The 71,361-nt window shown below is 43.0% G+C and overlaps 4 protein-coding genes across 9 annotated transcripts; 2 read left to right on the forward strand and 2 right to left on the reverse strand.

Annotated features, from left to right (window-relative positions):
- Positions 1 to 538: 538 nt before the first annotated feature.
- Positions 539 to 2,817, forward strand: LOC127769713 (acetylserotonin O-methyltransferase 1-like). The gene is made up of 2 exons (XM_052295334.1): positions 539 to 1,409; positions 2,053 to 2,817. The coding sequence occupies exons 1-2, from the start codon at positions 639 to 641 to the stop codon at positions 2,353 to 2,355; spliced, it is 1,074 nt and encodes a 357-aa protein (XP_052151294.1). The 5' UTR covers positions 539 to 638; the 3' UTR covers positions 2,356 to 2,817.
- Positions 2,818 to 12,063: 9,246 nt separating this feature from the next.
- LOC127769799 (uncharacterized) lies at positions 12,064 to 20,885 on the reverse strand. 5 transcript variants are annotated; one of them, XM_052295439.1, is made up of 19 exons: positions 20,523 to 20,885; positions 19,821 to 19,898; positions 19,601 to 19,705; positions 19,271 to 19,308; positions 16,952 to 19,180; positions 16,558 to 16,722; positions 16,383 to 16,479; positions 15,628 to 16,301; positions 15,272 to 15,480; positions 15,049 to 15,193; positions 14,695 to 14,960; positions 14,415 to 14,618; positions 14,248 to 14,340; positions 14,076 to 14,171; positions 13,644 to 14,000; positions 13,293 to 13,532; positions 12,957 to 13,193; positions 12,792 to 12,846; positions 12,064 to 12,412 (listed from the first exon to the last, which is right to left on the reverse strand). In XM_052295439.1, exons 9-19 carry the CDS (start codon positions 15,470 to 15,472, stop codon positions 12,393 to 12,395), a joined length of 1,914 nt encoding a protein of 637 aa, XP_052151399.1. In that variant the 5' UTR covers positions 15,473 to 15,480; positions 15,628 to 16,301; positions 16,383 to 16,479; positions 16,558 to 16,722; positions 16,952 to 19,180; positions 19,271 to 19,308; positions 19,601 to 19,705; positions 19,821 to 19,898; positions 20,523 to 20,885; the 3' UTR covers positions 12,064 to 12,392. The 5 variants fall into 5 exon arrangements, with proteins under 5 accessions (XP_052151399.1, XP_052151396.1, XP_052151398.1 ...); XM_052295436.1 differs by having other exon boundaries at positions 14,073 to 14,171; XM_052295438.1 differs by lacking the exons at positions 16,383 to 16,479; positions 16,558 to 16,722; positions 16,952 to 19,180; positions 19,271 to 19,308 and having other exon boundaries at positions 14,073 to 14,171.
- An 11,559-nt stretch (positions 20,886 to 32,444) lies between these two features.
- Positions 32,445 to 35,309, reverse strand: LOC127769855 (beta-1,2-xylosyltransferase XYXT1-like). 2 transcript variants are annotated; one of them, XM_052295515.1, is made up of 6 exons: positions 34,931 to 35,309; positions 34,691 to 34,768; positions 34,524 to 34,604; positions 34,342 to 34,401; positions 33,965 to 34,042; positions 32,445 to 33,836 (listed from the first exon to the last, which is right to left on the reverse strand). In XM_052295515.1, exons 1-6 carry the CDS (start codon positions 35,088 to 35,090, stop codon positions 32,644 to 32,646), a joined length of 1,650 nt encoding a protein of 549 aa, XP_052151475.1. In that variant the 5' UTR covers positions 35,091 to 35,309; the 3' UTR covers positions 32,445 to 32,643. The 2 variants fall into 2 exon arrangements, with proteins under 2 accessions (XP_052151475.1, XP_052151474.1); XM_052295514.1 differs by having other exon boundaries at positions 34,524 to 34,607.
- An 18,242-nt stretch (positions 35,310 to 53,551) lies between these two features.
- On the forward strand, positions 53,552 to 62,802 carry LOC127769822 (cysteine-rich receptor-like protein kinase 10). Its single transcript, XM_052295478.1, has 7 exons — positions 53,552 to 54,443; positions 58,976 to 59,098; positions 60,431 to 60,564; positions 61,059 to 61,266; positions 61,489 to 61,726; positions 61,928 to 62,102; positions 62,218 to 62,802. Exons 1-7 carry the CDS (start codon positions 53,579 to 53,581, stop codon positions 62,584 to 62,586), a joined length of 2,112 nt encoding a protein of 703 aa, XP_052151438.1. The 5' UTR covers positions 53,552 to 53,578; the 3' UTR covers positions 62,587 to 62,802.
- The last annotated feature ends 8,559 nt before the right edge of the window (positions 62,803 to 71,361 follow it).

Below are 71,361 nucleotides of genomic sequence, written 5' to 3' on the forward strand. Positions count from 1 at the left end.
TTTTTAAAAAAAAATTGCTGACTGGACTACCACGTAGGACTGAAACCACCCCGGATTGAGCCGGAGGGTTATTTGTCTAGTTTGTATAGTTAAGGGTGTAAAATATCCGGTATTCGAGTTTAGGGGTAATTCGATCGTCTATGATAGTTCAGGGGGTAATTCGTACTTTTTCCTTATTCTTAAGCTACCACTCCCCCGTTTCAGCTTATAAGATGTTTTGACTTTAGTCAAAGTCAAAGTGCTTCAAGTTTGACTAAGTTTACATAGAAATATAATAATATTTACATTACCAAATTAGTTTTATTAAATTTGTAACTAAATACGTTTTTATAATAAATTTATCTTAGGTCGAAAGTATTTCTTTTTTTTATAAACTTGGTCAAACTTGAAAAAGTCAAAACATCTTATAACTTGAAACGGAGGAAGTATATTTTTTCTGAAAAATAATCAACACGTTTTAAAAAAACATTACTTATTGATTATATATGTAGTACAGGGTTAGTGACTAGTATCCTTGATCTTTGCGGGTACTGTTGCCTATTTATATGACCATACTGTTTGCTAGATATCTGGTCCCTCTGTGTCATCAAACAAATTAACCAGCCCACTCAGGCCAAGCCCTGGGCAAGTAGAACATCATGTCGTGTACCGAGCAAGAGCTGAGCACCCAGGACATGCTTCAGGGCCACATCGATCTCCACCACCACCTGTACGGCTACCACAAATCCATGGCGCTTCTCTGCGCCACTGATCTTGGAATCCCTGGCGCCATCCACCGCCGTGGAGGCGCCGCCACAATCTCCGATATCGTCGCCGACACCATGATCCCCCCGGCCAAGCTCCCGCACCTTCGCCGGCTCATGCGCGTGCTCTCCGTTTCCGGCATATTTGCCGTTGAAGAAGACGTCTACAAGCTCACCCCGGCATCTCGCCTCCTCGTCGGTGATAAGGCCTCGTGCAACTTCTCCCCTCTGGTTCACCTCGTGGTGAGCCCTGCGATGCTCACCACATTCTCCAGCCTAAGTCCGTGGTTCAGGGATGGACGAAACGCCAGCCCAACGGCGCTCTTCGAGATGGCTCATGGCATGCCACCGTGGGAGATGATGAAGAGGGACGACACGATGAACTCGGCCCTCAACGACGCGTGCGTCGCCGACAGCAGCTTCCTCATGGAGATCGCGCTAAGAGAGCGCGGTGATGTCGTCTTCCGAGGGCTTAGATCGCTGGTCGATGTCGGCGGCGGCCATGGAGGAGCCGCGATGGCCATCGCCAAGGCGTTTCCGGACATCAAGTGCAGCGTGCTTGACCTCCCACATGTGATCAGCCAGGCACCCGACGATGGCACGGTGTGTTTTATCGCTGGCGACATGTTTGAGGATATTCCTCCAGCCGATGCGGTTTTACTCAAGGTATACATTACACTGGAAAACTTAATTTATCTATCCCCTTATTTTTCATGTCACTTAAAAAGTCATAAAAAATTTTAAAAAAATATTAGTTTAGATCAATATGTGATATGTCACTTTACAAACATGCAAATTCAAATTCAACTTATACAAGTAGAAACAAAAATAACAAATTTGACTATGAAGAGAACGTTTAATTCGCGGTTAAATTTGTTATTTTTTTCGACTTGTATAAGTTGAATTTTAACTTGCATGTTTGCGAAAAGATAAATCATATATTGTTATATCTTGACAATTTTTTTTGAATTTTTTGATAACTTTTTAAACGGCATACGCAAAATGAGGGGATAGATATCCCCTCGAAAGTTAAAAATCCATTTCCCATTACATTCTGTTCTCTCTGTTTTCTCCATTTTATATGGTACTCCCTACGTCTTAAAATATAGCAACCTTATATTGGATGGGATATATCCTAATACAACGAATCTGGACATACCGCTGTTCAAATTCGTTGTACTAGGATATTTTCCATCCAGTACTAGGACGTTTCTCATCTATTATAAGGTTGTTATATTTCGGAATGGAGGGAGTAGCATATATATATATATATATTGATGGATAATTAGTTTGTATGTACGGCTTTCAGCATGTTTTGCATTGCTGGGATGCGGATGACTGCGTTAAGATACTTGGGCAGTGTAAGAAAGCAATTCCTGCAAGAGGTGATGGAGGGAAAGTGATACTGATAAATCCGGTAATTGGGTATGGGGTGAAACAGGACAGTACTCTCAAAGAGACACAAGTGCTGGCTGATATGAACATGATAGCTATAGGAGGGGCGGAGCGAGAGGAGCATGAATTTAAAAAGATTTTCTTGGACGCTGGTTTCAGTGATTACCGAATCATGCCCGTCTTAGGTTTGATGTCCATCATTGAAGTCTATCCGTGAAACTGTTACACTCCATTAAAATAAGCATGATGATCATATTAAGCTAATAAAAAATTGTGTATCGTAAACTTGAGTCGATAATCATACATCATGCAGCTCTTTACCAACTTCGGGTAAAAATTCACCAATATTTCCTCCGTTTCACGATGTAAGTCATTTTAGCATTTCCCACATTCATATTAATATTAATGAATCTAGATAGATAAATATGTCTAGATTCATTATCATCAATATAAATGTGAAAAAATGCTAGAATGACTTACAATGTGAAATGGAGGGAGTAGAATTTAGTAGTTGTGAGGGTTTTATCTTGTTTGGTTTTTGTTAGTTTGCTTCTATTTTTGGTTTTGTTATTTTTGCTACATACTCACTGTGTGAGTTTGCTTTTGTGTGAACCTTATAATAAATGGCTGTGGTTCTGGAGCAAAGACCAGGATATTTAATTCTATTATTAAAAAATAATGAAGATGCTGTGTTAAAGTGTCGTGTTTTTGTTGACTTGAAAGCTTACATGTCGGAAAATATCAGTCCGGTGGTGGAGTTATGATGCACTGCCTACGAAATTTCAGATGTGGTGGCAAATTTAGTCCCATACAAAAATTTTACATCCTATCATATCGAACGTTTAAACACCTACATAAAGTATATTAAATATAGGCTAAAAAATAACTAATTGAACAGATTGCGACTAATTTTCGAGACAAATTTTTTAGGCCTAATTGCCCTATGATTTAGTAGTGCTACAGTAAATATTTGCTAATGACGAGATTAATTAGGCTTAATAAATTCGTCTCGCGGTTTAATGTCGGATTCTGTAGTACCTGAATACCCTATACGACACTCTATATAATACTCGATGTGATACGCATAAACTTCACATCTTTGGACTTAATCTAAACACCCCTTACATATTCATGCACCACTCCACCTATAACGGGTCAAATTGATTATGGTGAATAAATTTGCAGGGACGGGTGTGTACTTAATAGAATTTTAAAGATATTATGCTTTTATGTTAGCCCCAGTCTCACTAAAAGTGTCACCGCAGAAGGGAATAAAAATTTATGTTGAGAGGTAGTTGACCTCTCTCTCTCTCTGTCGGCGATAGCTCTTTCAGGCGAAAACGAAGGTGTTCGCTACCGGAGCGCGTCTGACCCCCTTCCACATCAACTTCGATGGCTTCGGTCGCTTTGGATTGAAGTAACTAAGACACATCTAGCAGGCAAACCATCACTTTACCCAGTAACCCACACTACTAGAAAAAGCATTTTTGCCGATATTGGATATTTATTTTTCAGACGGATATGACTCTGGGAGCCAAATAGCCGCCTACAAAAATGCAAAATAGGGTGAAACTCGTTGTCCGCCTGCGAAACGGACACCTTAAGCGGTCCGCCTGCAAAGATACCCTTCATTTTTGCAAACGGACCTCTTATATGGTCCGCCTGCGAAAATAGATTTGAAATATAAACAGAGCAACCTAGGGGCTATTTTTTCTAAGTCCTCCACTTAGAAAAACAGAGCAACCCGCGGCGGGCAGCGGGTGGCTCCCGGCCCCTCCCTCCCAGATTTGGCCAGAGGGGGGTTGGGGGAGGGCGGCGGGGCACGGTGGGGCGGTCGGCAGCATGGAGCGGCGGGGCGGTCGGCGGCGTTATGCGCTGGGCGGAAGGCGGTGGGGCGGACGGCGGCTCCCCTCCGTCCCTCCCTCCCAGATCTGGCCGGAGGGGGGAGGGGGGAGGAGGCCAGCGGCCAGCGTCTCGGGGTGGATGGCGGGCGGACGGTAGCGGCTCCCCTCCCTCCCTCCCTCCCAGATCTGGCCGGAGAGCGGAAGGGGGAGACTGGTGGCCGGCCAGCGGCCCGGGGGCAGAAGGCGGCGGCGACTACCGGCGGTGACGGCAAACTGCCTCCCTACTTGCCTCTCACCCCGGCCCTGAGGGGGTTCAGAGAGAGGCTGGCGGCGGCTCGGCGACAAGTAAGCTCGACTGCTCTCTCACCTCTTCTCTTCTTATCCTCACTTCTCTCTAATCCCGGTGGTGGTGGTTTAGGTGCTGCATCCAGGATGGGGCAGTGGTGATGGAGTAGCACCCTTGGATGATTTTTATTTGAATTTTGTTCATATATGGAGGATTGTGTTGATGAATGAATTTTGTTCATGTATGGAGGATTGTGTTGGATTTTGTTGGAGGATTTGTAATTTGGGGGTGAAACCGAGGGCACGGCCGGGGGCTGGGTTGGGGGGGGGGGGGGGCGAGGGTTTGGCGCCAGACCCTATCTTCGCAGGCGGACTACTGTACCACATGGGAAGATTGATGATCTTCGTAGGCGTGTAGGTACGGGAGGATGATATGTCCGCCTGCGAAAATTTGTTCTGGCCGCCTACAAAAAGTGTTTTTCTAGTAGTGCCATGTCGAACTCATCCAACCATTTTCGGATAGCCGAGCAGGTGAAGAGTACGTGATAAATCTCCAATATCTAACTTTTCTAAAATCAATTACTTAGAATGAATCATCAGATAGAAAAGCCTCCGAGCGAACACTTGAAAATAAATTGAATTTGTTTGTGATAATAAAAGAGTACTCTCGCCAGAGCCACCCTCGGCTAAATAGAGTTTGTTTTACCCTTCCTAGTCTCTAGCTGTCTTGATGGAAAAGGCGGGTTTCCACAAGTGCAGCTCTAATCATATAACAAATTATGCCAAAGCAGCGAATTCGTAGCCCCAGCCGTGAAGTTGGGAAGACCAATTAACGATTACACAGCTTGGTTTGAATTAATGTTTAAGTAGTGTCAGGTCCCAAAATTAAATAATTGGAAATTGACAAGTATTACTATATCAACCCTGGATCATTAACATTGATACAGATATTACAACCGGATGTTCATTACACATGTCCAAATTACAAGAGGTATAATATTACATAGAGAGTTTTAGCTAGATAATATTTGATACAAACCATGATGGATGAGGTTCTACTTTATTTTGACAAGGGAAGTAGAAATCTTTAGTAGTCATAAGGGTCCTCCTCTTGACTCACATCTGAAAAAGTAATATAGAGCAAGGGTGAGTATACACAACACCCAGCAAGTTATTGCAATAAATATAAGATAGTTATTTGCATAAAGCTAATTTGGAAATATTGAATCTGGTATGCTCATAGAGAATTTAGCAAAGAATAAATCTTAATTTCTAACCAAGATACCAATGTGAGTCTCGCTGCTCAATTCCCATGAGTACGGCTATCTGAGTAGATTCAATAATACTCTTACTGTAGTAGATGTACGTTGTACCCGCAATCCATGACGTACCAATTAAATTGTAGTTTTGTCATGGCCTAGTTTTTCAGTTATTTATCAGCAGTGGTACCTGCTCCATGAACCAAACTTCCACATACACCTTGAATGTGTATTGGAGCTCCTGGGGTCTCAGAAGAACTGATTGTATGCATGCCACCATGTTATCGCAATCAGGTTCACAAATAATTCGTGACATCACAATTTATCAATTTATCTCAAATAAATATTTACCCGCTCTCAGTAAATATTACCATTGTCTTGCTCGACAAAAATTTGCCTCCTCTTCGAGGTCCTCCTCGAGGACTTAAAAATAGAACCAGTATGCAGAAGTACCACTTTTGTTAAATAACGTAATCCACTAGGTTTATACCCACGTGAGAGTTGCGGCCGTACTCATTCGTTCTTCACATGTACTTGATAATATCTTATATCGATCGAAACAATACTAGCCACCCGGAAATTATTCTTTTCTAGCGTAATGTTCCAATCTAAGTTTATTTCATTCAACCATATTTCTGAGCACTGCAAAAGCTCACCGGGATTTGGTCGGAGAATGAAATGCAACTGGTGGCGGCACTCGAACTCCGAAACAGAGCAAGTTGGTAGCGATGAAGGATCAAAACAGAGCATGTAAGCGATGTTCAACTTGTTCTCGGGGCTGGGAAAGGATTGGAGCGGCGGCAGCGTGATCGCACACTAAGACCAGTGCTCCACAGCAACCTTAGCAATGTATGGAGATGTAGAGCTTTGGTGTGATGGTGTGGTGATGGTTGGTGGATAACGGCACTCGGCTGCCATTAGTGCCGTGGATGGGTTTAGTGCCATTAGGAACAGAGGGCTGAGAGAGGAAGGAGAAGGTGAAATTGGATGACGAATGATATATTTTAAGTGGTGGCGGAAGGGATTTAAATCACGGCCTAGGAGGCGGCGGCGAGGTGGCGCTCTCCTAGTGTGACGTGCAATGGCGGCATTGAGGAAAACGGCCGGCTCAACGGCGCCATGTTTGGGGATGTGAGAGGGAAAAGTTATGTTTCTTTGAGCTCTGAAAGGTGATGGTTTGGTTGGGCTTCTCGCTGGGATGTCTCCATGTCGAAGGATGGCGGCCAGCGGAGGAGGAGTGGCGGGCACGGCACGCACATGAGATCGCTCCGCGATTGGCTTGCCGGTTCCGTCGCGGGAAGATTAGTGCTTAGAAAGTAGGGTATCCAAGGCGCGGTGGATAGATGGCACCATTGTGGTTGCACGCGCGCGATGGAGAAGGGTGTCGACGCGCGTTGGCGTGGTGTGGGCACGACACGGCGCACCGTGGCCCACAAAATCCTTCGCCGGTTTAGGGAGCAAAGGAGGACTTGAACAAGTTGATTTAGGTCTCTAGAGATTAAATTTAGTTAAAAAAGGTTTTGGATCAAAATTTGGGCCACTCAGGTACTCTTTCTCGTTTTTGACAAAAACTAGTTGGGAAAATAGTGGTTATATCCAAGATTGGATAGGTTAAGGTTAGAAAAAGGTTTCTAAACCTATTTGAGGTACTTAAGAGTGCACTCATAGAACTAGTTCAGAAAATATTTGAATTTGCAAAGGATTTAGAATAACACCTAAATTAGAAGGAATTTGGATTTTATAAAAGAAATTCAGAACTTGAGATGGATGAATAGAATTGATATTTTTGCAATACCACCAGGCAGGTTTGGTAATAGGATTGAAAGGGAGATACTTGAACTATATAATTCAATTCAAACCCTCTTTTCTCTTTTTAAGGTAAAAGCTTTTAAAAGGATTTTTTTCTTAAATAAAAGATTATGAATAAAACTCAGCATGATGCATTCAATTTTTACATTAAAAATCGAGGATGTTAATGGTAGGCCTTCTGACATGACCAATCTGACATGGACGTTTGACCATGCATGGCCCGACAAGCTTTATCAGTGCCAAGCGTCCCCGGCCAAGGTCAATGAGACCCCGAAGCTTGTCAGACTAATGTAATGGGACATTAGGGTCAACTTCGAAACGTAGTGATATAAGAAGAGAGGATCAACGGACAAATATTGCACATTTGATATATACAAACACTTATAGAATTGATACGGCGGATGCTGAGGCAACAACCACCCTGGTCAAAAACCAAGTGTGCAGTCATACTCAACAAATTGTAGAGGTGGTGATGACACTCTCTCTCGTGGCCCGATTTTCTGGTGAGGTGGATAACTCTCGCTTTGACTGAGTGCAACGTTTACGACGTGGGTACCAACCAGAACAAGTCCAGGACGCCGTGCAATCGCTACACCACAAACGATGTCATACTAACCGTGACGCGCGGTTGATGATCCCTGCAATGCAAACGAGAGAACACTGCAAGAACAAGATAAGATGTAATAAAAGTATTACGAATACATGATTAAGTACAAAGAAATAGTTGCGATTGAAATGGTAGATCTAATCGACTCGGCAAATCAACACACCAACTATTGGGGGCTCTAAATCTCTAGTCACTGACTAATCGAACAAGGACTAGAGACAAGGTGAATGGCACTTGGTAAAATTCAACTAAACAAAACCCATTTGTTTTACAGGGTGTACATAGACATTTATAGAGGAAAATAGATCTAGGGTTAAGTGCAGGGAGATACTTCTGAGATGGGCCTAGTCTATTTCAAGGCTCAAGGCCCAAGTTCGGTTTCAGCAACAACACTGTATTGTTTTGACGATTCCCGTCGATCCGGAATGAATTTGAATATGAGAAGGGATGCGTTTGAAAGGTAGCGAGATAAGCCTTCCATCAAGTCCAAGATCACCCAAATCGGAGTTGGCATGAAGGCGCTAGGTCTGTTTGAATTTAGTGCTGTCTCGGGAGGTCGAATTGGATTCTAAAACTCATTGGACTTTAATATCATGTAGATCCTCCATTCATCCGATGTATTCTTTGGCAATGGTTTATATTTCTCATACTTGGTTGTATGCATATACTTAATGCATATCAGGTGGTGGAAGAATCGTTACAACCGCTGGTCGAATGACCAGGTGTAGACATACCTCGACCACTCGTAAATCTGGTAGGAGGACCGCTATGACTGCTAATCGAGTACCATATGTAGATATACCTCAACCACTTATAGATGTTCTAGGAGAATCACTACAACCGCTGGTCAAGCACTAGGTGTAGCCATACATCGACCACCTGTAGAGGATTCCGAGAGGTAAGGAGAGGATCGCTACGACCGCTGGTTGAGTACTAGGTGTAGCCATACCTTGACCACATGTAGTGAACTCGGAGAAGTGGTGAGAGGATCGCTAAGACCGCTAGTCCAGGACCAGGTGTAGCCATACCTCAACCACTCGTAGAGAACTCGGAGAAGTGGTGAAAGGATCGCTAAGACCATTGGTCGAGGACCATGTGTAGCCATACATCGACCACTCATAGAGGCGCTTGAGTTGGTTGTTACATGTGCATCTCACGTGGCCAACATGACTCACATACCTAACTTATAAGCATATCACAAATAAATCGGGCTTGACCGATACTATATGTGGAATAGGCCACCAGTCTTTGTTGGTAGAATTTGGTCTGACAACTCCGTATTTTTCGAGAACGTTCTCGACAATGTGGCGTACTCGACCGCTGCCTACTTGAGTGCACGATTGTTCCTATAAAAATATATTCTAAAAGGCAATATGTATAACAGGGTGTACCAAGAACGTACTCGAAAAACTGTATAAATCTTCTAGCATCATCAGGACATATATAACAAGCATATTCAGATTAATTATCAGGTACTATCTAAACCGTAACCAGCATGATTTATGCAAAAGAATCAGAGTGAGCCTCTAACATTAGACCGTAGTTAGTCTAATATAGAGAACGCTCCCACAATAGATATCATATAAAAAATATGCTTTAGATAAACACAATAAATCATTAAGTTGGAAAATGTATAATAAATCAGATATAAAATCTTGGGCGTACCTTTGTAGATATATGCCAGATGTTTATATATACAAAATTAGTAGACCAATTTAAAAATCAATCTACTAATTACCTTAGATAATGGTTTTTCCATTATAAAAAAAATTACCGTAGATAAGGTTGCACTGTACATCACATATCACGGATATGTGCACGTGGCTGTTGATTTGATTCTCCGTTCCTTTGATTAGAGTTGCACTTCACCCGAGGCAGAGCGCAAGTGCTCCGAGCAGAGCCATATACTCCTTATTTAAGGGACTTGCTTGCGCTGAATGCTCCGGTTCGTTATGTCCGAGCAGAAATTGGACCAAGAGGCAGCTTGTCGGCGGTGTGGGCTGATGATATCGGACTCGATCAACCACGACAGCTAGTACCCTATCGCAGATCAATGGATTGGTTGGTACGCCGCGTCATGGTCGATCAGTTTGAGGTAGTAGAACTCATGACGCGACGATGCATGTCTCGAAGCTTTATTGATCTTAATAGATTGAATTGTTGGCGGCGATGTACTCTGTCGGATCATATATCATACTATATTCCAAAGCTGTTGAAGTATTCTTCGTAGAAAAAAATCCACAGTAGTGATGTCATGATAGAGATGGAGATGACAAGGGTCCCACTTCATAGGAGAACGCATTCCGGTCGGATCGTATCTCCTAAAGCCGAAATCATCAAGGAGGTTGTTGTCAGAAATCCGTCTTCTTGAAACCCATCTCGCCTAAAGCACCAAGGCTCCTATCTAACGCGTCACTATCGATGTTGGATATCCCAACCATAGTATTTGTAGAGCACGGGGATCGTTGGTGCCCGGGTGTATGTGAAATTAAGCTAAAAGAGATGGAAGACAAATATTTTTATACAGATTTGGGCCCCTTAACTGATAGGTAATAGCTCTACTCTTGTTGACCAAAGCCGGTGGTACTCTTATATATCAGTACTACACGAGTACAATACTTAGGATAACCTAATCTAGTCGGCGTCGGCTTGACGGCATGGATCATCAACACGCAATCGACTACTAGTGTAGTCTTCTTTCTCGAATATGAACTCAGAAGATTAGAAGTAGTGCTAGATCCCTTATGTCGGTATCTGTGGCTCTGGATTAAGTATGTCTAGGCTTGTCTTCTATTGGTGTGTATTGGCTTCTATTTAGCTTGTTCGCGTGTTGTAACGCCCCACAAATAATTATAGAAAAGAGAAAGAGAAAGAAGAGAGAAAAAAGAAGAGAGAGCAAGCTACCAGCCCAGCAGCAGCAGCTGCAGGCCTTGGGCCTTGGCCAGCCCATGCAAGCAAAACAGCAGGAGTGTAGTAGTAGCAGTGCGGCAGCAGCCGCGCTACAGTACTAGCTAGAATAATCCCACGCCGCTAATTTGAGAAGAGAGGGAGCAGCTTAAATATAAAAGGTTGACCGGTCACTGTAACTCCTATTCTGGATTTTTTTTTTGTTAGAGCGAGGACGGAAAACACAGTGATCCAACTGGATAAGATAGACTCAATACCGTTTTTGAGCCTGGGTGTCACACCTATCCCCTCTCCTCCTAGGGAGACTATTAGGTACTATGTCTTATCTATAACTCTGACAGCTCCTGAGGATTGAGGTCTATGTCTTATCTATAACTCTGACAGCTCCTAGAAATTCCCAAAACGAAAAACATTAACATAAGGATTGAGGTCTGAACCTGAAGATTTATGGGTGTGAGCTCTAACTTTGAGACGGACTTATAGCTGTCCTAAATTTCTGATGATTTCAGTGAAGATGAACATATCATCTCCTAGCCTATTTCTATTTCCAGTTGCTCTATATAGTTGAAATCTCCCATAAAAACCTAGTTATCATTAACATTAATGTCTAGGGCATTCATCCATTCAACAAAATCATGTGTGCCTGGAACATAGGAAGGTCCGTAAATATTAACCAGATACAGAGAATCTGCATTTAGCTTTGAGGTGAGGTGTAAGACTATTGCATGATCCGTTTGAAGGAAGATTTGGCCATCAAACATAGAGCCATTCCAACCTTAGAAAACACCTCCTAAGGCACCACTTGAAGGAGACTACACAAATTTATCATAACATCTAGGTGCAATTTTTTCGACAAAGCCATACACTACACCATGTCCCAAAATTGGCAACAACTAATCTGTCGGCGAAGACCACCTTTATCATCAAATAGTCAGTCGGCAAAGGCCTTTGGCGACAGAGAGGGTGTGTCGGTGGAAAGCCTGTCGGGATAAGGCATTACCGACAGATAGAACTTCTACCGACAGACAGTTTGACGTTATTATTTTAGTTCTACCGACAGACAAAGTTTTGTCCACAGACGCCGCACACATCACATGCCCACATATAATCTGTGGTTAATATGCTTCTGCCGACATGCAAGAATACAACCAACTTTTCACATTCCAATTCAATAGCAAATTACTGATAATTGCAACTAGCAAAAGAGTGGAAGTAGACACTAAATTCCAGACATTAGCCCCAAAGATTACGTCAACATGTATATTGCTGCCCTGTCATAGGTTCATGTCAACTACGAGTCATTACTCCAAAAGCTCACATGCTTCTAACATCAGTTTGTTGTCACAGGTTCATGTCAACTACAAGTCATTACTCCAAAAGCTTACATGCTTCTAACATCAGTTGTTGAAACGATCAAGGGACAAACAGTGTTTACTACAAAAGGCATACAAGTTACATGGTTTCTAAAAGTGCACTACCCTAAGTTGGTAATTTTCATCAGCCACCATTTGACCAAAATACTCCCTTTGCAGCCAGCATTTTGTTATCCAGACTGAACAACCCCTGCAAAATAATCCTTACGAAGTTAATAAGGTGGAAAAAGCTCCCATGACTGAAAGGAGTCATAATAGGTGCAAATCAGGACAAGCCTCCAAATCTATTTTAGGTCAATCATAATCTATATTTCTCAGGTACTCTAACATTATATTCAAAACTAAAAAAGAAGTTTAACTATTCTTGCAATAGTCTTGTACTAGTTAGTTGTACACAAACACATTGCTTTACTCGAGGATTTGAACCTTGCACTAGAGGATTTGAACCATGCATAAATGTTTAACAAGTGAGGGTTATTACTAACAAGCAGTCCAAGTATTCTGAAATGCATAGGTTATTACTAACAACTCAGTTCATCTATTGGGAAGTAAACACTGGAAGTAAATACCTGCACTTTTGGAGTTAGCACTTTTGGACATAGCAGACCTCTTGCTAACATTCAACTGCCAAAATGAAAGGTGAAAATAGCATACAGTTAGTATTTGATGGCAAGCCATTGCAACAAAAATAGAAACAATAAGCACGTAGTAAGGATTTGACAGTAGATTTTTACCCTATTGTTTGGCCATGCAATGGATGTGTACTGAGCATCAGCCATAGTTTGCATATCATCATATGGACGAGGAAGCAATGCATCTCTTTTCAGCACGACATTGACAACAACTTCATAGAATTCAACACCTAGAGGTTGACCTCCCACCAAGGAACTTGGATCAATTGATACAATTGTTGCTTTAGCCACAGGGGTGTCAGATCTCAAGACAGCATATAAGATAACATCTTTACCAACCTAAAGGACACAATTCAGTTCAGTATGTTGACCAATTAATACCAATAGCATTTAAATGACTTAAATAAAAGCTAGGTTTAGAAGGATGAGAAAAATTACAAGATTTTCTCCTTCAGCAATGGTGGCTTCATGGCTTCTTGTGGTTGTGTTTCTTGAGGGCACCCTTGGCGTTATAGCTTTTTTGCGGATAATAAAGTCATCACCCGATAGGATATTATCCAAGTGCCTACTGGTAGGCTCAGCATGAGGCTCCTCCAGCAAGTGCCTATTGGTAGGCTCATTAGGATGCACCTCCTGATTTGAATTATGCAGCTCTTCAAGTACTGGACTCCTTGGGCTCTACAACCAAATCAACATAATGACATAAGCTTTTGTAGGCAATAACTACAACACATATTTCCAAATAACATGAAATCAAATAGATAAATCCAGATAGGCAAGGCACTTTACCTCAGCATGTCGAGAATTAGAAGCATGATGGGAACTTGTTTCTATATTCTGCACACCTTGAGACATAACCATATGCTCCATTATGTTAAAACGTTGTTGCATGTCGTCCATGCGTTTATTCAGACATACAACTTCTTGTTTGGTCTGTCGATGAGATTCTATTTCTAGCTGAAGTCTTGTTGGCATTCTGCTACGTGTACCTGGTGTGCCCACATCCTGAGGAGTTGGTCCCTTTCCTAAAACACGAACACGGCCTCTTGGTTCCTTGGTTCCACAAACACGTGAATACAAATCGCCCTCCTGGATTGTTTTGTTCTTCAACTCCGGGTTAACTTCTGCAGCCTCTTTTAGCATTTCCTATAATGTTGGAAAACATATTAGCAAGTAGTATTCTACACATGAAATCTGTTTTAGAAAATGAAAGCATACAACTGTTTCTGCAGCCTCTGGAATAATTTCTCCATTTTTTCGTTTGTGCGTTTCAACAAAGACTTCATCCCTTCTAGGAGGACGCCCAGTTTTCACACCCTAAAACAAGAAGTTAGAGTACACAAAGCTTTGTAAGTCATACATCTAATGAACTAACATGATATACTTATGTTACCATGTCATGGCCAACACGAGCGTGGCTCTTGCAACCAGCTGAATGTAACATGCGCAACATTCCGCGATTTGCCTTGCCTCTTATGGAGCGGGCCTACACAACAGTTATGAACACAATATGTAGACTATTTTAATGTAAAGTACAGCAAATAACACTGGATGCCTTACCACAGCTTCTGGAGATCTCCAATGGTTAATAAGCCACTTCCATTGTGCCTCATTGACTCTTAAGTCACGTCTGTCCATAAGTTCCTCATCAGTCAGATTTGCATCAAAATGTTTCTTCTTCAAATCAGCCTTATAATCCTTCCATATCATATGCGATGTCTCCAACACAAAATGTAAACCATATTCATTGATCTCATAATGTTTCTGTTTTAATATAAAAAATATTGAATTAGTAGGATATACAAAATTAATGGAACAAGACAAATAATAGTCAATCTACCTGTACATCTTCCCATACTTTCAGCTTGTCTTTGATGTCAACATCTCTCCAATCACCACATGCAACAGGTATTTTCTTTCTCACAAATGTCCCAACAGTAGTGGCAAATTCCTCAGAATCAAGCCCCACCGGCTGACCAAATTCGTTGAGAGTAATTTTGATTTTAGCTTCACCCACCCTTGAAATTATGTTGAGCTTTTGAGTGATACCCCTTCCTTCCTTCTTTTTCTGCTGAACTTGTTCAAGTTCAAGAGTTTCTTCTACATCTACCGAACAAAACAGAAACAAGCATAAGCATGTATAACACTAGCACGATTTGAATTGCCATAAATAGCACAGCTCAGTTTCTTTAACCTTCATTGTCATCCATGGCATCTTCTTCTGGTTGGTATTCAGGATCATCGCCAACATTTTCATCTACATTTTCCTCTAGGTTATTTCTTGACCTAGACCGCAAGTTATGATCTCCACGTGGCACCATGTTTCTACCATCAGTTACCTAACAGAAGTTTGATGTCAAATAAAAGGTACATATTGGATACTAAAAAATTAGAACCAGAAGTTCAAGACACATAACCTTAGGTATTTTCTTGGGTCGTTGTTGAACATGCGTATTGCTGCCCATGGGCGGGAGGTTTAGAGATTGTAACATCTCATTGTTTGCTGCTATGACACCTTTGCGACGTATTTCATAATCAGTAAGAGTATTTTCCTTACTCTTTCCAACCGCCATTCCATTGATAACCTTTTCTTTAGACCTTCCTCTTGCCTTTTCCATTGTTTTTCCTGCGCCATGATAAAAAAAAATTACCAACCAGTAAAGAGTGCTTCAACGAACATCAGTACAGTAGAAGGAACAAGAAAAGTACTAAGATTACTTAGTGTACAAGTAGAAATGAGCAGCAACAATAATATATGTACAAAAATGCTTACGTCTTAGGTTTGTTTGCTTCAACAATTATTCCATCTATGTCTGTCCTAACAAAAACAGTTTCTTCAACAGAGATATTCATAGTTGAATTGGGATGCACATCAGGCAAAATGATGGATACTTCAGTGTCATTCCCCAAATCATCTTTTTCAGTTTCACTCATATTATATAAGTCACGTGGTTTTGATTGCCTAACAGCAAACCATTCAGTATCAACAGGATCTTGAACATAGTAAACCTGAATAGCTTGAGATGCTAAAATGAAAGGCTCATCTGATATATTGTCACCGGTATTGAATAAATGCTTGAAATTCACAGTAGTTATCCCAAACTGATCAGTCCTTACCCACTTGTCCTGTATGCGATTATCAACCCAATCACACTTGAAGAGCACTATATTACCTCTGTTGCTATAATTCAACTCAATAATTTCTTTTATAATACCATAATAGATCTTGTTTCCTACTACGCGGCAATCATTATTGCCTCTTTCAAAACATGTGGTCTCAGCCATTAGAGACACTCCACTACTTTGAACAGGCCTTCCCTCATCATAAGACTGTGTATGAAAGTTAAAACCATTTATGGTGTAGCTGTTATATTTATTGGCAGCCATGATGGGCTCTTTAGCTAAAATTTTTATCTCTTCTGGTTCATCATCACCCATCTCAGTGACCTGTTATTGAGATAATATTTGTCAAGATAAAGCTACAATTTAGTAAAAATCACACATTACTTGGGCCATTTGCCTACTTACATGCAATCTAAACCACTCATGAAAGGTTTCATGGTGCACACGGTCAATTTCATGTTTGTTTTGAAGGCCAGTTGAGGAAAGATAGTCAATGTGTTTGCTGCAAGTGTTCAAAAGCCAATTCAATAATAAAAAAAAACGAAAATTTCTCAATGTTAAAATAAAGAAAATAGCTCACTTCAAATAAGGATCGATATTGTCATAGTTGAATAAGACATATCTGTGTGCCTGCAACCAAGTTTTGTGGTCTAAAGCCACGCAATATTTACCAGCTAACCCTCGCCCAATGTTGCGAAAGAAAGGAGTGGTACTCTGAACTTCCATGGGCAGGCCTTCGTCATTCCTAACTCGCCGAGTAAAACGAGTAACACCATGTAAATAACGAGAACAGAATGTAAGACTCTCATCAAATAAATAGCTCTCCGCAATTGATCCTTCGGGATGACTTCTAGTGCGAACATACCCCTTACATCTCATCAAAAACTTATACATATATAAATAGGGAGTGAAAGTGAGTTTATTTGTGCTAAGGCATGGCTGCAGTTATTTTATTGGTTCTTTTAGAAAATTACCTCTCTCCAGGGTACATGTTGCGAAAATGTACCGGACCAGCTATTCTTGCTTGAGCAGGTAGATGGACCATCAAGTGTATCATAATAGTAAAAAATGAGGGTAGGAATATTTTCTCAAGAAGACATATGGTCTCAGCTATTTCTGCCTCTAGTTTTTGCATATCACTTACACGGATAACAGGCGAATATATTTGCTTAAAAAAATTGCTCACACGAACCAGTGCTGCACTAACATTTTCTGGTAATATCCTTCTAACAGCAAGTGGAAGCAATTGTTGAAGGATAACATGATTATCATGGCTCTTAAGTCCGATTATCTTTTTCTCATTAACCTGGACATTGCGCCGTATATCAGAGGCATAACCATCAGGGAACTTAACTCCATTTAACACTTTGCAAAACAATTTCTTCTCTTCAGAAGTCATTGAGTATGGGGCTGGAGGTAAATAAAATTTATCTTCTACTTCAATAGGATGAAGATCACTTCTTATGCCTAGAGCTTGAAGGTCTAACCGAGAATTTAAGTTGTCTTTTGACTTCTTGTCAGTACCCAAGAGTGTATTGATTATGTTATCACATACATTTTTCTCAATGTGCATTACATCAAGATTATGACGCAAAAGCAAGTCCTTCCAATATGGTAGTTTGAACCAAATAGACCTTCTTTTCCAAATATTAATTGGCTCCCCCTCCTTACACTTTCTCTTTTTCGTTACCTTCTTTCCAGATGGATCCTTCCCAAAAGATGTTTGCATCCCTTCTGTCTGCTTCAAAATTTCCTTTCCAGAAAGTGGAACAGGTGATGACTCAAGCTCAACAACACCATCAAATGAATCAGCATCAAATCTAAATGGGTGGTTTGCATGTAGAAACCTACGGTGTCCCATGTAACAAGTCTTGCTGCCTTTTTTCAATCGAAGAGAGCGTGTAAATTGATGGCACTCAATGCATGCTCCCTCACCTGAGGTAGTACAACCAGCCACATACCCAAGACCAGGATAATCTGAAATGGTGCATAATATAGCAGCACGCAACTGGAAATACTCACCCTTGGAGGCATCAAAAGTTCTAACACCATGGACAAACATATCGTACATATCATCGACTAGTGGCTCCATAAAGACATCCATATCACTACCAGGAGCATATCGACCAGGAATTAACAAAGAAATTATGAAGTTTGGTTGCTTCATACAGATCCATGGTGGAAAGTTGTATGGAATTATAATAACAGGCCAAATGCTATAAGAAATATTCATGGATCTGAATGGATTAAACCCATCGGTAGCTAATGCACATCTAATATTGCGAGGATCAGAGGAAAATTCTGGGTGCTTATGGTCAAAATCCTTCCAAAGAGGAGAATCTGCTGGATGTCTAAGCAAACCATCTTATGTCCGCTCTTCATCATGCCATCTTGTTAGAGCTGCTGTTCTAGAGCATGCAAACAATCTCTGAAACCTTCTCTTTATTGGAAAATAGCGAAGAACTTTATTAGGAACCTTGTGTATGCGTTTGCCATTTAGACTCTTGTTTTCTGACTTCCATCTTGAGGTTTCACATTTTGGACAAGAGTTGGCATTAGCATGATCCTTCCAATAAAGGATGCAATCATTTTTACATGCATGAATACTAACATATCCAAGCCCTAAGCATTTCACTGTTTTCTTAGCTTCATTGTAGTTCTTTGGTAGTGCTGACCCTTTAGGGAAAGCTTCAATAAGTAGATTTAGTAATAGGTCAAAACTCTTATCAGACCATCCCCCAAGCAATTTGATGTGTAGTAGTTTAACTATGAAATGCAGCTTTGAGAATTTATCACACCCTGGGTACAGTTCTTGCCCATAATCATCTGACAGCATTTTAAGAGCATTCAGATCTTCATTTGTTACATCTGAATTACCCTCATCCTCAAATTCCCCCCTATCATCTAAGCCACATGCCAAGTCTCGAAGCAAATCAGAGATGTCATCATGTTCACTTGACTCCACATCCCCAACCTCATCATACTCAGCAGAATTCACAAAGGAGCTACCTTCTCCATGAAACATCAATGGTTTGTACCCTCGTAGAAAGCCCTCACATATCAAATGCTCATGAACTTCACTTTCATCTCTCCAGAATGAACTAGCACATTTTTTACAGGGGCATTGTATTTTGTTGCCTACTGCTGAACTAAATGCATGTTGTAGGAATATGTCCAGCCCTTCTGAATATTCTCTAGAGTGCCTACGTGCAATACATCCATGAGTGGCCAGGTTAGATAAAAAAAGGGTATGGACCATAGAGACCTAAATTAGTTGAAAGTGTTTGTTGTACCTAGGCTTATCCATCCACTGTTTATCCATGGTGCACCTCTGTTAATTTTCACAGATTAGCTATACAGACCCATAATGCATGTTGTAAGTGTTTAAACAATTGCAAATATACAACATTCACATTCAGGCAATTCAGTAAACATAGTTCCCAATTAAAATTATGGCAATCTTGCCAAAATAACCACTACTGCTGCAATCAATTATTTTCATCACACAAAATATGAAGCCTATTCAAACAACTATAATTTTCTTCCCAAGCATTCAGTACCAAGCATGCAGATAATATTCAATAGTAGAACATAATATATATAGAAAGCATATCATTACTAACCTGGTGTTTGCTTGTTGCCAGCTATATGGCTGTTTTCCTCAAGTAAAGTTCAAACTTCTACCATGGAGATCCCCTTGGTCCTCTGATGCTTTCCTTGTTGATGACCTACAGTATTTCATTGTAAACAGCCTCAAAATTTAATATTCAGAGAGTGCTATATTCACTCCCACTTGTACACCCTGGAAAATTCTAAATATCAATATCAAAATGATCCAAATACCTTGGTTAATAAATTCAGCCCATGTACTTCTGCGACACCAACTGGTTCGTTCGAACAGCACTCAAGCCCAAGGGATAGCTGCATCCAGAACAAAGAGCGAAATTTCTCATCTCCAAAACGTAAATATATATATATATATATATATATATATATATATATATATCACCAGTAGCAAAAGGGAAATCAATTGTTATTTACACAAAAATATCACCTAATATATCTCAATGGACAGAAACCCACAAACATACACACAGATTCACAATACGGCTATAAAAATCCCCTTTTTGCAAGACACACGCAATGGAGGAGCTGTCGACCAAGAGGTGAGCAGCTGTCCACCTATCCACCCTACTGGTTCCTTGGCAAAGTGGAAATCAGTGATGGCAGCAGCTCATAGACTGCGGCAACATATTAGTGGCTGTGGTGGATACGGCCTAAAATTCAAAAATACAGCTGTTTCTAAATCTACATGCCATCAAACCACTATAATTTGTAATTTAGGAACAGAACATTAGCACCACCCGGAATTGAACCAAGCAATACCAGATTTATCCCATATTATCACCAACCTCAGCAATTACTCCCAATCATGACACATCAAACCACCATACAAATGTAACAGAAATCCAAGAACGTACACGCAAGAACAGAAAACGCAAGAAAGCAAATTGCATCAATGAGGCATGGGTAAAGAATCGATACCAAGAAGAGTGACAGCGGAGTGGACACGCGAGCGTGGGAGGGTGCGTGGGCGCTGGTTTCTGGAGCTACGAGCCCTAGGAGTCACGGAGTGGTGGCGGAATTGACAGGGCCGAAGGGGACATATATTCCTCCTGACCCAGAGAGCTGCAGGGTCGATGCGATGGGTGGAGCGATGCGGCGGCGCGATGGGGACTGGCGGAGGTGCTACGGGAGGCAGGGAGCACGGTGCGATGGGAGGGGAGCGGCAGTGAGATGGGGAGGGCTGGCGGCGCGACGGGAGGAGGGGACTGGCGGCGCGACGGGAGGAGGGGAGTAGCGGCGGCGCGATTGGAGGCTTGCGTGGGGGAGGTTGGGGATGGGTAGATCGATAGTTGTGTGATTTTTACGGTTTATTTGGCTCTCTGACTCGGCCAGCCCAGCCCGCGCAGCAAATTTTAGCCCAACCCGCGCGCGGCAAATTTTCGCTCGCGCGCAAGCAAACTCATTGACCCAATTTTTTGGCAGGGCCCCGAGAAATACCCACAGATGATTTGACGGTAGTTATAGAACTACCAACAGACCATCTGTTCCCATAAATTAGTATCATTGCCGACAGACAGTCTGTCTTTTTAAAATGAACTACCGACGGACCATCTGACACTAACCTTCTCGCCACAGATGGTCTGAAGCTAACATCAATTCTTTTCCGACAGCTATCTGACGCTAATTTTGGGACATGGTGTAGTGATATCAAAGCCCTCTTTTTTGGTTTGTTGAAGAGAAAAAACTGAGGTTAGGGCATGTTTGGTAGAGCTCCAACTCCTAAAGTTAGCTCCAGGAGTTGTGTCTGGAGTGGAGTTATGGAGCAGCCAAAACCCAGCTCCACCTCTCTAGTTTACTGCCCTCATCTGGATTGAAAAAACCAGGGGGAAGAGGACGCAGGGAAGAGATTATACCACTTTGTTCAGCAATTAACTTTAGTATTTTTGCACTCTTCCCCCTTGCCTTGCCAATTGCAACATTGGGATTAGGAGACAAGAAACCCTTAGTCAACTTGTTTAGGCGAGCACTCCTTCTATCTGTGTCAGTAATGACAACATTTGTTCCCTTGGATTTCTTGCACTTTTTGAGCGAAGGTATACTTGAAATATTATCTGGAGGAAAAGGATCAGCTGGCAGTTCAATTAGGGCGGCATAAGGAGGGATGCATGAGATTGGATCCACCAGCATAACACCTTCAAATTGTTGGGTCTCCACTCCCAACTGGGCCGAGGTTGTCACTGGGCTTATATGTCGGCTTTCCCCATGCCTTTCAATCTTAGCCACCAGTAGCAAAACAACAACCAACAAAGCAAATTGAACAATGTGTGTCACCAGTAGCGAGTAGGAAACATTCTGCATATTAGATTCTGGTCCTTGAGCTTGTGTCCATTGGGAAGAGTGAGCAAGCATAGCAAAGTGACAATGAGGTAGTCCCCCAAGAACACCAGTTAGGATTACAGAATCCCATAACACAAGCACATTCTGAACAGCTATAAGAAACTTCCAAAAATTAGGATTGACTAGGAATCTGGTCTATAGAATCAACTCAAAATCTTCTACCCCCATCTGATGGACCACCACGTGATGCGAACCAGAAATCTCCGAGACCTTACTATGAGACTGAGATTGTTGCTGCTGGTTGTCTTTCATATCTTCCTGCATGTTATCCCCATGCTGCTCTCCTGGCTATTCAGGTTGATGTGGAGGCTTAGGAAATTCTGGCTCAGAAATGTGGTTAACATGCGGGAGGTCCTCATCCCAAGGCATGACAGCAGGCAAACCTCTATTGTTGTTGTTTGATGATGATCATGATGTTGTTGTTGTTGTGGACGGTACCCGTTGTTGTTGTTGTTGTTGTTGTTGTTGTTCATGAAGAACACTTCCTCATAGGACTCGGGGCAGTCATTCCCCGAGTGCAGTATCGTGGCATGTTTCACATGTCATTTGAACTTCAAATTCTTGTGCAGTACCGGACACCTCCACCTTATCACAAGCACGTTCATCCAAGCGCTTCATGAGGAGATCCATTTTAGCGACGAGCATGTCTGTTTCATTAACTGTGTTCATGCCCTAGTGATGAGGTGGGAGTCGTTATTCGCTCCTCCCTTGGTTGGAGACCATCCTCTCTATCAAATCTGTAGCACAAGCAACAGTCAGTGAGAAGAAGGCTCCTTCAACAGCACTGTCGATGTGATCATAGGCTGCAGGAATCATCCTGTTGTAGAAGTTCTGGACAATGAGCCAATCATCTATACGATGGTGCAGATAAGCCAGGATGTACTCATGAAGTGTTTCCCATGCCTCTGGAATTGACTCATTTGCTACTTGCTAGAAGGTCGAAATATTTCCCCGAAGGATGTTGGATTTGCCCATCAGAAAGAACTACATGAGGAACGCTATTGATGACTTCTCTCATGTGGCCACGACACTTCTCTTGGAGTAGAACTAATGTTTCGATGTACCAAGTAGAGAGTGGAAATAATTGGAGTCGGATAGCATTCTGAGTAACTACCCTGATGACAATGGTGTCGTAGAGTTCCAGGAATTGCTGGAGATGAGCGTCTACGTCCTCATCGGCTTTTCCACAGGATGAGCTAGCCTGCATCAGTATGATGAGACCCGTCTTGATCTGAAAGTTTGCATCTCCAGTGTTTGAAAATGGGTTTGATGGGCACGTTGGCAACATATGGAGCCAAGTAATCACGGAGGACCGCCTGAGCCATTGGCTTGGGGCTTGACGCTGCAAATTTGACCGGATTAGGTGTCGAGAGCTTTATTTGCAAAGGAACAACACGAGGCTGGACTCTTCTCGCAAGCTATTCTGGATTATCGGTAAAATTTTCTGGCAGGTTGAAACCAGTCATACATATCCATTTTCAAATGAAGAGAAAACAATCAATGTTAACCAGTTTCTTTCTTGACAATGATATCAAAAATGTTTGGTGTTATTTGATGATCATAGATGACTTGTATTGACAGGCCGCAAAATTAGCTCGTCATCGACGAGGGGTCATCAGTGATGAGTTCAGCAGCTAGACCAAATCTTTAAGGGGGATTTTCGATCTGTCATCGATGAGTGTCTCTGTGAAAGGCCAAATCATAACAGATTTACTAATGAAAATGCTAGATTCTATAGTAGTGGCATCTCGTCATGCCTAGGCATCATAATATCATGCCCCGTCCAATCATCCCCTTCCTCATTGATGGGTCCTCTCGCCGATGAGTTGACGACGTCAGCAAGAGCCACCGATCCACTACTTTTCTCGGTGGAGAGAGATAAGAGAGAATTAAAGACCAGGAAAAGATAAGCTGTATGACTTCAAATTATATAGCTGCCTTTACTCGCGGTCGCAATAAATCGTTAGATTAATCTTTATAAACCATTATATTAATTCAAATTCACTGAAATTCCACATATACATGGTTTAGTAAACTTATAATCCGTCTTTGTCGTCAACAATTGAAATATATTTTAAAAAAGAGGAATATTTATCGTGGAATCACTACTACAAAAACCCTGATAGGGACCGGCCTTATAGGTGTACATTTGTGGGTCTTTTCCCACCTCCACACGATGAAGAAAATAAAGAACCAACATCTTTCAGGACTATATGTGTCGATTTATTAGGAAAAACCGGTACCAATACTATAGGGATCATTTTTTAAAAGAATTGACACCTATATTATAATATAGGTCCCGATTAAATAAAAAACCGGCACATATAGAAAAATGAGCCGAGACCAGAACCACTGAATTGCGCGACCGCTCATACTTATCCACACGCATCGCATCGCATCCTCTACTTCTCCCCTTGTGTCATTCCCCTTCTCCCTTCACGCCATCCTCCCCTTCTCCCCCCCCCCTCTCTCTCTCTCTCCGGCGGTGTGGAAGCTCCATAAGTGCGGAGATTTGGCGATGGTACACCATATGGGCGTGGAGGCCGGGCTTGGTGGAGAAGGCGGAAGAGGCCCCCTCTCCCTCCCGGTGCCCCCCTCCTCCTCTCCCTCTCCTTCACTCGCCGACTCACTCTCTCTCCTGGTCGTCTCCCTCCAGATCTAGTGGTGGCGGCCGTGGTAGAGAAGACCGGCATTGAAGCGGACCTGGTGGCGGTGGTGGCAGAGGAGGAGGAGGCTCGCCGGCCCCCCTTTCTCCTTGGGACCCTTTCTCATCCTCTTCCTCCACCCTCCTCCCTTCTCCTCTAGATCTGGTGATGGCGGCGGCCATGGAGAAGACCGGACGAGGTGGTGGCTGGCGGGCGGTTAGTGGCCAAGATTCTTTTTCCTTTTTCGTTTGTTCAAAACTATAGGTGCCAGTTTCAGAACCAATTGGTGTCAGGCCTAAAACCGACATCTATGAGGCCTTTAGAACCAGCATCAATGAGTATTTCTGTGGCAGTGAATTGCATTTTCTAATTACATCAGCCTTGACACATGGGCGATCGAGGCTCCTCCAAGTTTTTGTTCAGAAGTAGTAATCAGACTAAACATCGACGAATTAATTGTTTATCCGTTCGGTGCAAGTACTTCAGCGACTGCTTCCACCAGATCACGACGAAACTGATCCTGTTGCACGCATATATAGTATACTAGCAAATAGGCGCGCCAACCGGTGCGCATCCAGTTTATATCCTGTATATATTCATTGAGTCTTTTTTTCTGAAACGTATAAATTTATACAATTATCTAAAATTGTTTGTTTAATTTTATTTGAATTTATATGAAAAGGAACCAGCCTTTGACGGGTTTTTTCAAATCTTATCCAGAAAATTGAATTGATGATTTAAATTTAATTGTGAAACTTCCTTATTATTTTTAAATTTACTTTATTTCATTTTTTCTCTTTACTCATTATGTGAACCCTTACATTCTAATACTAATTTACTGTGCATTCCAAAAGAATCGTAGCGACTATATATCTTGTAAACTTACAGTGACATTCAAGCGCAATATTTTGTTCACGGATGAATAACATCAATTATTTTTGTCACTCGTGCTCCTCATCTTCCATTCCCGCTTATGGTGTTTTCATAGATAGCTCGGACACTCATCGTCAATGTCAGGAACGAACCTTCTAGTGCCTAGTATCCATGTTCATGGGGCAGGAAACAATGGAAGCAATGTATTATTTTTCTCTTTCTTCCCCATGACTCTAGATTCTTCTTTTAATTTAAGATTTTCTTAGATTTCTTTTACCTCAGAAAATCATGGATTTGTCTGCAAGCTCGTTGAAGCCACGTGGCCCAATAAAATTCTGGCCAAACGGCCAGCTTTAGATAAGTAGATATTGATACATATTACGCAACCCTCCTGCTATACGAAGTAGTCCAAGAGAGTTCCATAATTCTACAAAAGTGGAGACACAAGATTTAGGGGTGAGACTCTCTTCTCATTCCTCATTCTATCCTCCTCAAGCACAAGTATACAATATGAGCACCCCTCTCCTCCTTATATAGCCTTCCTCCACATATGGAAGGTTTTAGTGTGGGCCTAATTAGTGTATATGGGCTGGGCCTTCATGGGCCCAAGCCCATAGGTTTCCTAACACTCCCCCTTGGGCACTCACCGCGTGATGTCTATGCCACATCAAAACTCCACAAAAACCCAGTGGGAAAAATTTGGAGAAAGAGTACATACCATACGCGTGCAATGTCGCACGGATTGCCTCATTAAAAACCTTGATAAGAAACTGCCGGGAAAACTTATCCAAGGGAAAAAGAGTACAATTCACCCAATTCTTCGTTCAATCTTTCTAGATTGATTTTGGGTACTTGATTTTCTATATCAAGATTCTGAAATGAGTTAGCGAGATTCTCCCCCTGAATTTTGCATTTCTCTAAGTTTCATTATTCCGATTTCTCGGACACACCTATTCAAGGGAAGATGTAAATAATGAGTTAGTGGATGAATCTGCAAGACTTCCACATCACTTAGTTCGTTGCTTCTATGCAATTCATGTACATAGAAGAGCTTGGGGGTTCATATGCTTAGTGAGTTTGCTTCTCACATAACTCAATTGCATATGTGCGACATATGCTGCTTTAATTTCATAAATGGTGGGGGTTGAGATAGTTTTCAAATCGCGATTGCTGTCGCGGGTAACCATCTCTCAAAACTATGCCGAGGCTCTGAACAGTTCAATGATGCTTAGTTTGGTTTAGTTCATTTAGCCAAGTATTCATGTGCTGCTATGACACTTGTGTTTAGGAATTCCGTCCCATTTTGGCGATAATAGACTATTCCAAAGCTATGCACCATGAACATTCCTAAGTGCAGTTGGACTGATGTACTAGACTTCCATCTGTCGCATGCCTTTAGCTGCAAGTGTAAGCATGATTTGGATTCAGCCAAATATTTCAAATCAAACTCAAATTCAAAACGAACGAGTTTGTTTTCTTCAATTCTTTTCTGGTTTATTCTATTCTTTTATGTTGGTTCAGGACCTAGTATTTCTTCATGTACTATTATGCAAGTGTCCGATCCAAACTCTTGAAATGCGTTCATTGATTCTATCTTCAATGCTTATCAATCATTCAGGTTGAGTTCTTCATTTCAACTTCTAGTTCATTAATTCCATTCAACTCCTGGTTGACTGCCAATGAGTTTGTTGTCTAAAAGAGACATTGCCCATGATAGGTCTCATTGCCAATTTCTACTGGTTGTATGAGACTTTATGCGAGTATCCATGGATATACGAGGAGATGCATTTTTCATATGCTTCTTCTTCTTTTTTTTGCTTAATACTTCTTGATGTGGGCATGTACCAGCGTTAGTGTGCACTCCAACAGCTAGTTTTCTTCCTTGATGGGAAGGTGCAGTACGCCTATTCGGAGGTTCCGTACCGTTTGCCAGATCTCAACTGGCTCCCCTTCTATTCGGTGGGGTACCTTTTGTGACTTTGAGTATGATAGTCCCTCTTGCCCTGTTTTCACCAGACGTCTCCGGTTACTTTAGGGGTGTGAGGAGCCGAAGTTTCTTGTCCAATTCTTTTTGTTCGAGGCCTTTAGACAATACGAGGGGTACCTTTACTTTCTTCGGTATCACCCTCCCCCGGTGCATTTCATTCATGCAACTTAGTCAAACTCTTCGAAATCACAAAAGTATTTACAATGTGATTTGGCAGTTTTAATTCTTTGTGCAAACTACATTCACTAGTGCGGTGTAACATGCATTAGTCCCTTTCTGCTATCATATTTTCTGACATTTCCTATCTAGTGATTCATTCTCTCCCCCTAAATGACTGGAAATAATTCTTATTTGTCAAGGAATTTAGGCTTCATAATCATCTCCGTAAAAAGTTCTCGACCTTCGGAGAGAGCCTTTTGCAACGCATTAGTGGGATATGCACATAAACCAAACGGATGCAATAGCACTAGTTGCAGGATGCATGTTTATGCCGATGGTCTGAATTTTCTTTCAGAGTCCGCAGCTTTGGGGACTACATGTCCTTTTCTACTACGGGTATTACAACAATGATATAGCATATATTGCAATTCATAGCTTATACTTGGTCCATTCATGTGGATATTTGGTACTTCGTGCTACCAGTTCACCAATCATCAAATGCAATGCTAGTATTGTCCTCGCGGACTTCTAAAGATGATTTAGTGAGTTCAATTGATGTTCACGTGATCTTGCTGGATCAGTCTTGGCAGAGACACGGTGTCTAAGAGACACTAGATGTTTGCTGCTTTGGAAGCACATTTATCCATATAGCACCAAATGGGAGCCGCAGATATTCCTCACAATCTAGTTCAGGGATGCTAGAACTATATGCGGTTTATGCACTAATTTCCTATCGGTGCATACTGTGACACAAATCTTCATGATTTAGGAAAATTATGCATATATGTGCCATGATCATACGAGTTGTAATATTTATTCTTATAATTCTAAGACTGGAAATGGCTGAAAATCCATTGCTAAAAGGGTGTAGCCCAAATCATCACACTTTTTAGAGAGTTCAACGGGGTTGACGGACAATAGATGCTTCTATAAAGTGCAAAATTGTTCCATAGGTAATATGACTGTGGCACATTCTAGGCCGACAAATTCAGTTGTTGCTGTTAGCAACAGTCATAATATTTTCAGTTCTATGGGTCTGGAAAATACATTTTTCTCTTGAAGTGTTATTTGTGGTTATGCGGACCACAATTCATTCTTTTTCTCTTATGTTTGGGCGCTACACACAATTCAAAGCATTATAACTATGTGCTAGAAAAGAGCAACAAAATAGTAAATGCCTTAAATATGCAATTTTATACCGAAAATAATTCTCTATTGCAGGGAAAATGCGTGCTCTACTTGGGCAAGGACCATTTTTCGATGCAATGCTCTATTCAAAGATTGCAACAAGTGATGACGAAGTATATTGATTCAACGAGGTATCCCGGTACTTCGGATTGAATTAACTTCATAGCGAGCTTCTTGCTCGACAGCTATGGCAATTATTTACTATCCTGACATCAAATTTAGGGCCGATCCGATATAGCATAGGAGATTCTTCGTCCATAGCCATGCAAATAGGCTAGGAGCTCTCCTCCTCAATTCATGATGAGTGTGCTATTAGGATTGTCCTTTTCTTTTAATGTTCATAGTTCTAGATTGTTTCACCTTGACCACCTGTGTTCTACTCCCCCTTTTCCTCTTCTTTCGTTGAGGTAAGTGTACCAGGCTAGCTGCTCGTGTTGAATTCATTATTAACTGTGCTAGTTGGTTTTGGAAGACAATGCTCTTCTAGTGAGTACTGTCATGAACATTACGCAATTCCATTTATCAACTAGTTAGGCATACTTCTTGTATGTGCACCAGTGATGCTTGCGTGCGACTTTCGTCACGTTCGGGTAGAACATCAAGAGTTTTCGCAGTATTCGGTGCAAATTCGGTGCACCGTATTACCGTACTCTTTGTGTCATCTGCTCAGTGAATCATAGTCGAAAAATACCCATTCTCGCTCATAGTTGTTGCTCTACGAGAGGTAGGGTATGTACCATAATCTTCTAAATGCTAACGCGCTTATTCTTCTAGCATACTCATTCATGAGAGTGGCTTGGAGGCACTGGCGAGAGTTTGAAATGCTAGATTAAACTCATCGAGTCAATGCCTATAGCGTGATTGGATTAACGGTACCATAGGGCTTCTTGCTTTACTGTAATTTCGACATTGGAAAACAAATGTCAGAGATATTCTAGATTCAGCGAATTTTCTAATCCGCGATGCCAGTCATCTTTCGTTATTAAAAAATATGCGCAAATTAAATGCTGGTAAAATGCACAAGTGTTGCAATATAATGACACACAAAATTCCCGCAAATAATTCCAGTATATACTATGTAATTCTATATATTTTATCGCAACGATATTAATTAAAAGTAATAAAAGCATCACAAATAATCAATAATCGTAAATGTGATAATTAAATTTCATAATCATAAACATCAGCAATAAAGGTACCTGAAATTCAAAGTCGGGTCGAAATTCAATGTCCCGTGGCTCTTTTATACGAGAATATGATTTTGGTGATATTTGCAAATTCCGAATGCCATTCAAGCAAATATCCCAATTGCAGAGTGTTATTTGTGTGTTTTATGTAAACTTCAGGGTTTAAAATGAAAAAATTCCAATGCAGAGGAACATGCACTTAATTTCCAAAACAGCAAGGGCATTTTTGCAAAATCACAGGATTCTTTCCCTTTTTTTTCTTTCCTTTTCTTCCTTATCCTTTCCTTCTTTTCCCTACCACCGATGGCTTCTTGCCATGTATGGGAGGTGGCGGCCGACGGCGACTGGCGACCGGCGACCGGCGGTGGCGGCGCGGCCAGGCCAGCAGCCGAGAGGCGGCGGCGCGGCGGCCACCCGTGGCTAGGCGGCGCGCGGTGGCCAGGCGGGGCGGCGCCACGGCAAGGCGGCGGCGGGGCCCGGCCTTGCTGCGGCGGCGCGCCCGTGAGAGGACGTGGCCGGGGCGAGTGCGTTCGTGCGGCGGCGCGGGCGCGGGCGTGGCCGGCGCGAGTGCGGCCGTGCGGCGGCGCGGGTGCGGGCGTGGGGCGGCGGCGGCCTTCCGCAGGCGTGGCACGGTGGCGTCGGCGGCCAGGCGGCAGCGAGCGCCAGTGGCGGCGAGGCCATGGCTGCTCGCTGCCTTTTTTTTTCTTTCTTCTTTCTGCCTTTGCCTTCTTTTTCCTCAACCGTTGATTCTTTCATGGAAATCACGGCTTGTGCGGCGAGGAAAACATGGCCGGCGGGTCTCAGTCGTGGTCGACGACGGGGTCGTGCGGCAGCGAGGCCTTGCAGCGGCAGCTCGGCTCGGCAGGACGTCGTGGCGTGCGGCGGCGGTGGGACGTCGCGGCGTGCGGCGGCGAGTTCAGCGCGCGGCAGCCAGGTCAGCAGCAGGCGCCGTGGCTTGCGGTAGGGCCGGCGACCGGCACTGCGTGGCTGCCAGGCGCAGGCGCGACGGTGGCGGCCGGCGCTGCCACCTGTTTTTCCTTTTTTGCTATTTCATACCGCAGCCGACAAGGCGCAGTGATCCGGCATGGAGTTGGCAAGGACGACGTCGCCGTCACAGCCTCTATGGCGCAGCCGGCGATGCTCCTCTCCTTCCGCTGCTTCTTCTTCCTTTTCTTTTCTCCGATTCCTTCTCCTTCCCTGTGCAACCGGCCGATGCGGCGGTCGCGGCGGCATCGGTGCAAACGAGGCCCAGCGCGGGCGAAGCCTCAACGGTCGGCGGGGCCGCAGCCAGGACGGCGCGGCCGGCGGCCAACGTGAGTACGAGTGTGGTTTGGGCCGGCGCTGTTCGTGGCAGTCGGCGGCCGGTGGTGGTAACTCCGTCAATCGGCATTCGCCGGCGACTCCCAGTCGGCAGTGATGGAATCCAACAAAAACCACAAAAACGGAATCGGAAGGATGCGAGCAATTCTTTTTTGCAATTCAATGTCCAAGATGCAAGGGGATTCAAGAGATTTCTCTACCTTCTTCTTTCTCGGTCTCTGGTAGAACATCCTGCTGATAACATATTACGCAACCTTCCTACTATACAAACATCCTGCTGATAACATATTACGCAACCTTCCTACTATACGAAGTAGTCTAAGAGGTCCTGTAATTCTACAAAAGTGGAGATATAAGATTTAGGGGTGAGACTCTCTTCTCATTCATCATTCTATCCTCCTCAAGCACAAGTGTACAATATGATCACCCCTCTCCTCCTTATATAGCTTTCCTCCATATATGGAAGGTTTCGGTGTGGGCCAATTAATATATATGGGCTGGGCCTTCATGGACCCAAACCCATAGGTTTCCTAACAATACAGACCAATCAGCCTAATCACTAGCTAGCTAGTACAAGTTCGAGATAAAGCTCCAGCTCTACCGACTTCCACAAGCGCAAAACGTATATTTATTTTTGGCCCTGTCTTCATATTATTTTTTCTGTGAGAATGACCGATCTCTCTATATTATCTAGTTGAAATAGATTAGCGTGCGTTCTACCTAACTCTAGGTATAGTAACGGGTTATGGCTAATGAGCCCTTTTATAACTTTACTTAAGCTGCGTTTGGAAGTGAGTTTAGGATGCGCTAATACATCGGTGTCTTTTATGCAAACTTTTTATTTCAGTTTTTTTAAATAACAACTAAAATCCTTTTCATAATAGTCGATACGCAACTAATTAATCATATGTTAATGGTTTTTCTTGTTATCCGTGCTAACTTAAGCTAAGCCTAGATCTGGCGATTAAATTTTCTATACTAAAATATGATCGAACTAAAAGACCACTTTGGTCCTGTTTGGGGAGCTTGTCCCAGCTGCAGCTTTTCCCAAAAGCTGCTTTTGCTAGAAGCTGCCCCAAACAGTCCACAGCTTCTGAGAATCTGTAGTTACAGATTCTGAAAAATAAACTAAGAAGCCAGAAGCTGGAGAAACTGAGTTTCAGAGCTTTTCCAGATTCTCAGAAGTTGGCTACCAAACAGCTACTTCTCAGAATCTAAAGCTTCTCTAAACATGCCCTTTGCCTTGGTAGTGTTGGAATTTTGAGGAAAAAGAATAAGAATAGGAAAACGCACCGTCGTGTTATGCATATACATTTTTGCTTGTTCATCGAGAAAAAGGATCGCTACTGCAGGTGCTCCAACGCCTGCGTCAGAAACGGCCTAAACCGCTCAATGTTGACCCGCACGTCCTGCTTCCCGAGGTACCACTCGGCCACGTTTCCCCACCCGCTCAAGTGCACGGCGACGGGGTCCTTGATCATGGGGTGGTCCTTGCCGAACACGTCCATCAGCGAGCTCTCGTCGGCGGCGATGTCGTACTCGATGTACCGGAGCCCCATGTCTCGCGCCGGCTCGCCGAAGTCCGTCTGCGCGATGCTCTCGAGCCGGCCGTACGGCACGATCTGCAGCAGCACGGCCCCCGTGGGGAGGAACACGCAGTTGGTCAGCCCGGCGCCGTGCACGCCCACCATCACGTCGTACGAGTTCACCTCCCGGGCGAACTCGTCGTAGGTGCTCGTCGGACGGCCGCCGGCGACGGTCACCTCGAACCCCGCCGCCCGCGCGGCCGCGGCGACCTCCGGGAGGTTCATCAGCTTCCGGCTGTTGGTCCGCTCCAGGATCATCATCCGCGGCCGTGCACCGTGGTTGGTACCGAGCTTGATCGGCCGGTCACGCGGGAGCGAGTAGGATTGCCTCAAGAACTCGGTGAAGTTGACCATGGTGTAGCCGCCGCCGGTGTCGTCCAGGGAGGGGTCGATGGTGAACTCCTTGCGGCTGCCATAGCCGACCACCACGTGCGGGTAACAGCGGACGACGCCGCGGTCGTCGTCCTTCTCCAGGTCGACGATGTCGTGCCGCGAGATCTGGCTGAAGATCCTCCGGTACTTGTCCACCCAGAAGGGCAGCAGGTTGACGACGAGGAGCTGGACCTCGCCGCCGAAGCGACGCGCGCCGATGAAGAGCGGGACGAGCACGTCGGTGAAGTCGTGCCAGTAGTTGCCGGTGAGCCCGCCGAGCTCGATCACCATCGCCGGGACGTTCAGCCGCGTCGTGCACGGCGGGGCGTCCTCCGGGTTGGGGACGGACCTCACCGTGACGGGTTTGAGGCCGTCGAGGTACTTCCGGGAGTAGGGCTTTATCTTCCACTCCCGCGGCGCCGCGCGCGGCGAGACCAGGGTGACCGCGGCGGCGCCGGCGCCGGCGCCTCCCTGCGCTCGCGTGTCGCCGTCGAGCACGCAGATGTCGTACTTGCCGAACGACGTGTCGCAGATCGGCTTGGTGTTGGCAACATTGTTGAAGTCGTCCGTTCCTCCTCCTGATCAATGATCAGTTGATCACCACGTCAACAACGCGCCCACGCTTGACAACTGGTATAACGTATTGGGGCTGCAATTCATGACATGTGAAATGAAGAGCTGGTCCATCAGGAATATTATTATTTACCGAATTCACTGAATTCTATCGTATCCTTCTTCTCGGATTGGCGTCCTTCCTCCCAGTAGTTAGAGCTCCTGTCGTTGCCTGACATCATATACACATAATAAGATAAAATGTGATACTGTGGCACGCTGGCAAGTCGGTGAAAGAAAAACAAACTTGAGAAGTCAAATTTGGTCATATATAAGGAATTTTGTAGTACTATTTTTCCCACCAATCACCTCTCATTTAAATTCTCTTTATTTTGATATCTAATTACTCTCTTTTCCTTAACAATATCAATAACACATATATACCAGTTTTACCAACAAATTATTATTTGGTTGCTTACATGCTATTTTATAGCTTAACGTGTAGTGGTAGAAATGAAAATAACAAGGTACCTAATTGTTCCTCGATTGAATTTTTCTCTGTTCGTTGCTTCTCGCTTTCGTCATCTTTCTCTGAAGGAGCAAAAAAGAAAGAGAATAATTTGAATTCGATATCTTGTAGTAGGTAAAAGGATATGTCGTAATTGTTGTCGCTTGATTAGTATGCTCTCTGGAATGACGTAGCTGACGTTTACCTTGACGTTGGCCTGTTGATCGTTCCGTGTGTGCGCTAGCTACCTCCTCCCTGTGGCCTTCCTCCAGTCCTCTGCTCCCATCTTCTACAGACTTCACAATTTCAGCAAAGAAAAGAAACGGGATTATCTAACAGCTATTCTTAATCATGTTAAGGCTGTATATATACCTTGCCATGCTTGATTCCCTTGATATGTTGTAGCAGGAATCGATTCAGTTTTACTAGTTGTTGCTGGGCCTAAATAAGCTGCGGCAAAAGGAAATCAGGACATGAACCTCCATGTTGGAAAGATTGAACACATGAATCTCCATGTTGTTGTCTAACTCTAGACTTTCTCGAGTTTCCAAGGCAAACAAAGGAAGATGATAATTAAGCAAGCACATATGGAGAAAAAGTAATCATAATTACCATTTGGGTTGTTGCTGAACTGCGCATTGACCATCAAGTAGAGCAGCATCAACACGAAGCCAAGAACTAAGCCATATCCAATATATCTGCTCTTCCACGACGACGACGACGACGATCGATTTGCGCCCCTCGTCGCCGCCTTCGATTCCCCTCGCCTCATCTCGGGAGTCTCCGGTGGGAGAAGGATGATCCCGCGGCAGTTTGGCCGCGCCTCAACATAAGAATCGAATTAATATTGGAACTTGGTAGTTGGTACTTGGTACTACTTGGTAGAGTACGTTTCCAATTCCCTACTTGACTGATTCTATATCAACTTTGGGCTGTTGCTGAACTGCGCTTTGAGAGGTTTCTTTATCAGCTTCTTCTACTGGCTGTGCTTGCAATTTGTGGTAAAATAATAGCATTCCAGCTTTTGACATATTGCTTAGCCAACCAATCGACGACAAGTTCAGTACGTGAGCAACCATAGCTGATTTTCTGTTAGGTCGTGGGCCATCACGCACGTCGCCCTCACATTCCGGCGTATAAGTAAAAGATGTACTGGAATCTTATCTATATATCAAATTATTGAACAGGACAGCTTACTCAAGCTTGATTAGCTTTAACTATATATCATCGGGTTGTCTTATTGAGACGGCCTACAAGATACATTCCAGCCATCAAATGACATGTGCACATTCTAAACACATGTAGCTAGCAACTTGTGTAGTGGCCCCACGTACACTACTGCAAAAACGATTTTTCTGGACAAGACCACTATTTGGTTGCAGATGGACCGTAACTAGCCATGTCTGCAAAATCGACCTCTATTTTTGCATATGGCTCCTTAAGAGGTCTGCATGGAAAAATCGATTTTCGCAGACGATACTCTTAAATAGCTGCATCCGAAAATGAGTCTATTTTTGCAAGGGGACCTCTTAAGGGGCCACATGTAAAAATACATTTTCGCAGGCAGGCATGTTAAGGATCCACCGAGAAGCCTAACTTGCCTCCACTTTTCCCTCTCAACACTTCAAAATTTTTTAAAGTCCAACCTTATCTTTTCGGTCCTCATCCTTTCCTCGCTCTCTCTTGGCGGCCGGCGAGTGGGCAGCGGGCGGCTTAGGCTACCTCGGGCTTGGCCCCTCGACGGCCTCGGCTACCGGTGGGAGCGGGCAAATCCACTGCCCCTAACCACGAGAGCGAAGGTGATGGGCGGTGGTGGCGGTGGTGGTGGTGGGATCAGGTGGATCCGCCACCCCCGCCCTCGGGAGCGACGACGGCGGGCAGATCCGTCGCCCCCGACCTCGGAAGCAGCAATGGCCGGTGGGCGGCAGCTGAAGCAGGCTTGTGGCACCGGGCTAGCTAGGGTTTTGGTTTTTCAATTTCGAGATTTTTATTTTTTTTTTCAAAATTTTATTTTTGCATACGGCTCGCATAAGCACCCGCATGCGAAAATCTGGTTTGGCCACATGGCGCCCCTATCACATGGAAAAATAGGGTTTGGCCGCATGGAAAAATGCTTTTTTAGTAGTGGTAAGGTTGGGCGGTAGCATGATTATACGAGTGCACAATAACTAAAACACTCTTCTCACATATAGGCAGCCCGGCCCTCTCCCCACCCTCACCCTTCACTAAGTAATTAAATTACATATGAGCATAGTGATATAGCCACAAATTTGTATCCAGTCCTGTTTTGATAAATTACTCAGTTATCGGCCTATATTAGTAAATAAATTACTCATGAATATAATAATCTAGCCACAAATTTTATTCTGGCCTTTTCTCTGGTAAATAAATCACCTCCAGTTATTGGTCCAACCTTCTTTTGGTAAATAAATTACTCTTAGTTATCGGGCTTTCTCGTGGCCATAATATTTACTCGGTATATTCTCTTAATAAATAGATTAGTTACCTCCAAAAAATCAGTTGATTAGTACATTTCAGCCATCCTACTTCCATAGAATATGGAGTAATATTTTTGCTCGGAAAGTATTTTCCCGAGGGAAGAGAGTGATGGCAAGGTAGGATTGTGGATGTCACTGACTTGTGGTTTCCTACATACAAAGTCTCTTGTAATAAGTTGCTAGAAGTCGTTTCTGTTGAAATACTGAGATAGTATTCCATCCTGACGAATCGGAACATAATACCTTCCCCCACATTTCGCAACATACAAAGAAACTGAATGGTAAGAAAACACAAACAGGGTCATCTACTGGCACGAGATCACCCCAACATATAGTTTTCCACCCGACAACTATTGCAGGCATATCACAAGGGCCTTCGACGGACCTGCCGAAACGAATCAACAATCGTCAGGGCGAAGCGCAGCAGCGAAGCGCCGATTGACGCATAGACAGTAGCTTCGGGCGAAGCCGAGAGCCTTTACCACCTAGCCAAGGGCCTTTGCCTCAAACTAGAGAACTCGGGGTCCAAAGGGGCCGATTGGTCAATGATGGCCCACGTTGCGGCCTAAGAGGAAGCCCATGGCTGAATTGTCTATAATTGCCCTCATAAATGTCCCTATTATAAGGGTATCCACGTAAATTCCCCTGTATTTATTTACCCTAGGGTGCATGAGTTCGTACTAAGACTATAAATAGACCCCAAGGGGCATGTAATGTGGGGATCCCAAAAAATTCAACATTAATACATACGGTTTAACTTTTCCACAAAAAGTGAACCACATTTTTCGACGAATGCAGCTGTCATTCTACAAACACAGCAAAATCAACATCCATACCTATTTTGACAAGCAGCTCCGGGTCGTATGCTCGCGTATGAGTGAACACCCAATCCCTGAGGAGGTTGTAGGTCTGCACATCCTGATCTCTTTGCAAGCCCAGCTTGGAGTCGGGATGGAAAGTTTGGCCTTGATCCTCATCCATTGGCACTTGGCCATATGACTCAGCATGCCCTTCACTCTTGCGTCCTCGTTGGACGGGCACGCACTCGAGCTGTAGGAATGGTGATGTGAGCGCGAGCTTGCAGCCCGCTTTATTGCGCTGAGAAAACGCTTAGAGCTCTTCTTTGTCCTGCACACAAAGCAACAAACACACGAACAATCAAAAACGGGTTACGTTAGCAAAATCCGGTTAGCCGTCCAAGAGTTAGTCGTCCTTGTGGAGCTTGGTTGCCACCACAAAAGTCATCATTGTTGGTATTAACACTCCCCAAAATCGTTCTTATGGGCGAGAACGCACCACAAAATCGTTCTTGTGGGGTAGTGACACTACCACACTACGTTCTTGTGGGGTAATGACACTACCACACTATGTTCTTGTAGTTCAACCCTTAAGGTTAACTTGATATGCAAGAAGAAAAAAGTGGATACTCAAACTTGAGACAATAACATGAGAAGCACTCTAGAATGAAAATAGAAACCCAAGAGAAAACTAGTGCAACTTGGTTTGAGGCATGCATGGAGAACAATAACCATGGGGTAGCTTTTATAGGGGCGAGCCACCCCTGGTTTGGCCACACCAAGGGGTCGGCAAACCCCTAATGGCTACCCATGTTTCCCTCCTTTCGACGTAAGAATAGTGGCATCCTCCACCAAATAAAAGTGAAAGTTCATGTAACAGACCGCCCTCTAGAACCGCATAGCCAATTCATCCGACGGGTGCGCCAACTTACACACACCAGCCCATTTACATTTTCGTCCTTGTTTCGTGTAAAAGGGTTAACAAGGGAGTGGCATGGTTGGAGGGACAATGCCTTATAAGTTGGTTCCACCCTTGCTAAACTAGCAAGGTGGTACTAAACATGCGCACACAACTCTCATGGGCCACACATGCCTTATCCTAATTGGTCCAGGGTGTCACAGTTTGGTCCCAAGAAAGATGCCAATTCATACCTCTTTATATCCCTAAGTGGTCCCATTTTGATTTTCAAGAAGATAAATAAATATGAGATATTGACTTAATTTACCTTTCAGCGAAGGACTCATTATTTAAAGTCCAACGAGCGGGACTTCTCCGTTCCAATTAATTTGAAGCTACGTCCAGTTCCGGAGATGATGCGACGGACGACTATTGTTATTTGACTCGCCACACTTTCTTAGTTTTCTTGGGTTTAGCTAGTGTGGATGATTCAGCGGACTTTTGAGGTCGCAGTCTTGGCTGCACCCCTTACCTCTTCAGTGTCTTGTCATTCTGATATTAAAGAGGGAGTTCCATCCTTAACACTTTTTCCATGAATGCAATGAGGTTGTCCTTCTTCGGGGGTGTCACTTCGACCTCTCGGATATGGATTTTTTTTTTAACCGGGAAACAGTGGGGGAAGCCCCCAAGGTTAAATTTCATATATAAAAAGGAAAGAAATCTGTACAAGCAAGAAAATTACAAGACGCCAATCCATGTTTGCAAAATAGGTCTATCAGCTATCCTAAGTCTAAGGAAATGTAGACTTAGCTCCTCCTTGAGATTAGATTTCCATATCTGAACAGAAGGTTATATATGCTTAAAGATTAAATCATTCCTTTGCTTCCATAACAGCCAACAAGCCACAAGAAATATCTCCATAAAGCATGAAAGATGAGGTCGGGCACTCCTGTGAGATTGTAGCATTTGATGAAATTCCTGTGTTGTGTCCCAAGAAAAACCAATTGTGTTCCAGCAAGCAATTGCAAAAGGGCACTGGAAAAATAAATGCTCTCTAGTTTCTCACAGACCCAGGAAGCATAAAACACAAGTAACAGGAACATTTGGCGGTTTGCAATATCTTCTTTCCAACAAATCTCTTGTATTAACTCTATCTAGGAACAACAGCCAGGCAAAGACTTTAACCTTCATGTATACTTCTCGGATATGGATTATGAAGTGAAGTCCTTAATTAACTAGGGCAACTTGCCAAACTACAAAAGCACATAGAATAGGGTAGCAGCTTAAGGACATGTAGTTGGCCCTTTGAGCAACTAAATAACGCATAGCTTGACAGTAAGCTCACATAGAGACCATACCCAGTAACGATCACACATATACATTACCACCTAACTAGGTTCATATAGAGTCACCCATCACCCCGGTCAAAAACATTATATCCGCCCATTGTTCATTACATGGTGCAACAAATGCTACCCAAAAGGGCACACAACCACAAAGTTCTTATCAAAGTAATGATAAATAAAATGATGCATGTATTCAACACAAAACATTTTATAAACTGGGTCCAATATGTTCAAAGAATGCACTTGCCTTGCTACAAAAACTGTCCTTGCACTGCGTCTTCTGTAGCGAACAACTCCTCTACTCCAACGTCTACACGATGGCAAACAAGAATCAAATAAACATAAGGAAAGACTAAATAGATAACGTTAAATGAAATAACAAACTTAACAAGGCGGTAGAGCTCACTTCTGGAAGAATTTAGGAAGAAGAATAGGTCGAATCGGCGTTCGAACGAATGAGTTATGACCTTCGAAAGTGTGAATTCGAAGAAAACCCATGGATAAAAATAAAAGGAATATTCCAGGAATATTCTATGGGTATTTAATATCGGGAATTGAATTATTTTGTAACAGTAAAATATATGTGGGACCCATGGTCAGCGGCTTTGAGTATGGTGGACTCGATGTATGATGGACTGCTGCCATGTGGACTAAGATGGATAAAATGGAGATAATGTGGATGGATCTAGGGCTAACGTGGCAATGGAAAGAGTTATGGAAATCCGACAGTGGAGATTGGATCTAGGGGATCGGACGGCTGAGATCGGCAAAGAGGCTTCGGCCTCAGGGCTCACCATCGGCGGCTTCCGGAGGAGGTGGTGGTGGCAGCTTCTAGAGGAGGTGGAGCCACAATGGCGCGGCTCTCGATGGTAGAAGAAACAACGGCGGTGGCTTCTCGTGGCAGAGATGGCGGCAACGATGTAAGTTCAAGTGCCTTCATTTGGTTTTGTTGATTAAGGTCAAATATAATTACATGAAACTAATGTTTTTATGAGCCTTTGTTTGACTAGTCTCACTTGGATATGGAAATGAAAATGGTGAGAGTTATCAACTAGGTTTTTCTCCATAATGAGATGTGGAAGATACACATTCTTTGGTGATAGACCTTAATCATGATAAGGATGAAATACATGGCGATAAAGCGATATGTATCATTTCTTATTTCTTACTTTTTGATAGGGTCATCAAGTGGAGGTTGACAACCGATTTGTTGGGACTAATGTTTTCCTTTAAGCTATGCAAAGCAATAGGTCCCACCATGATGAGACTAATAGATTAAACTATGAGTTGATGGTCACCAAGCCAAGGACATCGCTATGTTGACAAGAATGAAGTCAAGCTTGTGATGAAAATAAAGTGTTGACAAAGGTTGGTCAAGACTTCGACATAAAGATGGTAAAACCGAATGATCACAAAGAATTGAGCCCGAGTTCAGTCAAAAAAAAAAAAGAATTGAGCCTGAGTTGGATGGCCACAAGGCAAAGGTATAGTGAAACTAAGAATGCTTTTCTTAGTTTTTTACCAGTCTCGGTGTTTAGAGTAAAGACCGGGCTACTAGATAGGCGTCGTACTATTAAGAGGGCTCAATGAGTATTGGCTTGATTTGAACCATGTCCAAATCGCTCAATCTGAAATGCATGATCTCTTTCCCTCGGCATGCACACTAAGGTTTAGGTCTAGTTTGGAGTGAGGAATCCGGGTTGGATCTTGATCCTTTTGAGACTCAACTAGAGCCTCTGACATGCATGTGATGAGGTTGGTTAGATGTGTATGATGCATGGCTTTTATATCATGTCCACCTGTAATTCTCATTAGAGTTGGTTTTGTGGACAAAGAGAGAAAGGAACATGTCTAGGGGTGTCTAGTCAAGTGTGATGAGTTTTCTCAAGTTTCAAACAAAGAGAGAAGTGGGCATCTCCAATAGGAGTGAGTGACTTGTGCGTATGTCTAGTGGAGTATTGTTGGGAGTGTGAGCCATTTATCCTTAAGAAAAAGTTGTGATTCTAAGAAGGATTGTTCATGTGTTGGATAGACCTTTGAATAAGCTTTCCATACAATCCAAGAACGTCAAAATTTCGACACCCAAGTCATGAGATATCATCGTTTTACTATCAGCGTCCGTGCTGAAAAGTGGGTCTTGATTTGTTACTCTTGGTGTTTAGCGCTTGTGCATGATATTAAGCTTTGGCACTTGGTAAGAGTCAAGTGGTCTTGATTTGTTACTCTTGGTGTTTGCCGAGACCTAGACAGCTTGGTGGCGGTTGACCCGGTGACCTCTCCAAAGAAGTTTGTGGAGAAGGCCCGATGGTTAATTGTGAAGGTTTGGAGCTCACCTATCTGGAGATTAGAGTAGCGCTACCACTAGTGATCGAGACTTGGGAGACCACTTCTAGACAGGCTCCCACCTTGCCCATCCATTGACGAAGGGGTTCGAAGGCTCGGTAGTTTGAGCGGTGAAGTTGGGCTCGTCTCAACGGTGAAGTAGTAAGCCGACAACTTTCCAACATCGGTTGAAAAAAATCCTTTTCTCTTATCTTCTTTATTTTGTGCAACTTACATTTGTGCCAATTTACTTTGAGCATGTTTACATACTAGAAATTATTTGTGCTATTATCACCCTAGGCTTGCAAACCTCAACGTAGGCTAACTTCTTTGTGCACTTAGTTGAGACTAGTTGATTCAAGCTTTGGATTGTGGAAAACCATTTTGATTTACCTTGCCCATATGTAACTCGGTTTTATGCAAAAGTTTTAAAACCGCTTATGCACCCCCCCCCTCTAGTCGGCCTCGTCGATCCTACAAGAGCAGCTTCGGAAAAGAGGGGAGAAGGTCGATGGCCGGTAGTATTTATAGGGGAGGAAGGGGACTAGGTTTAGGGTGGCGCACGACACCGATTTTTGGGAGGTGGCACCAGTTCTTGCAGGAGTTCAGCAATAGCACAGTGCTGCACGCACGGGCTCGTGACAGCGATGGTGTGGTCTGGTGACACGGGCCTACGCCACGGCTCGGGTTGGCGGCTGTGTGGGCTAGGCCGAGGGTGCAGAGGGGACAGCGGGAGCAGTGGCTCGGGCTCTCCCGGGCTGAGCGGCTCAAAGTAGAAGGGAGCTTAAGCTCCATATATAACTGAAGGTTGAAGAAAAAGGAGAGAAAAAGAAACGGGAAGGAAGAAGTAGAAGGGGCAAAATGCAAAAGGGAACATTAGAGAAAAGAAGGAAGGGAATAGGTACGGACTTTTCTAGAAATTCCAACTTTAGATTATTTGGATCTTTTGGAGGATTTAGGATATTTGGAATGGACTAGAAATTGAGCACCACTTCCGAAATACAACTTAAATCCAAGTAACTCCAATTAAGAACAAGCCAATGGTGTAATTAATTAATTAATCACATTAAACTATTTTGATTTCATGAAATTTTCATAAATCTATTTAAGGAGAATAAACCAAAACTAAATTTTCATAAACACGTGCAAAAACCAGAAAGAGAAAAATCAGGACATGACACTATTCAACCACATCTCCGTGCTCCTCAACAAGGAGCCGTCGGAACACCCTAATCCAGATTGCAGATGAAGCTAGGCTGGAGACTTGTCGATGCTAAAGGTTTTCATATATTCATTTTGCAATCTAGTAGTAGGATATGGTCACCTGTGATGTTTGCTTTGGTCAATGAATATGTTATTGTAATTGGACACGTGGCTAGTTTTGTGTGTAAATTGGGCTAGCTATAAGTTTTTCACTGTATTGATGTTCACTGGGTTGTTTTGAATGTTAGTGGGCTATACAGGTTGCTATCGCATTGGTCCTATGTGGGCTTTCAAAATGGTCTTTGCCCATTTGTTATGTAACATACTAGATTTTTTAGGGGTAAACTTTTTGCAAAAGTCTTTAAAGTTGATGTTCTTCGTTCTTTCGAATTGGAGCCTCCTAATCCTTTACTTTCCTTTAATTTGTTTCCTCTAGGTTTCCTCCTCCTGCTTAACATTGTTTAGTCTCTTCTCCAAAACATATCCAAGATATTATAGAGAAAGATTCCCAAAACCATCAGAAGAGTTCATGTTTATTTTAAGTTATCCCGGAGTCATCATGCAAATATTCCAACATCCCAAATCCCATCAATTAGTATTCGGAAATATCCTACCAAAGATCCATTGAAAAATCTCTTGAAAAATTCAAATGGATCATTATCTCTCCTGGGCCGAAATCTACCTCAACCCAGCCCATCACCCCTTTCTTTAACGATTTTGCTATATATTTGTCGACAAATTTTTCCCCAAAAATTTGACAGATGTAATTACAGTACAATCATAGTGTAATTACACTGTAACTTGCATGTAATTACACTGTAACTATCGTGTAACTTGTATGTAACTTTCAAAAATCTCTCTGTACATGTTATTTCGGTAAAATGGAGGTCGTGGGAACAAATTCTTTCACATTTATGTGTGCTATGATTTGTTTTCTTCCTCACCAAAACAAATCTTTTAATAGATCTAACGATTCAAAATTATGTGAAACTTACATATAAGTTACACTGTAGTTATATGCAAGTTACAGTGTAATTACATATAAGTTACAGTGTAATTACACTACGATTGTACTATAATTACATCTGTCAAATTTTTGGGGAAAAATTTGTCGGCAAATGTATAGGTAGTCCATTTCTTTTCACTTCTTCCACCCATCTCCCTCAGTTTGGGCCGTTCCGGCCCACGGCTGCCGCTGGCCCAGCCGAGGCAGCAGCCGCTCGCGCCGCCCTGCACCCTGCCCGCGTTCGCACGCGCTAGTCGGGTCGCGTGCAGCCTCGCTCCTGCCTGCGCTGCTCCATGTGCCGCCCCGAGCTCGTAACCGCGCAGCTGCTCGTTGCCAATCCCTCCTTTGTTTTCCCTCCTTTTCCAATCCTCCTCTTCCTCAAAGCAAATGAGCAAAGAAGTCTGAATCACTTCTGGTTTCTTCTCTAGACCTCTAAGCGCTAAACTCGTTCTATTCCAAAATTTTCTCCAGCCATAGCCAAGACCGGCCGTGCGACCAATCCGCCGTCGTCGACCTTCTGCCGCCGCACCACAGCACTAGCAGGACCACCTCTCCCTGCTTGTATCGAGTTCCTAGCATGTTTCTGTCCGCCGCCATGGCTGCCATCGTGGTCGGCTTCTTCGGCACCTCATCTCTATCAACAAACCACAAAAATGGTATCCGCTCGTCCGGGATCACGTTTTGACGTGCTCACCCGGCCACGTTCATGTTAGGAAACCAAAGAATCAACAGGATCTTGAACGAACACTTTGTGGGTGTACTGTAGCGATCCGGCAAATGTGGAGAAACGTCATATATTTCAAGTTTCTTGTAGTGCGTCATCTATCATAAAATTTGTTGTAGCACGTATATGAATTCGGAGCTATTGTAGATTTATATATTTCAAGTTTTGAATAATTTGCCTTTTGCTATTTACTCCCCCCTCTAGTTGGTTTGGTAATTTTGTCTTTTGCTATTAGTCTCTTTCGATTCTGATGCTCTGCAGAACGCCACACATCATATGAGAAAAATTATACTCCCTCCGCCCCAAAATATAAAGGATTTTAGGAGAATATGACACATTCTACTACTATGAATCTAATGTGACCGTCAAGTATAGGCATACAACCAAGCATAAGAAATATAAGCATTGCCAAAGAATACATTTGATGAACGAAGGACCTATAAAATATTCAAGTCCAACGAGTTTTGGAATCCAGTTCGGCCTCCGAACACAGTACTGACTTCAACCTGACCTAGCTCCTTGCGTGATGTTGGACTTGTTGGAAAGCTTATCTTGTCACCTTTCAAACTCATCCAGTCTCATATCCAAAATTATCCCAAGTCAACGGGAATCGACAAAACAAGACAGTGTTGTTGCTAAAACCGAACTTAGGCCTTAGACCTTGTAATAGACTAGGCCTATCTTGGAAGTGTCTCCCTCCACCTCCATGAACCAACACCTAATCCTAGCTCTATTTTCCTTTATAAATGTCTATGTACACCCTCTAGAATAATTGGGTTTTGTTTAGTTGAATTTTACTAAGTGCCATTCATCTTGTCTCTAGTCCTCGCTCGATTAGTCGGCGACTATAGATTCAGACCACAAATAGTTGGTGCATTGATTTGTTGGGTCGATTAGTTCTTCCACATTAATTGCAACTATTTCTTTGTGAATAATTACCTATTCGCAATATTTAGATTGCATCTTATCTTGTTCTTGCAATGTTCTCTCGTTTGCATTGCAAGAATCATCAATCGTGCGTCATGGTTGGTACAACATTGTTTGTGGTGTAGCGATTGCACAACGTCCTTGTCACGCCCATAAATTTAGCCTAAATTTCCAGACTATTTTGTGTATAAATCCCGATCCAGGAATCAAGCTAGGGTACACAAAACAACAATTTAATATACAGATCCAAACGTAAATATAGCGTAAATACTTGCAGAAGAGGCACTTAGTCCTCACACCGAATGAAAACAGCGGCATAGGCAAATATTCAGCTGTTCTCTAACTTCATCTTCAGCTCAGAAGCACTACACTTCTGAAAAGGAGGAATAATAGCAAGGTTGAGTACAACCACCGTACTCAGCAAGCCACACCAACGTTGCATTCGTGCAATGGGAGATAAAGGGAGGTTTGTGGGGATTTGCAAAAGGCGGTTGTAAACATTTAAAGTTGAAAACAATAAAACCATTGATTAATTATGGCAACATTAAATATCCACTGAACAATGCTACACCACGTTGAACAAGCCCAACCAAATCACCTGAACTACACTGGTTCATTAAGTCAAATTAATAATAAAGTGGGACTAATCACGGTGAATCTGGTTGATTGCCCATAACCACTGTTGGTAATTCTTACGGTCACAGATAAAATCCGCAAGCGCACGGATATACCGATGTAGCACTTCACCCGGTGTTGGTAATTTCAGCTTTCTTTGATTTTCCCGTAGTGGTATGTACTTTGACACCATGTAGTTTACTATGTTGGCATACCATGGGTTGGAGTCAGGATGAATGAAGAAGGGGGCGAGCAGATACGACGGCCTCTTTTTAGCCGAATAAAGCGCACCATCATTAGCATGTCATCTCTCAAGAAATCATTTATTGGCTGTTCCTGCGCGTCAGTAATTCGTAGCTAGACAAATGATCCGCTACGGAATTTTCTACTCCCTTTTTATCCTTAATTTCTAAATCAAATTCTTGGAGCAGCAAAATCCATCTTCAGAGACGTGGTTTAGCATCTTTCTTAGTGAGCAGGTATTTTAGAGCAGCATGATCAGTATAAATTATTACCTTAGCTCCCACTAAGTAAGACCTAAACTTATCGATAGAAAAACAACCGCGAGCAGCTCTTTTTCAGTAGTTGCATAATTCAACTGAGCTCCGGTTAGAGTTTTGCTAGCATAGCAGACTGTATGTTGCTTTTTATCCTTAGTTTGGCCCAAGACCACACCAACAGCGAAATCGCTTGCATCAGACATGATCTCGAAGGGTAGAGTCCAATCAGGGGGTTGGATGATTAGAGCAGAGACGAGTGCCTTTTTGAGAATCTTAAAGGATTTTAGGCACACATCGTCGAACTCAAAGGGAGCATCCTTGGCTAGCAGGTTGGTCAGAGGTCAGGTGATTGTAGAGAAGTCCTTGATGAACCTTCTATAAAAGCCGGCGTGTCCCAAAAAGCTACGGATCCCCTTGATGTTCACAGGAGGAGGAAGTTGATCAATCACATCGATTTTCGCACGATCAACTTCGATTCCTCATTGGGACACTCGATGACCAAGAACAATCCCTTCGCGGACCAAGAAATGGCACTTTTCCCAATTGAGTACCAGGTCCTTTTCTTGGCATCGTTGTAAGACTTTGTCTAAATTCTGTAGACAATGACCGAAGGTCTTTCTTGATGAACCCTGAGTTCCACTCGACACTCAAGGCTGTTGTTGGCCTGATCTTTCTGTGAGTTGATGATAACTATGATTTGGGAGAAACATTGACGATCTGACTATAACCGTACGAGACGTTGAGCAACGGATGTATCCGTAGTAGCCATGGTCACATCATTTCCATAGACAGAGAAGTCATCCATGAAGACTTCCATAATATCCTCGATCATGTCCGAAAAAATAGACATCATACATCTTTGAAAAGATGCGGGAGCGTTGCACAGTCCGAAGGACATCCTACGATAAGCTTAGGTGCCGTACGGACATGTGAACGTCATCTTACTTTGGTCTTCCGGATGGATGGGAATTTGATGATACCCGGAATACCCATAAAGAAAACAAAAAAAGGAATGATTTGCTAGGCGTTCCAATATTTCGTCAATGAATGGTAGCGGAAAATGATCCTTTTTCGTAGCCTTGTTAGTCTATGCACATCCTCCATCCGGTTACAATTCGTTGCGGGATAAGTTCATTTTGAGCATTTGCAACGACCGTCATTCTTCTCTTCTTTGGCACAACCTGGACTGGGCTAACCCACTCACTGTATGGTACGGGATAAATAATCTCGGCATGTAGGAGTTTCAGGACCTCTTTCATTACAACTTCACGCATCGCATTATTGAGCCATCCTGGAGGGGGTACTCTCGGGGTCAATAGGCATACGATGAGTGCAAAGCACGGGGTTAATCCCTATGAGATCTTGGAGGGAATAGCCAAGAACAGCACGATACTTTTCTTACACAGACAGAAGACGTTGAGTCTCGTCTTCAGAAAGCTTGTCACTTATGATGACAGGGGCTTCTTTGTCAGTGTGCAAGAAAGCATATCGTAGGCCTTCAGGTAGAGGTTTAAGCTCAAGCGGAGATTCCAAGATTGGAAGTTCGAGAATCTCACCGGGTTCTGTTTCCTCTTTGATGAAGTCAGGGACTTAATTTTCCAGAAGGGTCTCGGGAGACTCGTGAGGGGGAACTGACATAACCTCCTCTGCAAACTCATCTTCTGGGAGAGAGTCAGTCAAGGCGAACCTTGCCCATGAGAATGGAACTAAGAATTCATTCCCTCCCAGAGTTATCTTGAGGCTATCTAATCGGGGCGTATTTATGAGGAGTTGCTCAATAGGGAGCCTGATTAGAATGTCAAAATCTTGGATTTCAAAGACGTGGAAATCCAAGACTGCCTTCCTGTCTTCGAAGTAGACAGGTACGTCTTGCACAATCCCAAATCCTTCAATGATATTTCCGTTTGGGTGCTTGAAGAATTTGTTTGTCGGGGTTACTGCCTTATTGCTTAGGTAAGCGAATGCAAAAGACTCAGAGATGAGATTAACCCCGATAGTTGGACTGTATTGAATGACAACGTCGTTCCCTTCTAGGTGACAAGGAAGAACTCGGGGAACGGTATTTATCCGAGTTACTTCGGATGAAAGCTCTGCCTCTCTTAGACATTCATCACTCATTATAGAAGTCAGCTCCTGTACAGTTTCTATTAGGAACCCAAGTTCCATAGGATCGGGAGGTGGCAAGGGGACGAGTGGTTTCTTTTTACTGAAGTAGTTCAGGGTGTTACCATAGTCTTCATCAAAACCATCCCTGAACATGATAGCGGCATGATCCGGAGTCTGAATTTCTTTATTCTCAACGGCTGGTGGCTCGGGAACTTTTTCAACAATCGAGTAGGTAGAGGTGGAAGGTTCAGATTGTGACTCGATTGTTGAAGGTTCCTCTATTTTGGACACGGATGCTTCCAATAGGGGTTCATTGCATGGCGTCATGAAGGAAATATTTTCTAGAATGTGGTCTAGAATTACTTTTCCTTCTGATGGCATTTTGTGCATGAATGATCATCCGGCAGTTATGTCCAGATAGAATGCAGACTCCTTATTTAGACCCATATGAAAATGTTGCAAAAGCACATAGTCAGGTAAGGATAAGGGTTGTCCGGACTGCACTAAATTAGTGAATCTGGACCAGGCTACACCGATGGGTTCATTTTCAATCTGCCAGAAACTGAGAATTTCTACTTGAAGGGCAGTAATACGAGTAACTGGGAAGAAGGCAAGACATAATCTGTCTCGCAACTTTTCCCAACTACCGTTTACACATCCAACGGTAGATGTGTACCATTGCTTCGCTCTCTCATGAAGGGAGAACGAAAACAATTTCCACCATACAGTTTCTTGCTTCATGCCACGAATCTTAAGGCATGAGCAGACTTGCTCAAAGTCCCGCAGATGATGGTAGGGATTTTCTAGATCAATGACAGAAAAAGAGTTTTCCCTAACCATACTAATTAGTTCAGGGCCAATTTCATAGCCAGTTGTATAAATTGGCTCCGATGAAGGAGGTGGCTCATAGAATTCGCGCCTAGGAGCAGACAGCTCGAAGAGAGGTTGCTCCATAGTCGAGAAGAGTTTGACAGGAATACTTCTCCGGGTAGTAGGGGTAAAGGTAGAATAAAAAATGAAAAGAGATACGAGGATGAACTGGGTTTAGAAATGATCAGCAACCGGTCCCCGGCAATGGCGCCAGAAATGCTTGTTGATAATTTTTACGGTCACTGTTAAAATCCGCAAACGCATGGATATACCGAAGTAGCACTTCCCCTACGGAGTATTCCAAGGGTATCGAATCCTAACGCAATACTTTAGGCACTGGCAACCCGCTGTTCCCAGATGTCGCTCTACTACATACCCGGACTGGGAGGAAGCGGGGATAGAGAGTGGGATGCTCACCGAGTGCACCCGGTGGGAGAGGCGACGTGGGAGGAGGCCGACGGCGGCACCCCAATGGGGTCACGGTGATGGCTGGTTCCAGGAGCTTGCGACAAAGTAGGAGTGGCAGCCAGGGATCAGCTTGGTGCTGCGGAGCCGGAAGAGGAGGCGGAGTGGTCCAACGTGGTCCCAACCGTTGGCGACGAATGGCTGGAGACAGCAATGGCGAGCCGTGGCACGGGAGTGTGGTGGAAGTGGCGGAGCCGATGGATTTTGGAGAAGCGGAGCGGTGCTCGGAGTGTGGCACTGAGCGGCAGAGCCAGCGGTGCTGGCAGAGTGGAGCGGAGGTGGCTAGGGCGGCGGCAAGCGGCGGTCGCAGCGCTCTGGCAAGCAGCGGCGCATGAGAACGGTGCGGGGAGAGTGGGAGAGGGCTCGGGAAGCTCGGACGAGGTAGGAAAAATGTAGACAAAGGTGCGGGGAAGGGTTTTATAGGTTTAACAGGGTGAAAGGGAGCCGGGTGAGGCAAATTTAGCTGGCAACGACCAGTGAGGTGGGCTGGCGATGTGGGGCTGCGCGACGCCAAATCCACGCCGGATTTTTGGGAAAAAGTTGGTTAGATGGGCGGCTGTTGCGGGCGAGTGGGTTGTTGACAGGTCACCTGCCGAATTTGGGCCAGGCCGGCCTAGCCCATGGTTCGGTCGAACCCACCGTGGCTCCGTTCGATGCAGGGTTTGGATGGATGGTCAGGATTGCTCCCCTATGGCGGTTGGAGGGTATTACCGACCTTTCCAACCGTCATAACCATTATTCTCAAGCTATATAAAGCCCTCTCATTCTCCATTTCAAGACACACCTCAAGCAAGAAGTCTATTTCATCTCTCAAGTTTAGTATAGTTTCTAGAGTATAGTGGAATAGAATTAGAATAGAATCTTCTGTCCTCGGAGTCTTCGGAAGAATTCGGGTATGGCTCTAGTAGCTTTTCCTTCTTGTGTAAGACTTGTACTTTATTTAGAATACTGTTCTTTATACTACTATGGTATTGTATTACTTTCCGAGTATATGAATACCAACTTTACTATATGTTCGAGTTATATTTATTATGATACTAGCTTATCTGGGAGATACAATGGTATGGGTATAATAATTGTATTTACGATGACTCTATGTCATGACGATGATATTAGAGTAGTATTCGGTAATTTAAGCGTGGTGTTTAGATTACTGGATATCATTATTTGGGGTTATATGCTGCGGAAGCGAGGTAGGCCGCTGATGGTGACAGCTCAATACAGGTATTCCTCCGCACATGTATATAGTCCTAAGTTAATTTCCTGGGGAGGGTACTCCTCCGTATTTAGCCCGATTGTATGGTCAGGACAGATTGTCGTAAGGAACTCAGCACGGATTAGGGGTACTCCGTAATTAGGGGTGGCTTCTCGAAGCACCAGGAGAGCATCGGATAGAGTGTATTAGCTAAGTAATAATGTAACTAGGATGTATATATAATATGTATGTATACTAGAAGTGTAGAAATAGGATCTTTCTATATTCTTTCCACTTAGTTTAGATATCATGAGCAAGAGGATGAATGCTTCTACTTAGTGTCACTCTACCCCTTTGAATTATATTAATCCCTACTTAGACTTTGATTATTACAAGTAATATATAAATTATTAGTATGGTTCTCTCTATTATAATATTCCCACAGGATTAAACAAATACGATACCCTTGGAATACTCTCGGGTGAAATGCTATTATGGTATATCCGTGCGCTTACGGATAAACTCTGTAACCATAATATACCAGGAGTATTTCTACGCTATTGCTGGAATTATATTTCTAGTAATATCGTTAAGAAATACCAATATGAGTGGAGTGGGGCGGAGGGTTCCCGTGCGCGCGGAGTGGGCAACGACGTGTGGCGGGCTGGGATAGGAGGCCGGAGGCTGGGGATGACAAGTGCGGCCGCCGGTCCCACCTGTCGGAGGGAGGAGGGGAGACTGGTTGGGGGAGGTAAAGTAGACTTCAAGGGAGAGGGGGCTGGGGGAGGTTGGAGGTAAAGCGAACTTTGGGCTGGATACGTCCCAAAGGGAAGGAGGGGAGTTTAATTTGTTTTTCATTTTATTTAATTGATCAAATAAACTTTGTATTATTAAAATTACTTATTTAGCTCCGAAAATTCACAGGAAATTTTAGAGAATATTTTAGGGCACGGAGAATATTAAAAAATATTTTCGGCCATTATTTTTAAAGGAAATTTAATTTCCCACATTAATTCCACTTGAGAACTTGTTTTAACTTTTAATATAATTTCTAGAAATGCATTATTTAATGATTGTTAATCCCAAAAAAAATCAAGGCGTGACAGTCCTAGACTTGTTCTGTTTGATAGCCATGCCGCAAACATCGCATTCGATCAAAACGAGGTTATTCCCTCACTAGAAGATCGGGTCTAGAAAAGCATGTCCAGATTTTGTAAGATATGTCAAATTCATCAAAAGACACTTATATTTTAGAATGAACGGCCTCATTAATTCTGCAATACGTGGACAAGACTATCACTGCAGGCGAGCCAATGGAGGAGACTAGCTTACCAATGCCTTTCCTAAGTCAAGTCTACGCTGCGTGTTTGTTTCCCCTTTCCAGGGTTACGCTCCACCACTCCCGCAAGTCCACAGTACGTAACGCGCTCTATACACCCTTGACCCTTCATCCTTCATTGTTTAATGTTTGACTATCCACGCTCCTTACTTGGTAAAATTATAAAAAAATTAAAAAACTAAGTCATGTATAAAATACTATTTAAATTTTACCATTTTATGATAATAAAAATATTAATTATAAAAATAATTTAAATAAGACGGAAACATTGAACGATGATTAACATTGAACACAGTAACCCATTATTTTGGGACGGACGATGTACACTCCTAGTAATTAATATGCCAACCAGGGAACGGCCGGAATGATTCACTATATATCTTCTGCAACAATTCTGATATCCCCCATTGCTATCGCGTCCGAGTTCAGAACACACAAAAACACATGCCATGCCGTGTCCGTCCTGTCGCTGCAACAGCGGCAGCATCGTCTTCCTCCTCGTCGAGGTGGTGGCGATCCTTTTCACCGGAGCGACGTCCAAAGACACCACGAATCCATTCACTTCGCTCGACTGCCCCTCGCCGCCACCCTCGGCTTCGCCGTCGCCACCCTCATCAGCGATCAACAGCACGTTCCAATCCAACGTGTTGGCGCTCCTCGACGACCTCCCTTCCGCCGCCGGCCCCACCGGGTTCGCCTCCCTGTCCCGCGGCGAAGGCGCCGACCGCGCGTTCGTCCGCGGCATGTGCCGCGGCGACTCCACGCCGGACGACTGCGCCACCTACCTCCGCAGCGCCGTGCTGGACATCAACGGCCACTGCAACTCCAACCGCCGAGCCGCCATCTGGTACGACAAGTGCTTCCTCAGCTACGCCGACACCAACGCATCCACCGCCTACGAGAACAGCTACCACGCGGAGCTCTACAACGTCAACAACGTCACCGACAAGGTCGGCTTCGAGAGGACGTACTACGCGCTGATGAGCCGCCTCAGGGCGCGGGCCGCGAACGACACGGCGCGGATGTTCGCCGCGGGAGAGGCGGTGTACGACCCCGGCGCCGACAACGGGACGATGTACGGGCTGGTGCAGTGTATGAGGGACCGCACGGCGGCGGAGTGCGACCGCTGCTTGAACGACTCGGTGCAGCAGCTGCCGAGCTGCTGCTGGGGACACCAGGGTGGGGTGGTGCTCGGCTACAACTGCTACGTACGCGTCGAAATATACACCTACTACGATCTCACCGTCGATGCGCAGCCGCCGTCTCCCGGCCCGTCGGCCTCCAGCTCGAAGCCGTCTATCGGAGAAGGGCAGGGTGAGCCAGCTTCGATTCTCCAGTTAACTGCACTTGTACACTTGTGCATGCATGTTAATTTATCATATACTAGGACTTAAAGAGTTAAGACCTTCTGCTGAAAAAGCTTTTATTTTCTTAGAAAAAAATATTTTACTAATTGCTATGCGAACTATTTTCGAAATTCTTTTCATAGAACTATATTCATTATATCTGTAAACTACTGACACCGGTTTTGAGTGTTTTAACGGGTCCTTCCTCCCAGTACAATGTGAAACTTGACCTAGTCAAATCAACTCCATGCTTCACGCTAATTAAGTACTCTCTCCGAATTGATAATACTTATTGTTTTGGATAAGGGCACGGTCATCAAAAAACAACTTTGACCATTATTTTCTATTATAATATATATAAAGTGTTAACAAATATATGATTTTATTAAAGTACTTTTTAAGACTAATCTATATATTTAGTTGCCATATTTGAAAGTCAAATATTTTAAATATGATTCATAATAAAGATTCTAAAGTTTGACATCTCCCTGGTTTAAACGACAAGTATTATCAGCCCGAAGGGAGCACTACTACTACTGCTTGGCAAAACCGTGTTGTAAAATAAATTAGTTTGGGATAAAAATTGTAGTACCGGAATAATTGATTTTCTAGATATATATAAATATATATATATATATATATATATATTTGCTCTTTTTTCTCGATTTATTTTTTTTTGCAAATCTTGGTTAAAAACCTGTAATTTCAAAGAGTTTTGGTCATGTCTTGCTCTGCCCATTGCTAAATTAGCAAGAATATAGCTGACAGCTTGATTCATATACATTAGCAGTTAAACAAGGTAGCAGGATAATTAAACCCTATTATGGCAAAGTTTTTTTGGTCAAGTCTTGCTTTATGAAAGTGAGCTAGCTTAGGCAGCTGTCCAATCCTAAATTAGCTACACCATGTTCCTTTGTCTCAGGATAACTTAATCTAAGATGTGATGTGACCTATCCTAGCTAATATTTTCTTCGTCCCAGAAAAACCGTAATTTTGCACTGTTTATGTCCAATATTTGACCGTCCGTCTTATTTAAAAAAAATTATGATTAGTATTTTGGTTGTTATTAGATGATACAACATTAATAGTATTTTATGTGTGACTTTTTTTTATTTTGTATAAAATTTTCAAATAATACCGACGGTCTGACATGAAAACTCAGAACTATCATTAAATTGAGACGGAGACAGTACAATCAATCTGGCTGCTGCTGAATGCTTGATGCACATGCAGCAGATACTAACAATGTGACAGGATAAACAGCTTCATCTAGTCAGGTCGCTTTCAGAGTTTTCTGACTGCTCGATATTAGAGAATAATGTTATTTGTTTTTTCCAACTGGCTCCACGAGATGAGGTTAGACGATGTAGATTCGAAGCTTTACCTCTTCTAATTAAAAAATATCTTCAATAAAGCAGTACTAACATTATGTTATTCGTGAATTTTGTGGAAGACCCATATTTCTTGCATTTGTTCGAGATAAAAAAAAAATCTATCTTACACATTTAGAACTGACTAAATATCTATTAGTATGTGGTCTCACCTGTCATACACACATTACGTCTTGAAGTCCGTGCTACAGCTAGCTATAGATCTGTAGCCCGCTGCTCTTCTTTCTCATTTTTATCTCATTAAAATATGTTTGTAGCTGACTAATAGTTTGTTATGGTACCTGCTCTAAGCCACATGCTCCATAGTACACGGTAGCCAATAGTGGGTCCCACTGGGTCTCTTTTCCATATCCGAATCTCTCTCTCCGCTATTACTTTTTTCACCAGGGAATCCAAGGCAGCTCACGAAGGGCGGCCCGAGTAGCGACGGTGCTGGGCGGCGGGGTGGTCAAGCGGCGACTGCACCGGCGAAGCGGCCTGAGCGGTCGAGCGGCGTGGCCCAAGCGGCGCCGGCGGCGAGGAGCGAGCGGCAACTCTCCCGCCCCTTCCTCTCCTCGTCGGCGCCGGAATGCGCCGGCACAACCCTCCCCCTACCCTCCTCGGCAGCGATGGATGCTCGACGATGACGAACTTGGTCCCTCTCGGCAGCGACGGATGCTCGACGGTGGCAGGCATGGAGCTCAGTCGGAGGCGGACTTGGACCCCCTCTTCTTGTGCGCCGCCGCCGCTTCCATCTTCTTCGTGGAGTTCGCCCGCGACCTCATCTTCCTCGTGGACGACGAGCGGCGGCGCGGTCATCCTCGCAAAGGTCGCCGCCGACCGGAGCCCCGTCGCCGTCTTCGTCTTTCTTGCGGAGCTGGGATGAGCGGCGGCCCGAGCGGTGACGGGGCAGCCAGATCTGCCCTGGGCGTCGGTGTCGGGCGTCGCGCGGAGCGGCCGTGTTGGGAGTGGGGGATGGCGAGCTCGGCGGGGGCGTCCCAAGCGGCGAAGGCAGCATCTCAATGCCGGCGCCACCTCACCATCTCTCCTCTCAACGCAACACCGTGCATCACCTCAGTCCTCTCTCCTCGGCCCTTTCTCCCTTCTCTGTGGTGCGGGACACGAAAATGTGGGCCCAGAGTTGCCGATTCTGACGAGGTACCTGTGGCAAAACTTGGCTATGCATTCTTCCTGAAGCAAGGGAATAGTCCGACGTGGAAAGAAATCTTTGAGCTGGCCGGCTTGGGCTGAGTGTCACATCACTGTATTGTGAATGGCCTAAGACAACATGCTGGTGGTCCCCAATCTGCCATCGCACCAACTTTATTCTATACCACTTTCATCCTAAAATATATTTCCTCCGTCTTTCAAAATATAAGCATTTTTAGGCTTTGATACAGTCTTCGAGATATTAATTTGACTAATAATACCTATAAAAATAAGATGTTTTAAATAAAAAGAGTTGCATAATATAATACTTTATTTAATGATAATCAAGTAACATCAATTTTACATGATTGATCTTTTTTATTTTTTCTATTAATAGTTAAAGATAAAAAATGTTTGACTTGACACTATTCTAAAAATCCTTATATTTTGGGACAGAGTAGTAGCAATTGTTAGTTATGTATCTTTTCAGATAAATAACCAATAATTGTTATAATTTGGATGGTGGAATATTATTTGTATAATAGAATATGTATGTGATATTTGGCATATTTTATAATTTTGAACCCAAATGAGACCTATGGAATGTAAATATCTTAAATAAAAAAAATTCATCGATAGGATTTATTTCTTTGACAAATAGATAAAATATAGTATTAAGCAAATATCTTTGAATTTGTTTAATAATTTAATTGGACATAAGAAAGAATTGATTATGGGTTTAATTTCATTATCTTTATTCAGGTTGATTTATGTTTTAGTTTGTAAGGTGTATAAATGTATCTTAGTTCAATTTGGGAAAATAATATTTATTTGAAAGAATATAACATTTTATTTGTAAAATAATTTATTTTAGTTTTCGTTCAAACTAAAATAAAAGCATATATCATTTTGATTGGGTTATCAATTGCTTAGCCTACAGAAAACCGTCATCGGTGCACAAACAAAATCAACTCAGCACGGTCTATCACATTCGCCTCTTCTCTCGATCTTTCTGCTCTTGTTCTTTCTTAGTTTTCCGGCGGTTCTATCTCTCCTCCAAGACAAATGGAATCCTCTCCCCTATGCACTCTCTATCCTCGCGGTGGAGTTCTCCAATACCTTGATCATCACCTATGCCCACCCTTACCTCCTCTTTTCGCCCGGTCTGTCGGATCTGGGAATGATGGTGTTTGGGGATGTCCAATCCACTCAGTGGCGGTGGTTCTTGGGGCCGACAAATCTATGCATGAGAAGGCATAGGCTTGGCAGATCCATATTCTTCCTGCCGCCCCTTTCATGCTCTGAGCTCAAAGCCTGCAGGAATGCAGGATGAGGATGCCACGGAGGCAACTTCTGTAGGGGATCATGGGCTCATGGCGGTGGCAGATTTGGTGGGTAGAGGACATTGTGGAATAGGAGAAATAGGATAGGGAAGCGGTGGCCGAGATGGAGAAGGGAGAGGGGGAGGCACAGTCGCGCGGATGGTTGATGACTGATGACGCATCAGTAGGCTGGTTGCTTGGCCATGGTCTGCACACTCTCTGTTTTTATCAACCTACGTTTTTGTTGCAACTCCTGTGGTTCGGTTCTTGTAGCTTTCATTAAGTCATTATAAATTCAATTTCCTAATAAATCATTAATCATGACATCCCAATCTTGTTTTATGTTTATTATACAGATATATCCAGAGGAATTGTTTCGAAATATCACAATTAATCTGTTCAAAACAATACTACCATATGTACAACTCATATTTACCCATAGAAAATCACAGGTAATTAGCTAGTATTTCCAAAGTTAAAATGACTAATCTAAGGTATAGATTGGAAAACAAGTTTTCTATCTGTATCTCAAATTATTGTATTAAAGTTTTGTTGATCAAATGCTCCACTGATATTCAGGGAGGATTCAAAGAATTTTGTCGTGTATATTTCTCTTTCAAATAATAGCTTTCAAGCTTTCACTCCAACTAATCATGCAGGAAAGAAGGGGACAAATGTGATTGTTGCCACCACAGTTTCTATTGGAACAATACTACTAGTGGCTGTCTTTATTGCCGTTTTCATCTACAGGAGAAAGACAACGAAGACAATGATACCACCAGGTATGACATGCACTAAAAAAATCCATTTTGGAAGACGAACCCATTTTACTTTACAGACGGTACATAAGAACGTCTGTTCTATACATCTAGGCCCGTAGTCATGGAACGCTTCTACACATTGATTTTTCGTTTTCTGCTGCCAGATTACTAGTATACCGATATTACCATAAGATAAGTCTAAATCTAGAATCTGTCAAAATAATTATCTCGTACTCAAACTCATATATAATTCGCATTAGATCCGCTCGAAAGAATTTACATAAGCTTACATAAACATAACATAAGTTTACATAAGCTGACGTTATTTAAATTTAAATAGTATGTAGAATGATGATTCAAATGTAAAAGTAATATGATGTGGTTTATGAGAGAACAAAAGAAGGAAGATAATTTAGATCATATATCTACGGGCTAAAAAAATTAAAATGATATGGCTTAATGAGAGAAGAAAAAAAAAGAGATAATTTGAGCCATAGAATAATCATCTAAGAACTAAATACAATTGATGTGATATGATTTAATGACAGAAAAGAAAAATAACATGAACTAAGTGATGATGAACTATATAGGTGTATAGGATATTATAAAAAAAATGATGGGGCGATATATTGAAATATTATGTGAATTATGTCGGACGATATAACATACTTACTTTTAAATCTCTAAAGTTTAATAAAATTATTAAATTTGAGATAATATAGCATGCTTGCATGATACTTAAATGTAATAATTGTTATTGGATGATGATGTGGCATCTTTACATGCTAAGTTTTAGAAATTAGTGGGCTACAACTTTATTGTAAGAGTGGATTTATAAAATAAAATCCTTCTAGAGGAATAAAAATATACCCATTACACAGCGTGCATGTAACTTCTGAATTTCAGTATACGAAAGTGTCCAGATAGCACGGTGCAATGTACGATTTATTGCCAAGACAACTCATATAAAGTAATACATCGGAGGCTCAATATTAAGTTCTGATGCGACAAAATATGTGATAGCAAATGATTCACAATGTAATCTTGCGTGCCCCCAATTCCCTTTCTTCGTTTCGTAACCCAAATGATTGAAATAGCTAAGACACCGAGATAAACTTTTAACACAGAAGATGAAACTTTCAACTAATAAAATGAAACTTTCTATGAAAAGCCTTTCGATTTCAATTTTTTTTTAAAAAAAATGCTCTGAAACTCTCAATTGAAATAAAACTTTTTGCATCTCCCTAGAAATTTCAAATCAATTAGATTGTGGAAGTGCAATAAATATCAGTCTTTGGCCTCAGCTAGCTACGTCCCCTCGCACTCATGCGTCTACATTTTATTTTTTGTCAGACAACACCGGCAATGAGGAGGACAATGACTATGTTGATCCACCGACCCTTAACTTAACAGTGTTGAGAGCTGCAACAAGGAACTTCTCGGCAGAAAATAAGCTGGGAGAAGGAGGTTTCGGAGAAGTTTTTAAGGTACATTTTCAACTGTATATAAAGCAAAGTTTACATTTCGACACCCATACATAATGGGAACAAAACACTCTAACCTGCTCAAAACTAGGAAGCATGTCTCAGATGTCTTAGAGATACAAGAGGAAGTAGAGAAAGGAATCAGTCAGTGTTATAGAATTAATCAGCAATAAAAAATCGGTTTATATCACTAAAAGTACTTGCAGTAATGAAAGTGAAATTCAAGCATTTCATTTGTTTTTCTTCAAAAGAGTGCATTTATAGCTTATAAATATAAAGTATAACCTTAGGACATCTTTGGTTACTTGTACTAGTACTAAGTTGCCATAAGTTATAACCGTGGGTTGTCCTTAAAAATGTAACTTATGACAACTCACGGTTGAAATGGTCTAACAATGTCATGGAAAAAATAATTTCTTTTTACAGCTAGGGATGGGAGTATTGGGCCCATGCATATCCATTCCTACATCTAAGCACAAAGTAATTCATTTTTCCAGGGTATACTAGAAGACGGGGAAGAAATAGCAGTGAAAAGGCTTTCGAAAACCTCCTCACAGGGGTTCCATGAATTGAAAAATGAACTCGTGCTAGCTGCCAAGCTCAAGCACAAAAATCTGGTGCGGTTACTAGGTGTTTGCTTGCAGGAAGAAAAACTACTTGTGTATGAATACATGCCTAATAGAAGCCTAGATACCATCCTTTTTGGTAATTCCTCCAACTATGTTTGTCCATCATGCTCTGATATTGAAAAAATGAAATACTAAAATTCGTATATCAAGAGTTTAGATCCATTTTATGCCGCTAAGTCTCGTGCATGTTGCTCACTTTTGGGCTCACCAAAGGGAAGTATGCATATCCATGGAACTTAGTGACATAAGATGTCTTCATCCATATCTTGATTAGACTGTCCATGTATTTAATTTGCAGAGCCTGAGAAACGACAACAACTGGATTGGAGAAAAAGGTTTATGATCATTTGTGGAATTGCTCGAGGCCTTCTATATCTGCATGAAGAGTCTAGCCAGAAGATCATACATAGGGATCTGAAGCCAAGCAATGTCCTATTAGATGAGGATATGATCCCCAAGATCTCAGATTTTGGCCTTGCCAGGGCTTTTGGTGGAGAGCAATCGAAGGATGTTACAAGACGCCCTGTTGGAACCCTGTAAGTGTATTATAAGATCCTGTACTAACTAAACTCTACCTCTTCGGATGCACTGTGACAATTGAATGATTTGAACATTGTCCGTATGAGACACGTTCAAATCGAGCAGGCACTTGCCATCTATCTTTGCTCAACTCTTTGATGAAAAGAGTCAAAAGACTGCTTACTTATTTTTCCTGTTGGCATTACTATTTCGTGCAGTGGGTATATGTCGCCGGAGTATGCCTACTGCGGGCATGTCTCCACTAAGTCAGATATGTTCAGTTTTGGGGTCATTGTTCTTGAGATGGTGACCGGTAGAAGGAGCAACGGGATGTATGCTTCCACCAAGTCGGATACTTATGAATCTGCCGACTCCACGTCTCTACTGAGCTACGTGAGTACATATATATTGAGGACTAATAGCTTTAGTTTCTAACTATGTTTAGAGAAAAACGTACGTACATGCTCTAGCTTCCAGTTCATGAACAACGAGCTCCATTATTGTGCAGGTATGGGAGAAATGGAGGACACGATCCCTAGCTGACGCAGTGGACGCGTCGTTGGGTGGCCGATACCCTGAAAACGAGGTCTTCAGCTGCGTGCAGATTGGGCTACTGTGTGTCCAAGAGAATCCAGCCGACAGGCCGGACATTTCAGCTGTGGTGCTAATGCTGAGCAGCAATTCCACGTCGCTGCAGACTCCTTCTAAGCCGGCTTTCTTCTTCGGCTCTGGCAGCATCGCCAGCTTGGATGCTGCTGGTGGACATGCATTTTTCGGTGGCCGGGGTTCAGAAGTTGCGGCCATCAGCAGTAACAAGATGTCCAGTAACCCCGTTTCAAAGAATGAGGTCACGATTTCAGAGCTTCAACCGAGGTAGAAGAACAAATGCGTCTGCATCAATTGTCAGTATTCAGGACACTTGATGTCCCCCGAATATCGGTGTTAATACGGCAAGTAATTATCATGTTCTGATAATGTCCAACAGATAAGTTAGTGTTCAGCGTATAAATTAATACACTAAAGCCTCTCCAAATCTCTCTAAGAATGCATTCCCGGTATGAAACTAATGGAAAAGCTATAATGATATCGATTAGATCGCACATTTTGATATTGGAACTACTGAAATCCTTCAAATGATCTGAGTCGCAAATCTCCTCGTACGGGACATAGATGTCATGTCCATAAATTAAGCCAATTTTTAGACTGTCTTGTGTACGTCTCTATTCAGGAATCAAATTAAGATAAACAAAATGATAAATTAATATACAGATTTAAACGTAAATAAAACATAAATACTTTACAGAAGAAACATTTAGTCTTAAAAAAAACAACAGTACAAAAGGGATGATTCTAGCGGGCTTCAGCTCTACTCTACATAAAAAAAAAAAACTCAATTAGGTATAAACATTGGTCTTCTAAATCCTTCTACAGCTTGGAAGCACAAGTCTTCTGAAAAGAGAATTAATAGTAAGATTGATTACAACCATCATACTTATCACGCAACACTAATGATGCATACATGCAACGGAAGGCAAAGGTTGGTTCTCACTATTTGCGTAAAGGCCGTTGTAAACATCTTTTAGTTTAAAATAGTTAAATAGTTGATTATTTAAGGCAACATTAATCTTCACTAAACAATGCTACACCACGTTGAACATTCCAACCAAACTACCTGAACTACACTAGTTCACTAAGTCAAATTAATTAATACAATGAGACTAACCACAGTGAAGTTGGTCGATCGCTCGTAACCGTGTGTACAACTATTCGAATAGTTTTGCTCTAGCCAGAGGTGTACCATTGTACCCAGAAGACACAATCCACTTTCATGTTTGTTGGTATTTATTACGACCATATCTTCAAGCACGCATATACTGTTGTAGCTTTCACCCAAGAGTATTCCATGGTATCGTATCCACAGGGAACGTGTGTGTACAATCTATGGTTAGGATTCTTCCAAGGACAATAAGTAAATGATAGGGTTGGGATAAATAGGATTACTATGGGTTAATTATCTTAATTCAAGTGAGGCAAAACTCTATCGATTGCTTCGGGCACTGTCTTACCCTTGGTCTACCAAGGAGACTCCGGCCTACAGCTATTTGATGAAACCGGACATGGAGGATTACAAAGGATGGACACGGCTATCACCACCTAACACCTACCTCTACAACGTGTGGAGCACACAACAAGCAAAGGTAACCTCAAGAATAAGACAACATTTCTATGCTACTAATTACTACCCTAATGTCGAAACCACGCTAATAGAAGATTAAGATACTCTACTTAAGCAGAGCGATGAACCCGCAATGTTGAGAATTAATCTTACTTAAATAACAAAAGTAAATACCAAAGGAGATCATGAATACTTACTTACATAAAAGAAGCATCCGTCGAGGTATGAGATCAGAGAGAGTGTCAACATCTCCGGCACTCCTGCAGAGAGAACTTCAACATTTGGGGCACACCTTCCGGAGCTTCCTTTTACTCTCTTCCTATATATTCTGAATACTACTTAAGTGTAGCCTAAGTATGAAAGTCAGTTGTACTCCACTTTGTTGTGCAATTTGAGTGTGATAAGCTCCTCCTTTTGTGTAATAATGGTTGGATAGGTCGGTAACCCCCACAACCATCAGTTGGTATCCAATGGGAGAGTGCGCATGTGAAAGGCCAGGATGAGAGGGGCCAAGGTCGGTTTGGCCGACCCCTTGGTCCCACCTCCCGGCCACTCCTTCGGTTGGGAGGTTGCCTGGTGGGTCCTCTACATATTGTACCATGGATTGGTTCAATTGTATATGTGAGCCCTCCAATATGTGTATTTGTGTCCGATTAGCCGAAGGTTTATTTTGTCGCATGGTGGGTGGTTTTTGTCCATAATTCACTTGCATACAAATATTCACCAAGATTTGTGAAAAATGGTTATTAATAACCACTACCTCTAAGTTTGGTATTCCGTTCTGTATTATTTCATTTGCTTTTATGCATGAATTGAATGTTGTACGAAAGGACTGTCAACAATGTTACCGTGTCTGGTTGGACACGTCATGATGCGAGTGATTCTGACAGAACCCTTTGCATAACCCTCCGCTAACCATCTACACCACGCCGAGGTTTCACCTGCACCCCTAAAGCAGGGTGGGCAACCCCCGTATGCCACCCTTAAACCAAGGCCAACCCAACCCAATCACGCCCATCTTTGCCTAGATGTGTATGAGAGGGTTGAATTATACTACAGGTCCAGTTGTTGTCCACTCTTGCTTGTTGTTGGCAATCGTGAAGTACCAATTTTGATCACCAAATATCGTAATAAATAACGGGAGAACTAATATTTCTTACACGTATATCAGTAATAAATAATGTAGTTGTACTAGACCTGGAGAATTAACATGGACGCAGAGTTTATACACTAAAGTAAAGGAGAAATACACCTCCAGCGAATCACGTGCGAGCACACGGAAAAATGGATTAATATGATTTTTAAGAAATTTCCCTATAGAAAATTTTTGGAAAAAATGTGTTGTATAGCAGTTATGGTAGCGTTCGTGTGGAAAACAAGGAATTAGAAGTTATGAATCAGTAGTTCCAAACACACCCTTATTCTAACCAATCCTAAGGTTGCACAGTACAGTGGCTAGGGTTTGGTTTATTTCTAGCTAATGCCTAGGTTTAACGATATAACGACTAGATATAGGTATCTTCTCTTGCCAGTGATGATAGGAAGCATAACGGCTAGAGGACTAGAAGGTTTGTGCGGGTTTTGTGGGGGCGGATCTGTTACTCTTACAACTATGGGTGGTAGTGCAGCACCTATAATAACACATAACTTGAGAGCTAAGTGTGTGGCGTGCTATGGAGATCGATGGGTAGTGAATTTGCGACCACTTTATGCATGGAGGTGTTGTTGGTATTTGTTACGGTCAATGATAAATCCGCAAGCGTACAGATACCGTTGTAGCACTGTACCGCAGAGTATTCCAAAGGTATCGAATCACAGGGAACGTGAGTTTATAATTTGAGAACAGGATTTGCCACACCTAAAAATTCGCTAACCTGAATTTCAAGCTGAATGGGTATATTAAATCTCTAGCTAGGACTAGCCAGGGTACACAGACGACAAAGTTGATACACAAAGTTGATATACAGTAGGAACACGGCCCGTGAAAACGGCGCGAGACCGAATATGGCAAGGAAACGGGGGACGCGGCAAACCACGCGGAGGGATGTGGACCGAAAATGGCCCACGGCCAAAGGAGGAGGAGGAAGGAATTTTATTTAATTAACTCCTGACGATTTCTTCAGATTATCAATGTTACCACCTATGCTCTGAAAATTCCTCTAAAACTCCTGTTAGTGCCTTTGAGCATGAGGAATTTCGAAGAAAATTCCACCATGCCAATTCCGCTTATTATTTGCATTGTTAACTTAGGGTTAGCTCCATGTTAAATTAAATGTTTGCTCTGGGTAATTTATAAGTGAATTAAGGACTAAGGAAAAAGGGGAAACTTCTGGGTGTGACAGGATTCAATCAAGGAGAACAATGAATGGTAGACTAAGGCTACAGAGTATTCCTATGTATCAATTTACTAAACTCAAGTTAAGATAAAACTCTATCAGTTGCTTCGGGCACCCGTTCACCCCTGATCTTCCAAGGGACTTCGGCATGCAGCTCTATGGAGGAAATCAAATGACGGACTAGGTTATCACTACTTGTCGCTTACCTCACTTTCCGTGAGTGATGGGACATCACTACCTCGGATACACACAACAATCCTCCAACGGTCATTCAAGGACCGATAACAAGAGCTCGTGCGCGACAATTAAATTTAGAGGTGAGCTCGTTCCTATGTTCTTCTTTGTATGAATTCGAGAATAGATTGATACCTAATGATTATATTGTGATTAGGAACAATGGAGGGGACAAGGAGACACTTGGAGAAGGACTTAGAGCCATGGAGGATCATCGGGGACGTCCAAGTCAAGGTGGAGGCCCAAGCCAAGTCGACGTCGGGTGTAATTCGGAGTCCAGGACCAGTCTGCACTAAAACGGGCGCCCAGGTCGCATACGTGCTCGGATTGGGGCGTTCTTTATATGGATAGAAAGCTAAGAAGATAACCTTTCCAATGGTTTTGGTCCCACGTCCAAATTCTTTCCGAGTTAACGGGAATAGACCGAACAAATTGACGTCCAGAATCTGTTCCGGTGCTGCGTCACCGTATTTGGGCCTTTGGCCCGTGTATCGTGTTGGAACCCATTAGGGTTGCGTCGAGAGGGGTTTGCATGACCCTAAACTCTATATATCAGTACCCGCCGCCATCTTTAGGTTTTTGGGTTTTGCTTAGATTAATCTGTCAAGAACAGTTTCGCCGCTAGATTGGTTTGTAGGACCCCAACTCGTGAGCTTAATCATTCATCTACAATTTTGGTTGTTTTTTTATCTCGTTCTTGTTTGTGTTCTTCGATTCGCAAACAGGGATTAGCTTTCTCGGCGAGGTCATCCGCGTTTCGACACGGGTGATAACCAGAGGAGACGTGGTGCTGCGATTGCGGGCCTCAAGAGCGTGCGCGTTCAAGAAGCCGGATCGATTTGTGTCGCGACTCTGCCCAAATCGTTGTTTATTAGAACCTTTCGGAAGATCGGGAACTCTAGTGCACATCAGTGAGGCACACAACAAAAGATACCATGTCTATGTTGTTGATAGCTAATTTAGCCTCGCGCAAGAACTTTCTTTTTTATCCAAAGTCCTAGTATTAGAGCACTTAATATAAATACTAAGCGACAAACCCACAACAGTGATAATCTACCTTACTTAAGCAAATAAATTAAATACCAAATGGACATCACAAATACTTATTTATACAAAACAAGCACCTTCACCGCCTCTGGCCGCCGACCTTCCGTGTTTGGCTGGCAGGTGGGCCCCTATAGCAGTGCATGATAGATAGGCTTCAATTGTGTTGATATTGCACTGATTTGTGGGCCCTCCAATCCATGTACTCGCGTTCGATTGGCTGGAGGTGGATTTCATCGCATGGCGGGTGGTTTTTGTCCATAATCAATTGCATACAGATATTCACCAAGACTTGAGAAAATGGTTAGTAATAACCACTACCTCTAAGTTGATGTTTTATTTCATTCACATTTATGCTGGTAATGATGGTCGGATTTGGTATTTAGGGACCGTAAACAGACGTGGGGTGCGAGAAGTAGCAGTTATGTTGAGCTTTACAACCAATGGTTTAATTTTGGGGCCCTAGGAACATGCAAAACTACGCCCCCATGAAAGCCACAAAGTTCCAACCGACGTATTTATAGTGCCTAAAGGATAATTTGGAATGAAATGAATAATATTTGAAAAGCCAAATTGAAATATAAATCTAAATTGGAATTTCAAATATAAATTAAAATGGTATTTAAACAAATCAAGGAAATTGAAAGAAAATCTAGAAATAGCGAAATGAGTACAAAATACTATTATATTATCATGTGGGCTTTTATGTTAATACAATTATATTGTTAGTTAATAAATAATGGAGTCAGAATTTGCGACATGACAGCATGGGTGGAAACCGATCCGCGCCGCCACCGCGCTTTCCCCCTCCTCCTCTCCATCCCGCCGCCATCAGAGTACACTGCCGGTCTTGCGCGGTCGCAAGGAAGTTGGCAGTGAGGCCTCTACTTCTTTGTCTTGTCTTCCCCCACCCCATCTCCTTTTGGAGGTAGTCAGGAGGTTGGCGAGTAGCGGCGACAGCGGCTTGAGCATCGACAGCCAATCTTTGGTAGGGAGAAAGCGGTTCAGATGGAGGCGGCCCTAGGTTGGCAATGGCGGCTTGGGAGTCTAGGTAGAAAGGACCTCCTCAGTGGTGGTGGCCCTAGGGGCAGCGGCAGCTCAGTATGGCGGCGCTCTGATCGCCGGCGCAAGGTTCTCCCACGAGGAAGCATCAGATCAAGCGGATGTGGGTCCCGGTGGTGGCCCTAGTGGCGGTGGCAGCGGTCTGTGTTGATGCGAAAAAAACACACTGGCCTGGGAGATCTGCTTAACTCCAGTGCAGGTCCAAAAGAATTGCCTTCGGGTTCTGAGCGTGCCAGATTGTTTGATCCTGCAACCAACAAGATAGGAAACAACAAAGATTTAAATCCATCAACGATAGCCGATCGACAAGATTGCCGATGACATATCTTCTGAGGCCATGCCGATGTAACTTGAGTCAGATCGGCAGAGGCAGATAAAAACATGGACATTGTTTAGTGTACTCGATCGGTTGTGGATGTTAACGATGCGTAATTCATCCAATGGGACATGCTTAGATCGAGTGATTGGGATAGATCAGTGGCTGCACTGAGACAGTATAAATCACTCTATATCTAAATGCGCCCCAAAGCAGGGATTACGCATGCTGACAGCATAGACGATGGAGCAAACCAAACCTGTATCGGCTAATACTCCGATACTACCTCATGCTAAGATAGCAGCACGGATAAAATATATAAACTAAAACCAATCTAGCAAGCACAATGAACTAGCAGATCGATAGGAAGCTTAACATACTTTAAAAGGATGGGATCTTGGTATGAGGGGCAAATTTAGACAATCCATGACCAAATATGGAAGTAAAACGACTAAATCAAGTAAGATCGGCTGAAATTCTGATACTATCTCTATTAGCAGCCAAAGAAATAACTAGATAAAACATTTCAAAACAGTACTTAACAGATCGAACCTAACCGATGCAGCATTAAGCGTGGGGGAGAAACATAAGACCTAATTAAATCGATGAAAACCCATTCAAGATGGTGGATATACCGCGTAATCTAACCCAATGTCAAAGCCTAAGCCTATCGGCCTTTTTCCAATGATGGAGGCTAGCTGATGAAGCTTAGATAATGACATCAATCTAGATTACGCGATATATATGATAACTCCGGGGTTTGCGTGGACAGGATTAGAGTGTCATGAAGATGTAAGCACTAATCCCGAGAACGCAAGCCACCATGACAAGATTTACCTCTTTGTTGGAGATCGAACCTGATGCAGCCCAACTCGAAAGCAAAAACTCGTAGAAACAATGAAAGTAGAAAAAGGGTGGCGATGCGCCGAAGTGTATTGAGCTGTCGTCCCTTGATTACATGGGGTCGGGTCATATTTATACCCGGAGTACATGATAGGTCCTTGCTAGACACGACTCTTATCTCTAATGCAAATTAAAATACGAACGAGTCCTTCAGGTGGACCCTTACCAAAATATCTCTAAGGAAACTAGAAAATGTCCTAATTAATAGATACAATTGCCCCTTTTAGGACTCCTATCCTTGTGTGCCAATAGCTATGAATGGCTTCAACCAACCCGACGACGGTCATAGGGCCAACATTCCCGATACTGGTTGCATCGGCTTGGCTTCGTCGGATCCGGTGCTTAGCCGATATGTGGCAGTCGATACCATTGTAGCCGATTCTCGTGGCAGCCGATGCTGTTTATAACCGATGTGTACTCTACTTTCTCGAACGTACTTTTCCAAATCGGCTTTGTTCCCAATTTTGAATCCAATCCATGGTATTACCAAATTTGGTTGTTAACAGCCTGGTAGTCCAAGAGGTGGAAGATGATCCTGTCAATGGCAGCGGCCCTATGGGCGGTGAAGGAATCCGGCGAAGTGGAAGCGGATCCCGTCGGCTCGTGTTTGGTCAGTTATTTATGACTGAACGACGATGGACGGCGGATGAAGGTGTGCTAACCGGCGGCGCATGGCGTCAAGTCACCTGAAGTGGATGAAGATGGCACCACCAGAGTTTCGCAGCAACTGCGCAGTAGGGGCGGTGGTGACTAGGTGACTTAAACTCGTCGTATCTGGCCATTTCAGGAGATGATGTTGGGAAGCAGGGCCCGGGGTTGTAGTTTTTGTTTTTTTTGGTTGCATGTTCTTCTTGTTGAGATGTGTATCTAATTGCTCTTATATCTTTTTGGTTGTATATATTCTTTATGGATTAATGAAAATCTATTCTCTAGAAAAAGGAAAGAGGCCACCCAATGGAAGTTGACCAGTTAATGGAGTATAAACAATGTGCGAGGACAAGGAAGATAGATCAACGTGATTGGACAAAGGAAGTATAAAACCCCCATTCTTTACATAAACAAATGATGCAGGCGTTGCTATGATGACATGAATTATAGTAACTGAGACATATAATATAACCTGCAAACTAAATCTCAGCTGGAAGGATCTGGGGCAGCAGTATGGGAGTTGCCATCAGCGACGTGGAAAATAAGCTGCGCCACTGTGCGCGGGTGGCGGTGTGCCAGCCAAACTGCCACACTCCGGGTGACGGCGGCTTTCCGGGGTTCGTTATTATCCTCTTCTTCACATTTGTTTGTTTTCACTATCTGCTGTGCTGCTAGTTATGTTAATGTTTCATCTGTAAGTGGGTGCGTTTGGCTGATGTGTTGATGTGCTGCTGTTTAGACTTTGAACCTACATTTTATCATTTGTCACTGTCAGTGGGTTTGTTTGGCTGTATTTTGTGAATTTGTGATGCAGCAGCTGCAGCTTGTATGCCTGCCGAACAGAGCTTTTGTTGCTATCTGTTTTTTTTTTCATTTTTCGGAGCCATCGCACGTAATTTTTAAATTTGAATTCAATTTTTTTTTCAAAAAATT

The sequence above is a fragment of the Oryza glaberrima genome, chromosome 4 (genome assembly GCF_000147395.1).
Source record: "Oryza glaberrima chromosome 4, OglaRS2, whole genome shotgun sequence".
NCBI classification, from domain to species: domain Eukaryota; kingdom Viridiplantae; phylum Streptophyta; class Magnoliopsida; order Poales; family Poaceae; genus Oryza; species Oryza glaberrima.

Bases quoted from the DNA above. Each gene is read 5' to 3' on its own strand.
- LOC127769713 (XM_052295334.1), top strand. From the start codon at position 639: ATGTCGTGTACCGAGCAAGAGCTGAGCACCCAGGACATGCTTCAGGGC. The intron at 1,410-2,052 runs GTATACATTACA...TACGGCTTTCAG, and splicing joins CCGATGCGGTTTTACTCAAG to CATGTTTTGCATTGCTGGGA.
- LOC127769799 (XM_052295435.1), bottom strand. From the start codon at position 18,210: ATGAATATTTCTTATAGCATTTGGCCTGTTATTATAATTCCATACAAC. The intron at 16,302-16,382 runs GTAAGTAGGCAA...TCTCAATAACAG, and splicing joins ATGAGTGGTTTAGATTGCAT to GTCACTGAGATGGGTGATGA. The intron at 15,481-15,627 runs GTAAGCATTTTT...ATCATGGCGCAG, and splicing joins GAAGCAAACAAACCTAAGAC to GAAAAACAATGGAAAAGGCA.
- LOC127769855 (XM_052295514.1), bottom strand. From the start codon at position 35,090: ATGAGGCGAGGGGAATCGAAGGCGGCGACGAGGGGCGCAAATCGATCG. The intron at 34,769-34,930 runs GTAATTATGATT...CTTTTGCCGCAG, and splicing joins GTTCAGCAACAACCCAAATG to CTTATTTAGGCCCAGCAACA. The intron at 34,608-34,690 runs GTATATATACAG...TGAAGTCTGTAG, and splicing joins AGGGAATCAAGCATGGCAAG to AAGATGGGAGCAGAGGACTG.
- LOC127769822 (XM_052295478.1), top strand. From the start codon at position 53,579: ATGCCGTGTCCGTCCTGTCGCTGCAACAGCGGCAGCATCGTCTTCCTC. The intron at 60,565-61,058 runs GTACATTTTCAA...TCATTTTTCCAG, and splicing joins GTTTCGGAGAAGTTTTTAAG to GGTATACTAGAAGACGGGGA. The intron at 61,267-61,488 runs GTAATTCCTCCA...TTTAATTTGCAG, and splicing joins CCTAGATACCATCCTTTTTG to AGCCTGAGAAACGACAACAA.